Raw genomic sequence first — 72,089 nt, 5'->3', positions numbered from 1 at the left:
TATTTTATTATCACACATTTGATTTCATGGAACACTCTTTGCATGTAAATTTTTGCACTGAGGACATGCTTGCAATTGTTTCGCCAACACAATAATTTTTTCTGTGGAATTTCCTCGTACACATACCACAAGAAACCTGTATGAAATGAAATAGTAAATTTATCTTGTATCAAATTGAAGTAAAAACACCATGAAATCCAGGTAGATGACAGTTAATAAGCAACAGTACATGTATATTGCACCTCACCATATCACTTTACCATCCTCTATCGTAAGCCCACAAGGACAGCAATCATCCATGTGCTCTGTTATATAGCAAATATTAAATGATAATTCAAATATGAGATAAGTAAAAAGTTAAAACCATAAAACTATCTCAAATCATCTAAAACATACATGATTAAATTTGCCGTCAAACAACAGAAGAGTAGAACCTACTTCTGACCTTTTCCTCTCAACATCTTTTGTGCTTATATTCAGGAGAGATTCTCCACTAAGGTGTCTTTCTGCATACTAGATAAGGGTTATAAATTCATAAGATATCAACTGTTTCAGTATAATATATTGCAGTGCCTAATGTACATTATTGTATAAATATTTCAGCATCATTACCTACCATTAAACAATACACCGGGTCACCCCCACAACTAGAGCTTTGAATGTTCTTTCACTTCCAATTTCCATTGAACCCTTAGAAACAGGTTTCTTCCCATGTAATTTCTGTAATTAAATAATAAATGATGAAGAATCTCATATTGATGATACATATTAAGACAAACTGTAAAGTTTTCACAACAAAGGTTAAGTTAATCTTTTATCATTAGAGAAGTGCATCTATAAATATATATTGTATGTGCATTGTAAATATGGAACCTCTTTGTTTTTATTATTCATTTATTAATGGCATCTCTGAATCATCATTTCATTGATTAAAACATGAATATGTGCAACAATAAATAGAGATTTATATATTTAAAAAAAAACTGGTGTAAGGGTATACTTCCAGCCATTGAGAACTTGTCTACACTGAAATGCAGTATCTCCAAGATGATTATAAAAGTAGACTGTGAACGTCTTTGGTTCAATTATCTATATTGATAAAATAGTATAAATAGCAACTAATAACATGAAAACTTCAACAAGAGGTCCATGGGCCACAACGCTCACCTGAGTCATCTTGCCCCATATTTAAAGATTGTCACTATATATTCACACGTAAAACTTTGATCCCTATTGTGGCCCTAACCTACCATGATTTTAACAAACTTGAATCTGCACTATGTCAGGAATCTTTCATGTAAATGTCAGCTCTTCTGGCCCAGTGCTTCTAGAGAATAAAATTTGACCCCACCCTATATTTGCATTTTTGTGATTATCTCCCCTTTGAAGGAGGCATGGCTCTTCGATTGAACAAACTTGAAAGCCCTTCACCAAAGGATGCCTTTTGCCAAGTTTGGTTGAAATTGTCTCTGTAGTTCTGGAGAAGAAGTCGAAAATGACAGAAGACGACCTTTTTCTCATCCAGTTGCTGATCTTCATTTGATGTGGCCGGCAAGAAATTAAAATTATCCTTTGGATAGTTTTCTTGCCATTGGCTGACCAGTTTCAGTAAATTTTCTTGATATATTTTTAAATATCAGTGGGAAAGGATAATCATATTGTTTGACTACTGTAACATTACAATATAAACCAACCTTTAGAGATATCAGTAAAAACATATCACTCCATTCAACAGAACAGTAATACACCTCAAACAAAGTTGTGCTAAATATATATATGTTTTCTGATTGCCACATCAGAGGGATAGTGTGCTGCATCTGTCAGTGAAGGCTTACTGGAGTTGGGGGACATTTGCATATCAACATAAAGTTTTAAATGACGCCGCATCTCGGATACACTTGTGACCCCATGTCCTACCATTTCGTACAATTTCTCCCTTACTTCTTTGTTTCAGGGATTCATAAAACCTGTAATCTATAGAAATAAAGTCGATAACAGCAAATGTTTATTAATATTTGACATGGAATATTATCACGTAACCGGAGGGGAGAAAATGCAACAGATCAGACCAGGGTTCAGACTCGGGCCCCCTGAGTCTCCAGTCAGTTGCTCTACTGCCTGAGCTATCTGGCCACCAACATTATACGCCACATATACAGTGGAGCCTCGTTAATCCGGTCACTTTGGTTCCCAGCAAAATCGTCCGGATAAATGAAGCGTCCGGATAACTGAATCACAGATTTTTTTTTATCTTTACATAATTATATACGGTTTTCCCCGGAATTTTAGAAGTTTTATTAAAGCATACTGTAACACAATTTCTTTTCCTTTCAGACTAGTCCATTAACTGCCAAGATGCAAGATAACCTTTTGATTTAGTGGGATAGATCTTCAGTACTCTTTGCTTGTCGTAAGAGCCGACTACTAAGTAAATGGGACGGTCCTTCGGATGAGACCGCAAAAACCGAGGTCCCGTGTCACAGCAGGTGTGGCACGATGAGGATCCCTCCCTACTCAAAGACTGTTACAAGCATCTAGCATAAGCCTGAATTTTACAGCCCATCACCGGCAATGGTGTCATTGCCATACAAGTGAAAAATTCTCAAAAGGGACGTTAAACAATATACAATCAATCAATCACTTTACAATCATATAGATACAGCTAGTATATACAGGTACCTGGCAAAGAAGATGCATTTTTGGTGCTCTTCGTCCTTTGGTAAGCTTATGTAAATTCGCTGTTCCTTCTTGATGTTCTTTACCCCCATTTCCAGATCTCCTCTTAGATTCTCACTTGCGATCCTTCTCACTTTCTCTGTATCTTGTTTTGCCTATCAATGTTGATTACTTTTATATAAGCTTATAACACACTGAAAACATCCATAAAACTAAACAAGAGGCCCACAGGCCTTATCGGTCACCTGAGTACTAGTGATAAAGTATCACTACTCCCAAGGGCTATGGAATATAGAAAAAAAAATCCTGTTCTGAATGTTTTAGCTAAATTCTAATGTTCAGCAACAGTATAAAACAAGATGTGTTCTTAAAACTTCACTGCCCTCAAAAGTGCATACTCTGATGAAAGGCTTTACATAATATGATGTGCATTAACATTAAAACATTAAGAAATATGACTAATTTGGACCCATCCTAGAGTTAAAACCAGGGTTGTGAAATTCACCATTTTTGTACATCCTTTTCTGCTATTCCTAAGTGTGCATTTAGATTTTAAATACAGTATAAGCAATCTTACACATAAATACTACCCCAGGGATCATCAAATGTACAATTTTGGTAAAGGACTACCTGCTCTTTCTAGATATCCATTTAGTATCAATAACACTAAATTTTGGGCAGTTTTTGCCCCGTCCTAGGGATTCAGGGGTGCAGGAGTCCTGAAATTTACAATTTATGTCCCCCTTGTTCGAAAGATGCTTCATACCAAATTTGAAAATAATTGGAATAATAGTTATCAAGAATAAGTTTAAAATGATCAATTGTTAACGCACGACCCACGTTGCACGACGACGGACGACAACCAATTGAGTAAACTCCCCATATCTACATTTTACATGTTTATAAGCTACTATAAACCTATCATTATTTACTTAAAACATATCAAGCTAAATTTTCTGACAACTGGTACAGTGTATATGTAGTATGACATACTCATCCAAGTATTATGTGATTTATAAATTAGTTATTGCCTCGGGATTATTATCTATTTATACTGATAAATACCACATATTCTTGGAATAAAAGTACTTCTTTCATAATAATTTTGGCTGGACATCCTTTCTTTTTTGTGGACTGTAGATACTGTCCCCCTTTCAGAGTTGTGGGATGGTCACCCTAAAACAAATTAATTCACGAAAAGGGTAATATATATCAAAAGAGTAACTGTACAGAAGTAAGATCCAGTAGAGTGACCTAGGATCCAGTATAGTGACCTAGTGTAAGTACTTAACAGGTACAGTGATTATATCATGCAGGTTACTGCACAGAGTTACTGTACAAAAGTAGGATGCAGTAGAATAATCTAGGATCCAGTAGAGTAACCTAAGATTCAGTAGAGTAACCTAGGATTCAGTAGAGTAACCTAGGATTCAGTAGAGTGACCTAGGATTCAGTAGAGTGACCTAGGATTCAGTAGAGTAACCTAGGATCCAGTAGGGCGACTTAAATTCCAGTAGATTGACCTGGTGTAAGTACTTAACATGTACAGTTATTATAACATGTAGGGTACTGTACAGAGTCACTGTACAAAAGTAGGATCCAGTAGAGTAACCTAAGATCCAGTAGGGTGTCCTAGGATCCAGTAGAGGGAATTATGTTTCAGATGTTTATATCTCTAAAAGATAGTACAATACTTAACATTATGAAATACTACATCTCGGCCTTCATTCTGTATGATCTATAAAAGTTTTGAAATCTCTAATTCTTACCGATAATGCCTGACTTCTTGAGTTCTGATGTTTCTCTCTTTTTTCTGTTCTTGTCTTTCCCAAACAAACAATGTCTTTCATATTTGGATAGAATTATGAAAGGAATGTCAGTGTATTTTATGGTTTCGTGTTCGCCAATGTCGGTAAATCTCAAACGTTTACTTAGCCGATCTGTAATCAAAAACAGGATTACTTCAAAGTACTTTTTAATTAAAGGATTTTCACCATTTATATAAAGAACATACACATATCTTCTAAAGGCAAGGCTACAATTTAAAGAAAGTATTAAATATATGATTAAAAAGTATTATTTTCTGTGGTATCTAGTGCTGTTGTTCCTTTGCACTTTCTGGACATGTGACTCTGCTTATCTTTATAAGAAAATGGTATGTATTCATTCGTGATATAATCCGAGAAAATTTGTTGAAATCATTATTAAGCGCTGATAGAGGTGTAAGTGAAGCTTGTATAAAGCGCCCTCTAGTGAGAGAATGGGTCTAACTAAGTCACTTAGAACGTTATTTTTGCATATATAAGGAATGACGACAAAATCCATATTGATGACGTTGGTTTACATTTAATCAAATGCACTAAAACTTTAAATTTCTTACAATTCTTCAATAATTCCGAACATCTATGAATAAGTAAACAAAGTCTCATTTGAATAAGTGACATCACCTATTCGTTTCGAATAGCACTATGATGATTACAGATATTGATTTAGAGTTTAAAATTTCAAATGCTATTATAAATATGTTTATTGAAGTGAATTTCCACCCACAAATAACAAATTATTGTCTTTTGCAAATGTGGATAAATGCATTTATTCATATGAGTACGAGGGGTATTCCAAAAATGAAGTCACTTGCATTGCTTCTCCTACATTAAAATTGTTTTGATCACTTGCTCTGTCCTTCAGAATACTCTCCATTCGTCTGAATACACCTTTTGAGCCGGTAAATCTACTGTTGGAAGCACAGTTCTTACACCTTAATGGGGATACTATTCAGATCCAAGAGCATTTCTCGAATTGTATCTCTTTCCAGGCAGATGATATTGAGTTTGGAAAATAGTTGCAGGGGGCCAAATCAGGTGAATACGGGGTGTGTGGGAGGTCTGTAACCTTCTCTGAATCCAAAAAATTCGGTCAGAAAGCTTGCTTTGTGAGTAGGTGCTTTTTATTTCATGTACTTGTAGGAAATTAGTTTGCTTTATAAATTCCTTTAATCTGTAAACCATTTTATAACAAGGGAATGTATTAATGTTATCTATTACCACATTTTAAAATTTCGACCTTTTTAAAATGTGTTTGTTTGATAAATGTTTCTTGAAGAGTTTAGCCGTAGATTGGAAAAACTATGAAACATCAATATTAACGTTTTCTATGAATAAGTTATGATTTTATTTTAGAGATTCAAACGTCTGTCTTAATCTTCCAAACTGTTTTATTAGATATTTATATCAGACATCAAATCACAGCGACATTTAATTGCAAATCATCATTGAATAATTCATATGAAAATAATTGAGAGCTTGTATCTTTATTTCGATGGTGAAATAAAACTCAAAATGATCATATGAAATACCTTAACAAGCCATTAAATAAAATTTTGGTGTAGATTAGGTTAATTAAATTCATTGTCCAAGGCTCCACTATTTAAATCGGACAATTAACGTACAATATTGCCCATATCGCAAAATTCTTATTAAGATACTCGTATGCCATAATACATACTACAAGTTTCACCAAACCAAGAATTCGAATATCGTACAATAAAAACGATTTCTACTGTAGAAATACTCAAGATCTGCCAAGTACTATAGCTCAACCCAACATAGGACTTTATAAAGTGTCCATGAAGTGATATATATAAAGCAATGAAAAGAGAAAAATTATTATAGTCATGCAATGAACGACCCACCCCCTCCCACCCACCCTCTTCCCCAATGGAAATATCACCTCAGGGACTACAAAAATATTCAGCTCTCGTCATCAGTCAGGGATAATAAAAGATATCTCCCCTAAAGACGCATGATAGAGCATGTCTGCTGGGGATGCTTTAAGACTAATGCGAGAGTTTTGCGACAGTCAATAATACATTAACTACACTTACAGAATTATATCTTATTGGATACAGGTGCGAAATACAACTTACAGAACCTGTTCCTCTAACATACACAACTGTATTTCTTTTTATTCATCATTCCATGAAATGTTCAAGTTCAGTTAGCTCTAGCTGTTTCGTGTAGAGTAGTAACGTACAATCTATGAGACTGTACACAGCAGTACATGTAGTACATGTGTGTCTGAAGCGTCATATCAAGCAGCCGATAACTTTACCTACTCGTTGTATTATTTCGTGTACACAGTACCACTTAGTAGACTACTGCAGTAGAGCGCCATCTCTCGTGTCACCGTCGCATCTTTTCTATTGATTGTAACTTCTGGATGATTGATGCTTTTCAGTAACTGCCACAAACTTGCTCAATGTCAAATAGGATGAACGTGTATTTGTAGATAAAACTGCCTATAACAAATTTTGAGAATTATACTAACTAGATTCAATCCGTGCTAGCGCTGGTAATGTTGAGATTAATCCTCCATTGCGTATGAATTCAAATTTCCACATGTAACGCTATCTTTGGTATTAATGAGCACGATAATGCATAATTAACGAATTTAGATTTACAGTATCATAATTTTTAACTCTTACAATAAAAATTTTAATTGGATGGATCCAAAAAATTGAAACCCTCAGGGAAATTCTATTTTGAACAGTATTTATTCATACACTGTATATATGATGGCGTGTGTGGGGTGGGTGGGTGTGTATTATGTAACATATTTTATAGCTACCCTGGACCCATTGTTGTTGGTGTTTTTATTAGAAGAAATAAAATAATGCTGAAAGTTGTACGTGACATTACATTACATATATATTTGTATGTATGTCTTTCAATTCAATACCTTTGTACAGGGAATATAATTAACCAATTACATTGACAATGTAATTTTATTTTAAAGATACATGTACTTTCAATTACGTTGATACTTGGAATTACAATTACATAGATTTTAACCAATGTAACGAATTACTCTCAATTACTTTGAAGATTGTAATCAAATACATTTTAATTAATGAAGTATATTTCAAAAATCGTGAAATGAACTTGAGTAAGAGTTCAATTTCAGTTTAATTAATTAAGAGTAAGGAACTACGTCAGCGCATGCGTGAGAACAAGAAGTCATAGCAATTTTCGGACTATTTTTTGATTTTTGTCGTTGTTGATATTTTCGGTTGAGAGAGAGAGAGAGAGAGAGAGAGAGAGAGAGAGAGAGAGAGAGAGAGAGAGAGAGGACGATCAACACGAGTTGTAGGTAAAGTACCACAAATTTAGACACATGCTTACCTTATTAATATATCATCGCCTGCTGTTATACGGGACCTCCATTATTAAGGTCACATCCGAAAGACCCGTGATTCTCACTTCTGAATGCCGAGCGTTTGACGAAGGAGCAATTTATGTCTTAGGCTTGACGCGGCCATGGCATGAGCGGGGCTCGAACCCACGACCTCTCGGTCACGACGCGAGCACTCTGGTATCATGTGAGCATCCCTATGTAGTATAAATTCCAATTTGTTCAAAGCGTGAGGCAACGGTAGGAATTTTAAATTTTACACTTTTCTCTGTTCCTTACCTATGAATTGTTAATTACAGGTCAACTTTGTGTAGATGTGACATATGTATTCCCAGAGGTAACTGCTTCGTATAAGTTTGGCTGTTTATGGGGAAAATTGGGGGAAAAAACTTCTCAAGAACCACAAGGCTATAATTAGGGAAATTAGTCATTTGCAAGCATCTATTTGTAGTGTAGATGCCATAGTGTAGATGCTAGTCTATTCTACTGACGGTCTGGCGCCAGTCAGAGGTCATGATAATGGTCCAATGTTTTATATAGAAATTAGCGAGGAAAAAATCTTTATTAAAGATCTTCTAGAGAACGACAGGGCCATAATTTGTGAAATCAATATACGTCAAGCATTCTCATGGAATGTGCATTCAGCTGTGTTTAAATAAGGGTCTTTGGGGTTAAAATGGGGTCATAGAAGGTTTGTTTCCATGCGGTTCTAGTGGTCCAGTGGTTAGACATGCGTTGACCGCGTCAAACTTTTATGAAGTGAAAAATAGGTTGTGATTGCACCTTTGCCAAAGGCTCAGCATTAGGAAGTGAGAGTCCGCGCCGCGGGACTTTCAGATAAGACCTTCAAAACGGAGGTCCCGTGTCACGGTAGGTGTTGGTGCAATAAAGGACCATCACTTTTACAACTCTGGCCGTCATACTTACGTCTGTAGTGGCTCATCGTCTACAGTTGGTGACGTCTCGAATTGAGTGAAAAATTCTCAAGGGAGCGAAAAACAAACATACACATTGTTTCCAATGTCTTGTATATGAATTTATAGGACAAGTCCCATGTAGTACACAATCCAGTTTTGAGATACCAAAGGACAAGATCCGACAATAGCCACTGTAACGACAAAAAGTGACCCCCGTAGAAGGTTGACCAGGGGATCAATTCTCTAAGAAGAAAAATGACCTGGTTCATTATTCTACGGTTTTGGGGTCCATTTTTGACCATAAAATCTGATCGTAGTAGCTCAGTGGTAGAACGCTCGCTTCGTAACCGGGAGGTCGTGAGTTCGAGCACCACTCGTGACATGGCCGCGTCAATCCTCAGACGTTAAAGTAGGTAGTGAATGCTCCTTCGCCTGACGCTCGGCATTTAGAAGTAAGAATCGCGGGTCTTTCGGATATGAACCTAAAACCAGACGTTGGCACGCTAAAGAACCCTCACTGTACAGCCCTGAGCACAAAGCATAGGTTTAAATTTGTGGTACTTCACCTAAAGCTGGTGACGTCTCAATATGAGTGAAAAATACTTGATGGGACGTTAAAAAGCACCAATCAATCAATCAATCAATCAATCGATCGACCGTAGTTCAAGAGATCCATGGGCCACATCGCTCACCCGAGTGACACCTTGGCCCATATATAAAGATGTCCCCTATATATTCACACGTAAAACTTTTAACCACTTTTGTGGCTCCAACCTACTCCCGGAGGCCATGCTTTTTACAAACTTGAATCTGCACTATGTCAGGAAGCTTTCATGTAAATGTAAACTTCCCTGGCCTAATGGTTCTGGAGAAGAAAATTTTCAAAGATTTTCCCTATATGTTTGTATGTAAAACTATGATCCCCTTTTGTGGCCTTATCCTACTCCTGGAGGTCATGATTTTAACAAACTTGAATCTGCATTATGTCAGGAAGCTTTCACGTAGATTTCAGATATTCTGACCCAGTGGTTATTGAGAAGATTTTAAAATTAACCCCACCCTATTTTTGTAATTATCTCCCCCTTTAAAGGGGCATGGCCCTTCATTTGAACAAACTTGAAAGCCCTTCACTCAAGGATGCTTTTTGCGAAGGTTGGTTGAAATTGGTCCAGTGGTTCTGAAGAAGAAGTCGAAAATGTAAAAAGTTTACAGACAGACAGACAACAGGCGATCAGAAAAGCTCACTTGAGTTTTCAGCTCAGATAACCTAAAAACATTTCTCCCTCTACATGCAAGTAGTTCTACGACTCCCCTCTTGTAAAAAAAAAAAAATGACCCTCAAAGACATTCAAGCCCCTTTTTTAATACACCACACAGAAACTGCAGGTACTTCTTTAAACAGATAATTACGCAGATTACTCAAATCCATCAATTAATTCGAAATTGACATAAAACCGATTCCAATCAAGCACGGGTGTGAAGATTTTCTCATGATTAATAATTATTTTTTTTGAGAATATTTTTCTAAATTCCCTATATATACGCAACTTTACAAACTCTGGACACTTACAAGTAAACTGGGGTCATGATTTGGGGCATAATTTGAAGAAGAAAAACTACGCATAAATATGAACTTATTTGTTAAGCTCTGGTTCCTCTAATGACCCTGGGTTTTCAGCAATCTGGAATCTATACTAATTACGAGGCTCCTCAGCAATCTGGAATCCATACTAATTACGAGGCTTCTCAGCAATCTGGAATCTATACTAATTACGAGGCTCCTCAGCAATCTGGAGTCCATACTAATTACGAGGCTCCTCAGCTATCTGGAGTCTATACTAATTACGAGGCTTCTCAGCAATCTGGAGTCCATACTAATTACGAGGCTTCTCAGAAATCTGGAGTCTATACTAATTACGAGGCTTCTTTAGTAATTAGACACAGACGACTTGCTGCTCTTGAGAAAAAGATTTTAAAAAATATTTCCCAATATAAACCTATGCAAAAATTTATACCACTCCCTATTGTGACCCCATCTTGGCCCGGGGCGAGTATTTGTGCAATCGGGAGTCTACACTATATAATGATGCTTGAATGTTTTGTGGAGTGTTTTAATCTATGTTTCTTAAGAAGTAAAAATTCAAATGCCGACCCCTCCTAATCTTCAAAAAATGTTAAGAATCTCTTCTTTGCGAATTGAACACTGAAATTAGCAATTTCAAAAAATGAATAGATAAATATAAAAAAAAAATTGAACAGACTTTAAAATTGTGAAAAGTGAACGGACGAACTTTTCAGCTCAGGGGAGCAAAAATTGCTTCGTATCTTATTTTCAAAATCTGTCCCTGATCTCCAGACATAATAGTTCTAGTTAAAAATAATAAAAGTATTTTAAATTTTATTTAAATTTTTAGATGTATGGTGATAATTCACATAAAACAGAATGTATTTAAGGGGTTGTAACTGACAAAAAATACTAATTTACAGGTATAAATTGGGATAGCTTTTCTGTTTTTTTGTACAAGCTGTCTTCATCAGTAAAAACCATCACCATGTATGTTCATATTTCGATTTCTTCGCTATAAAGCTCTCTTCAAAGTCCTCCCACTTGCACAGTAAATTAAAAATGTTTGCATCGATTTCTTCGCTCAGACGTTCCAACCCTTTTACTGGATAAGAACAATCCTTGAACCTCGTCTGAATTCTCCTGAATTTTCTACTTCTTTGACGATGTCCAAGTCCGCCTTGGCTAATTCTGTTTGTAGCTTTCTGTGCGAAATGTCATATTGGTGTTTTCTTCAGATAAAGCTCTTAATGTAGATGCATGGTATTCTGGTGCAAGTATCTTCTGAAACATCTAACAAAGATTCGTAGGAACCAATGCCAAGACTAAGCGAGGGTGACAAAAACCCTGCAGATCTGTAGCTCTCTGGGAAAATACCGGGACAAACCAGAGAGCTACAGATCATCCCGTGGGGATCCAGGTTAGAAGTACCCCCTTTCTTGTCATAGAGGGCGACTAAATGGGGCGGTCCTTCGGATGAGACCGCAAAAGCCGAGGTCCCGTGTCACAGCAGGTGGGGCACGAGAAAGATCCCTCCCTGCTCAATGACCATAAGCGCCGAGCATAGGCCGAAATTTTGCAGCCCTTCACCGGCAGTGGTGACGTCTCCATATGAGTGAACTATTCTCGAGAGGGACGTTAAACAATATTTAATCAATCATATAAAAACTTTCGATTTACGGCATAGGAAAAATGCGCGCGGTTGAAGTCTTCTTGTATCGCCGTCTCAAATCTTTTGTATAAAAATTTCTTAACATATTTTCCCTATCCAAACATACCTTCAGACATTCATTAAAGCCTTATGCGAACCAATATATCACAGCTTCAAATCAATTCGTTTGTTGACGTTTAAGAACACGTTTCACCTAATGACAGTGTTTCTGTGACACTCATCAATAGAAAAAAAAAACCAGATTACGAGACCTTGGCGCAGGTATATCTTTGCAAATTAACTTCTTTTTTTCAGTGGAAGCGATGCGTCATGTCTTCGAGTTGATTGGTTGTAGACAGAGACAGACAGACAACAAGTGCACATTAACTTAAGATTTCAGTCCAAATGGCTAAACGCTTTTCCTAACCTAAGAGTCAGCCAGTTGAATTTGTCAGTCCCATGGGGATGTTAGTTCCTGCTCTGAATCCATACAAGGGTAAAATTTGCACTATGACGCACGATTACAATATGATGCATAGCCTAGTAAGAAATTCCATTTGAAAGGAAACAGTTATTACTTACAAATATGGAACGGATTTATTACTCAACCATGATGTAACAATAAAATTATAATGGGAAATAAATATCTTTTTTCATTGAATGGTAAAAGAAAATGGTTTATTAAGATATACATGTACTTAATAATAATGATCCCTTTTTAGTGTGCAAAACCTCCAGAATAAGTGTAATGCTAAAAAAAATTATTTTTTTTCTGACATGGTTTACAAAAATGTATGAAAACTTATTTGAATAACCTGAGAATTATCAAATAAGAAAACCATAGACCCTTTATATTTCATTTTAAATCAACTATTTTGTTCGAACAAAGGGGTAGTAAGACAATGTATGACACTTTAACTGTAGGATCTTCAACAAAAAATGGGAAATGCAGCTATCTGAATTACAATGTTATCGATAATGGAAAAAGAATATTTTTCAGTATCTCTCTCCCCCTCCCCCTCTTTATACAGAACCATTTTTTTCTGATAATGTACAATTTCCGTTAGCGTTGTTTTTACATGCAAAGTTACATAATGTATTTTCAACTGCACGTTTGCCCCCCGCCCCCCCCTTCCCCTGTATAAACAGCTGTGATATGGTAGTGAAACAATCTGGACCGAAGAGTTGAAGATACAAGGTACTATTCCATCTTTCTCTCTTCATGTGACCTTTTCTGATTAATGTTTGATAGTCGTATATCGTCGTAATCTTTTCACTTTCGAGTCTTCAAGTTAATGAAAATCAACAGCATGGTAAGATATTGAACACTCCGATTTACAGCCCAATAATAAGTCAGTACTTGAGGGTGTTTGTCTTCGATCATTTTATGAACGTAACGAATGTCACATCGTCGCACAAGACACTTCCACGCATTCCTGGCAATGTCTGGACCCCAAACCGTGGTATACGACGATTGATTGTATACAATCATTACAATTTGTAAAGATATCAATGGCAAAAACTTGGGAATGTAAAATTCAAACCACTCGTGACTTTCCCTTCCAATGCCGAGCGTTTCTGGAAGGTGGGATTGAAAAACGAACCCGGCACGATCCGGTTACGAGGCGAACACCCCAACCACTAGGCCACTACATGCGCGGATCTAGAAGGGGGAGGGGGTGTCCCGGAACCTCCCCCGTGGAAATGGAATTTGTAAATTATATACATGTACCATCAATATTTGTAAAAAAAAAAAAAAAAAAAAAAAAAAAAAAAAAAAAAAAAATATTTTAAAATATTTATACCTTTTACTATTTTGCCAGCGACGAACTTCAGGACAATGCAAATCTTTGACTGAGGATATATGCTACTGGATATTCACAAGGTAATTAACGTTGGTACAGTTTAGACTGTCGCTACTTCGTTCATTAATAGAAATTGACTGGAATCATTTATTAGGCAGGGAAACCGAAAATCAATTCTATCAAGACTCATTGGCTAAACAACACCTCATCCCACAAAACTTTAGTAAACAAGGAATTCGCACGTAAGTGTCGTATTTATGTACTGTTTTAATAATAAATCCCTCGTCCATGATGCTCATTCTAAGGAAGTTGGGTGTTTTTCTTCCTAAAAGCCCCTTTCCTTTGAAAAAATTCTGGATCCGCACATGTACTAGTATACAGGAAATTTTGGGGAAACAGATTGTGGCTAAACTGCATCAAAGAATAGTAAACTGAAATGTTGGAAGAGACTATGAAAAAAGTATACATTGAATCCATCGAATCTGTGCACATATCGACGTTTACGAGGTTTGCACTTACTCAGACACACCATCGCATTACAACATATTCTGACTAAATTGTCGAGAGAAAACGAGAACAGTATCAAACAATGAGAAACTGACATTAGAAGCGCTGGGTGTTGATAGGACCATGACTTCATCTGTCAAAATGTCACCAATCTAGTGATGTTTCTTTTCTTTTTTGAAAAATGTTGTTCCATAACAAAATTATTACTAACATTTTCATGAGTGGTCTTGGCAATATGACAAAAGGCCAATACTGGTAATACCCCACGTTCACACTGTCTCGCCATTATAAATCCTGCAACAGATATTTCTAACATTATTCGACCAAATGGCCTCCCTCCATTACAAAGAAATGTTGTTTCTTAAACTACTGGCCTAGGTTCAGGACACACGTGCCTGATCGTAATACATCTTTGTGCTATACATTAACATCTAATGTCTCTCCATTATAGATCTAGAGCTGTAGCTAATTATTAGGGATGTCGATTTTACTCGGATAGCCTTGTCGGATACTCGGAGACTTTAGTCGAATTTGATTTTAATTCATTATTTATGTTAATGAATTTTTATTCTCATTTCATTATTTTTTTTATGCGATATAAACATAGGGCATGTTTTTATCTGAAAATATTTTGGAGGCAGTCGTGCATCCCCCCCCCCCCCCCAAAAAGAATTAACCTAACTTTGTGGGTCTGCGTTATATATATATATATATATATATTTATATATATAGGAGGGCGCGTTATACAGTAGACCCACCTCCAACTGAATCACTGACTCGTGTTTTTGTGATGACAAGTTATTTTTTGCGGGGTCTGTAATTTAACGGTGTTGTTTTTTTGGTTTTTTTTTGCGGTGAACTCACCAGAATTTTCAATTGAAGATTTTAACGATGATTCAAATGGGTGTCGGCCTTTAATATGATTCATGTTCGTTGTCCCTCCACAGAATGCTAGTTCAGTTTCACATAACGACATATCACCGTTTTTCATCACAAGATATTTTACCAGTTCCAGTCCAAAGACTATTTCTACCTACGTAGCTATTAATAGCTACATAGGTATTTAAACCTACTTAAAGTAGCTACTTCTACCTACTTTTACCTGTTTTTGAAAATATAAATAAATAATAATTAAAGCGCATCTTTTAAACAGGTCAGTCGTTTCATGTATCATGTTGTGCACGTGCACGGCAAAATTCAAAGTGTAAATTTGAATACTTTACGAGGGTGGAAAATGCATGAAAATTCGCCCCCAAAACCTATATTGTAAAACTGCATGAAGGTAAACTTTAAAATTAATACAGATTTGTTAGACATTCTACACTTTTTCTCACGCAGCTTTGATCCTAAACTCCCAGAAAATGGAACTGGGTGATGTTATTGATGCAAATTTGAAAAGTTAGAAAGTAATCATTTTTGTCCAATATTTTTGTGGTATTCATCGTCAGTGTAAGTGAATCAAAAAATTTGGTACACGCCATATTGCGCCGCTCCTGCGTTTGGCCACGAAATGCAAGTAATACCTGTGTCACATTACACTGCGATTAGGTATCCGACTAGGTAGCGGGTTCTGAGCGGCCTGAGAATGCCAAAATCTGAAAAGTGTCCGGCCGGGGACCATGCGGTGAGAACACGCCATTCAGGGCCCGTATACCCCACCGGCAGCTTTTAGCGCGGAGTTAAATCCTGGCGATGTCAACCCCATCGTAAGATAACGCTCACGTGCTTCAGCGAGTTATAGACGTAGGAACGGCAGTCTCAGATGCCTCGGAGGACTGGCCATGTCGATGTTGATGGCAACAGCGTCGATGATGATGTTGGAGATGATGACGATGACGATAGGTATATATACACCAGTTTGCAATTGCCTTAATTGCACTTAACACGCATGAAAAGGCAAAGGTCACCGAACGATACCCGGATGTTCTCAGAACGGACATCGTCCGGGCTTCATCCGATACCCCTCAGGTGTCCGAGCGGTGACCGCACGGGGGTACCTAGTCCGTACGATGTCCGTATGGGTACCGGACGTACCCCTCCCGGTTACCTACCGATAACCTTACGGATATCGGGCGGCCACCAACACCATCATTCCATACGCTCCCCGCCCGGTAAACATACGGCTGCCTTCCTTGTCCCGCCCGAGGTGCGGGCGGTATATGAGGAGAGCTAATCACCCGGCAGACTTGGAAATGTGTCCCTACGGTGTTAGATCTTGACAGGTCCCCCACCGATACCTATACCTCGCCCGGTACCCGCTAGTAATGTGACACAGGCATAAAGGAAAAAGTAGGTAAAAATAGCTACCTGGAGTAGGTTTAAATACCTACGTAGCTATAAGTACCTACGTAGGTAGAAATAGTCTTTGGACTGGACCTGTTTACAGCATGTCCAAAGAGTGGATTTCAGAGGCATGTTTACAGACCGACATCCAAACTCAAATGATTTATTTTAAATTTAACAAATTATAACCGGTTTGACTTTACCCTTACCCGATTTTTACTCACACAACGCAATGCTATATATCGACCAAAGCGTTCTAATTCAAAGGTGAACAGCGATAAACATTAAACATTGTTTTCACGTCACACTTGTGTTGCCGTCTGCGAGTTCGATCGCTAACGCCAGATATACCAATCGGTACACCTGATTAAAGATTCACGGGGCCCGGGTTCGAATCCCCCCCCCCCTCCCCTCCTCATGTTGGTATTCATATGTAATGCTAAAGGGGGGAAACTCTTCCCAAGAGGAAAAAAAATATTCTTCCTCTTAAACAATGAATACATGGAGTCAATTGTTAATTGTATTGTAGTATGTTATATAGACAGAGACTGGACCGGGAATCGAACCGGAGACCCTTGCATTACTAGCCACTGAGGATCCCAGGCCGATTTCCACCACCCGTTTAGGTATCGCATATGATAAATATGAAAGCAAGTCTTGCAGGTGGCCACATCCAATAATCTGTTGCAAGTGCTAGAAAATCAGCATTTTTAACGCGTCTCCACACAATCATAGTTTGTTCAAGTCGTCGCTAGTATATTATCGCATAGGGACCTCTATTGGATTTTTTTTTATTGGATTTTTTTTAAACGTTCCTTGACAATTTTTCACTCATATTGAGATAAATATCATATCACTAGGTATAGTTGAGGTGCATTGCACTCCGGCCGTAGCAGTGAGGTTTCTTAACGTTCCAACGCCTGTCGCGACAATTTTACTTTACTAATACTATTAGTGTGGGGTGGTTTTTTTGGGGGGGTGGGGGTGGGGGGTGGGTGAGAGAGAGAGAGAGGTTGGTAAGAGTTTTCGTTTCTCATCTAATGTTGTTCATCATGAATGACTAATAAAACGACATTGGTATTGTTGACTACTTTATTTACAAAGTGTGAATTAAAATCAGTCATCAAACAATTCCCATTGTTCAGGTTTGTTTTTTAAGTTTACAACTTCACCCAGAATTTCTAGCACTGAAAATTTACACTTTCATATATGACACTGTGAAACTTTATTGTCAACTTCCTTTAATATTCTAAAGATATTTCAAGAATATGAGCATGTATAAAACATATTTCTTTAACTGTATAAACTTGTATAGATTTTTCTCAAATAATGGTAAGCTTCAATTATTAGTAAAAAATAATCTATATACACTAAAATTTAAAAATTTAAGTATCCACAATGTTTTAAGTTCATGGATAAAAACAAATATAGTTCTCCTCAATAAATATTCCATCTAGTTATTTCAAGTATACACACTGATAATTTTCTTAAATTCCATTACGTTATAAAATTAATTCTCATGATTGATATAAAAATTGTTCATAACATTTTAACTTTCAGTTGTTTTAAACCTTACAAACAACAAAAATCTCTTTTTTAAAATGCTGAAGACATGAATGCCTTGTTACATAAAGAATCATTCTTCATTAAAATGTTCACGCTTCAAATACCACAGAATTTGTTTTAAGTGTAATATGGTAGAAAACATTGGAACATGGTTCAACCATTTCATATAGTTTATGGAAACATTTTTTAATAATAAAAAAAAACCCATAATAGTTGCAGCTTATTATAGTACACACACACATGTATATAATATATACTAGGAGATCAATCATGCCAATTCATTCACAAAACACCAATCATCAATACCAGAAAACCTCTCATATTTCAATTTCTTTAAACTTGGTGCATTGGTGTCATTAAGTGTCACAATTACAAGAGTGTATTGTAATCTATCATGCTTTGATTGCATATATACTGATGCAGCTTAAAACTTCATCTAGTCATGCAAACTTGGCCCTGTTGTTAATGCATGTTTTACAAATAAATTAATTTATACTTAGTATTATTTTAAGTACATGGTACTTCATAATAACATTACTTTTACAGACTAGCACATCATTGACAAAAGTTGATGACCAACACCATCAAGTTCTATCCAGCATGAGTACAGTCCCTCTATTTTACAGTAGTTTGGTTGGTAAGTTGATGCGACGTGATGGCTTCTCTTGGGCGTGGCCCTCGAGGCACTTAGTCGATCGGCTCCTCCTCTTCATGTCTCTGTCGATACTCCTGCAGTGTCTTCTGAATCGTGTCCTTGGAGTATTTGCACTTGGGCGAATTACAAGCACATGTAAATTGCTTCCACTTGATAATCCAGAATTTCTCCCCATAATCAAATCTGTAACATACAAATGAATCTGTGACAGTTAGCTTGATGTGAAACGTTTTACATTTTATATTTACCACGTCCTGTAAACTGACATCAGTGTCTATTTCTTTAATAACATCATATTTTTGCTAGTCACACAAAATAAGACATCTTACTATTTCCAGTTCCATTGTTTTTGCCTTTGGCATCTCTACAAATTGTAATGACGACACTTTATTTCCTGATGAATGTTTCGCAGTTGTGAACAATGTGTGAATGAATCTTGGAAACATATAGTACTACTACTATAACGGCTGGGAATTTATAGGAAAAATATAGTACTACTACTATAACGGCTTGGAATTTATAGGAAAAATATAGTACTACTACTATAACGGCTGGGAATTTATAGGAAAAATATAGTACTACTACTATAACAGCTGGGAATTTATAGGAAAAATATAGTACTACTACTATAACAGCTGGGAATTTATAGGAAAAATATAGTACTACTACTATAACGGCTGGGAATTTGGACAGAATTGAAAGTAAAATGTAAATATCAAAATTATTTCATTTTAAAAAATACATGAACGTATGAACTGCAATGCTTCACATCGACATACATTTCATGAAGTGCCAACATGCTTCAAACTGTAAGCTTGTGTGAAGCGTTGCAGCTAGTTCATACCCTCATGTATTTTCCCAAATGAAATATATTTCATGAGCGACTATCTCACTCATGCTTTTATATATACATTCACTGAATATTTTCTCTTATACATCGTATTTCTATTGAAATTGACATTGCTTTCGATCCGGTTTTTAGTACCATCAATCTGTGTAATCATTACCTTTCTGAAATATGGAGTGTCATCAAGGTCAAAGGGTGCATTGGCTGTTCCGTTTAACATAACAAATAGGTCAACCATATGATATTTTAGTACTTCAATCTAGTTTACATTGTAAAACAATATATAAAAATATAAACAATAAAATGTTAATATTTGCTGTTTCATCTCATGATGAAGGTAGCAATCATTGTAGAAAAAATTTACATAGCAAGTTACGAATTTTTTTCTGCAATACTAGCTACCTTCATCACCTGATGAAGCAACAAAGAAAACATTTTATTGTTTAATTATTACCCAATCTAATTAAAATTAGATGTTGGATCCGCTTGCATACTCGCTACACAAACATCTAAAAACATCCCATAGAGGGTCACGTCAGAGGTCAAATTCGGTATCACTCTAGACTTATCGGCTTCAACAAACATTCAATGATTTTGCCAGCGGTGATTTCATTGGTCAATCGAATTTGACCTCTGACGTGACCCTCTACGGGATGTTGTTAGATGTTTGTGTAGCGAGTATGCAAGCGGATCCAACATCTAATTTCAATTAGATTGATTATTACCCTTCTAAACATTGCTTAACGCCAGACTAATGAGACAAAAAATCTTGAATTCTTAAACTGTTAGTATTTTTTAAAGAATCACGTCCCATATCAAACCATAATTAGTATGGTTGACGAAGATAACATATAAATGTTCAGTGAATGAAACCTTACAGTGGTCTGTTGCAGCTAGTTTGCAGGACATTTTATCACATGACATGATTGAAGCAGTTGATTTCTCCTGCTATAAAGATACTATGTTTCCCCCAATATTTATATTTTTGAGTACATACAGGTTTCCTGGTCGTTGTTTCTTATCACTAGTTTAGTTCTTACAGTGACAACTAACCAGAAAAATCTATCATGTTATGATACAGTGCCAATTAGAAATCTTCACTCTTGAAGTCGATTGACAAGAGATCCTGAAGAACATAAAAAAAATCAATAGCACCACCTAGTGGACTCCAAAGGTTAACGAAAGCATTATCTATGTCCCTCTGCATGGATGACAAAATCTATACATCTTGCTCACTAACAAATTAATTATTTATTGACATCTTTCTTTGTCACTGGGCTTACATGTTGATCTCTCCAGAGGATAAAATTGATTTGTTACATTGCTTTAGTCACCAGGAAGCATGTCCTTTATAAGTACCTGGTCACTATAACATAAACAAGTCCTTTTTAAGTACCTGGGCACTAACACTACAAGTCATTTATAAGTACCTACTCACTAACATAATAAAACTTCTTTAAAGTACCTACTCACTAACACTATACGTCCTTTATAAGTACCTACTTATAAGTACCTACTCACTAACATTACAAGTCCTTTATAAGTACCTGGGCACTAACATAAACACCTCTTTTAATAAGTACTGGATATACCTGTTCATATAGATTTCCTAACATTTTCTTAAGTCAAATAGGTGTGTAGGACAGACATGAATACCCCTGTCCAAAGGCCTTAACTCTGCCAAAAGTTAGCTCACTAATGACCCATATCAGTACTTAACCTGCAAATTTTCAGGATGTATCTAAACCCCAAATTTCCATGGATGACTAAGGTATTGAGAGGAAACTGAATTACTTGAAATTTTCTGAGTTCAAGGGCCACAACTCTGTAAAAAATTATTCAACAACTTCATCTGGATCAAATTTCAGTTTAATAAGTGCATCTGTTGCAGAGAACCCGAATTATGATGAAATGACAAAAGGACAGGAAAGATTAAACACTATAGGCCTCAGACAATCCGTAGTGCTAATTAAAGGAAAGGTCTTGTCACAAGGAATGTGCATATGAAATAAATAAGTCCTATCACTTACCATTCAAAAATTATGAGCAAGGTTAAAGTTCTGGACAAACACAGGATAAAACAACATTCCTTCGACTTCAGCCGTGGGGACACAATTACTGAATTTTACATTAATGAAGAATGTAACAATTCTAAGGCCAGCAATGGCTATTGTCACACCCAGTCTTTTAGAACTGAGCTGGATTGTATGCTACATGAGAATGCTCCTATAAATTCCTACATGTAAGCCTATAACTTCAGGCCCCCTCATTGAACATGAATGAATGTGCATTCCATAAGGATGGATGTATATTGATTTCACAAATCAATAGCCATGTCACTCTTAAGAAGATCTTCAAAACATCTTTCTTACTGATTTCTATTCCAAACATTGGACCATTAATATGATCCTTCCCTATCCCTAGAGAACATTTACACAGACTCTGAAACATTCTACTTTCCCATTTTCCTGTTTGCTCACTGTTCATTCACCATGTGTTCAGTGTGCCCTCACCATTTACGAACCTCTTGATCTCATTGTTCACAAAGCATTCAGTGTTCACTCACCATTCATTCAACATCCACTCATCATTCAGTCTTTTTTTCTTCATTGTTATTCAGAACACTTTTTAAATCATCCATGAATCCTAGTTCTGACGAAGTTTTTACAATTTGGAAGTTAGGAAAATGAAGAAAATACATTCTGTATCTATAAACCTATCATGGCCTAGCTCACATTTTAATTTTTTAACTAATTGGAATCTACAACACATGAGAATGCTCACAAATTATTTAAATACATGAATATTCTTATATACTACTTGAAACAATTGCATTCTTGTGAATTTGTGGTATGACTTTTCCCCATCTATTCCTACAAAAAGAATCTTCAACACTATTATGGTCTGTCCAGGCTTGGGATGTCTTGTTTGTTTGTTGCTTAATGTCCCATTCAAGAATTTTTAAAGTCATATATGAGCATCAATCACTAGTTATAGGCATGATGAGCCACAAATCATATCCAATGCATGGCACTCAAGGCCATAATATTGAGGCTTCTTTATCATGCAAATGCCTATTGTGAAATAGGACCTCCATTTTTAAGGTCATATCTGAGAGACCATGACTTTCATGTCCAATAAGAGTCAATATGATAAACATCTTGTTTCTTGAGAAGATTTTTCTGTTTCTATGAAAAACTAAGATTTCCCCATTAAAATTTCAAATCCCTTTTATAGTCTAAACTTGCTTTTAAAAGTCAACACTGCAGATGAGTGTTTGAAATAGGATACAATTTTCACAATACAGCACGAGTTATTTCCCCTTGAATACAATTCAAAGAATGAAAAATATAACTTATACTGTAATTTTAAGTCACTGATTATATTATGACCCTCTACCACCAACACTCGTGCATATATTATCATATTTGTTCATTCATTTTACGTGTACCATGTGCATTTTTTTTTTTTTTACAGGCAATGTAGGGTCATGATGTAACAAAGTTTGTAAATATTAGGCCTCCACTTCTTCAGATCGGGATCAAAATGTATTCAGCATATCATCTTAATCAATATCTTCCACAACCAAAACACAAACATGATTAGATATGTAACCAACACATGTACATTATCAACTTGATATCATTTACAATTGTTATGAATCCATATCTCTTAATGTAATCTTTCTAATTTCCTTCGATATAGGCTGCCCCCCTCCCCCTTTTAAAAACAAATTGTATTTGAAAAGTAAACTTTAACCAATGAATTGAACTGAAGGATCAACCCCTTTCCCCCAGGATTTAGAGCTTTGAATTTTTTGTTTGATGTTGTTGGTTTTTTTTTTTTACTTTTTACTTTGGTGCTATGTGTCCGATTCATCTTATCACATACTTTCATCATGCTTTAATTTCAAGGTGTCTGTTGTTTTTCTTTCTTTCACAGATTACTTCTGAAATTCTCATCAAATACAACTGTAACCCCCCCCCCCCCTTCCCCAACCCTCCAATTTAACAAAATGTACATTTTAAAAAAGTTTTCTCTATAGAATTGTTTACATCATAGATAAAATGCCTGTTATAACCCAGCATAATAAAGAATTTGGCACTTAAGTCCTTATTGTTTTATACTATTTATGGAGTTTAGGACTGCATCAATAAGCATGCCCACAACTACTGGTGTAAGGGGAGTAACTGCTGAAATGTAGGCCATTGCAGATTTTGTGGTAATTGGGACGAACCCCCCCCCCCCCCCCCCCCCCCCCCTCTTCAAATTCTCAAAGTACATGCATTCCGATATAATACAACCTTAATCCATCCAGGCCCTGTTGTAGCCAATAACTCTACAGGTTCAACAAGAGGTACTGTGAGCAATGCTCACTAAGAATACCCCGCGTAACCTTTGACCTTTTGACCCCAAAATCGATAGGGAACATCTTCATCCCATGGGTAGTTCATATGTATGATATGGTGACTGTAGGTGGAAAGGATAACGCTTTAGAGCCCGGAAACCATATTGCTATTTCAATGTCCAGTGCACTTGACCTTTGACCCCAAAATCGATAGGGAACATCTTCATCCCATGGGTAGTCCATATGTATGATATGGTGACTGTAGGTGGAAAGGATAACGCTTTAGAGCCCGGAAACCATATTGCTACTTCGATGTCCAGTGTGCTTGACCTTTGACCTTTTGACCCCAAAATCGATAGGGAACATCTTCATCCCATGGGTAGTCCATATATATGATATGGTGACGGTAGGTGGAAAGGATAATGCTTTAGAGCCCGGAAACCATTGCGTCTACAGACTAGGGGTGTGTATTGCTCAAGATTTTCCGATACGATACGATACAATATTTTCTGATGCAATATCCGATATATTGGATTTTGAATGTAGTTAAGCATTTTCTGAAGAAAAATTACAAAAATGAAGTGGTTTAATATATTTTACTTGATAACAAAACAAACAATGACAATTAAAGTCTGAGGAAACTCCAATGTCACAATGCAGGGCTTTCAACAAATTTAAAAGTAGGAGGATGAAATGAAAAAGTAGAAGGCGATCCAATGCGAACGGCACAATCCCACGCCGAGCTATGCTCGGCGCCCTTACGGCCGGGGGTCTGGGGTAAATGACGCAAAATCCTGCATTCTGGCGGTTTCCTGGCACTTAAATGCAGCTTTGAAATTGTCATTTTTTTGCCTGAAATTTTTACTTTTGCCATGAATTTATTGTTTCATATGTGAAATTTTCTGTTCATGCAAAGACTTAAAAAATTCAACATTGCAAAATACTAATTTTGAGAATATAGATCACAACCAATACCAGTTTTATATAATATAGATCACAACCAACACCAGTTTTATATAATAAAGCATCAATATATATTATATTTATAGTTGTTCTAATTACCTGTATTGTCAGCTTTCGTTTCCTTTTTTAACGGATACATTGTATGTTATAAAAAAAAGTTTACATGTATTTAATCTTTTTTTCTTTATTGAATTGCTAATAAGAGTTACACTCCCAATATTTTAAGAATATTCTTCACCATTAACACAACTCTATATTTCTATTTTCATTTGGTCCCTTAAAGTCTGTTAACTGACACTGGGAGTAATATTTTTCTCCAAGACTGACATGAAACCCATTGGGACCTTTTGCTTTTGCTCACCCCAATATTTTTTTAAATTAAACCCAAACAATCTTTATTACAAATTAATAAGTAACATTTAAATGACCTATAATTTTATTTTTCCACAAATTCAAGTTAACAGCTACAGATTTGTTGGTAACATAGCGAATTTGTGCTGAAAAATTCTACTTTCGTTTTTATTTAATACCACGTGGGCATTTGCAAATTAAAAAGAATAGCAAGTCTGAAATCTTTCCTGATTAAATTCTGTTTTCGCTTTAAAATTGTTGATTGATATTATACTTGTGTCACTTTCACTTCTGGCCTTTTTAAAGCCGAAACTGAACAGGGTATTTGTTCTCTTCATTCCGTCAACATCATTGATTTTTACGTTCAGGACTTGTTGTTATCTTTCGGAACTTCTCGTCTGTGTTGTCACGAATTGGGTAAATCCAAGGCTTTCCGACTATTGCAATTGACGTATTATTTTCTACACCAACAGACGACCAATCAGGTGCCGGTATTTACCTGAACTAAATTTAGCGCAAGTAAACACGTTTTTACATCCTGGTTGATACGGCCGCGATTTCTGAGTCTACTAAAGTTTGGAAGATGTTTAAAGTTTTATAAAAGTTTTTTTCATTGGACATACATTTTTGTCACTAAAGTAGCCGGCACCTAATGTTACTATAGGCGGCGGAAATCCGCCGGCTACCGGCTACTTTTGAAAGCCCTGACAATGTAAAAGCGAAGATTAAAGTCTGAGGCATCTCTGATGTGTCACAATGTAAAAGCGAGGATTAAAGTCTGAGGCATCTCTGATGTGTCACAATGTAAAATCGGGGATTAAAAACTGAGAAATATCCAATGTGTCACAATGTAAAAGCGAGGATTAAAGTCTGAGGCAGACCTGTTTACCCCGTCCAACTGATGTCAGTATTCCAGAACCAAGTTGTCAGTATTTTGAGCACTTTGTCAGTATAAAAGTTGAATATAGCAAAAAAATGCTACGCGGGTTGTTAAACCCTTTTTTATAGGAACAACTCCTTGTCATATAAATAGGATGTTGCTGTTTACTGTTGCTTTTGTATTTTGCAATGTGTAATTATCATGGTTTTCCATCATTCTTTAAATCTGTCATATTTTATAAAATACCACAGCATTTTGATAAAATATTCTTTTATAGAGTCCACGAGGTTATCTCCTTGTAGAAGGTTGCCGGTTGTAATAATTTTGACCTTGCTCTTTGTTCAATAAATTTCGTTTAGATTATATTCCCTACATCCATACCATTTATCCCTTAATTTCAAAACAATTTGAACTTGATAAAATATGGAACGAAAATAAATACTCCATATTGAATAAATGTTAGCAATATCCATGAATCTTGTCTTTGACTTATTAGACACTTTCAGCTTCGATAGGTCTTTAAGTTGTTTACTCTGAACGTGTCTGTAGCAGTCATTTATGTTTCCGTGACCGCAGCTGAAGTCCATGTTGCACACACTACAAAACACCATGTGATCTTTCTTCGATTGTTGGAGGCATGGCCAAAGCACTCTGTATGAATCCTTAAAATTAGGGCATATTTTTTTCTCTTGTTTTGAACCTCTGAATGGGTTTGGATGTTTCGTTTGCATTCTCGTCAATCTGACATTCGCCATCCATGCTTTTTTAAAAGTTTGACATAAATCAGTATCAATGGTGCGCTTTACACAATGGCAACTTTAATTGACTAAACTGGTTCCCTATTGACCACGCTTCTCTCCTTGGACTAATCAGCGGGGAACCAGTTAATTCAATTGACAAGGTTTATTTTTATCATACCGATCGGAAACTGATTTTTTCCCCCAAATTCGTGGAAAATCGTAGATTCTTAACGTGAATCCGTAGAGCGTATTTTGACTTTAAAATCTGTGGAAAATACGGACAATCCGTACAAGTAAACAGCTCTGGTCTGAGGAATCTCCGTTGTGTCACAATGTGAAAGCAGGGATTAAAGTCTGAGGAATCTCCGATGTGTCACAATGTAAAAGCGGGGATTAAAGTCTGAGGAATCTCCGATGTGTCACAATGTAAAAGCGGGATTAAGTCCGAGGAATCACTGATGTCACAATGTAAAAGCGGGTATTAAAGTCTGAGGATTCGTGTTCCTGTTAGAAGCCATTTTTAAATTATGAACTTCGATCCCGACTATTAAAAGGGCTATTTTTAACCCGACATTGTATCGTATCGTCGAAATACCGTATTGTATATTGCTGGACAGGCGTATACCGGTACATTTCGATATATCGATATATTGATTCACCCCTACTACAGACGGACGGACAGACAGACGGACAACCCGATTCCAGAATACCCCCCCCCACAACTTGTTGCGGGGGGTATAACAAACCTGAATCTGCCCTACATCAGGGCTTGAAGCTTTATGTCCTCAGTCCAGCCGGACTGATGGGGTATAATTTCAACCAGTCCACAAATTTTTTTTACCAGTGCAAAAGAGTTTTTGAGAAATAATTAAACATATTTCGTTAATGTTATTAAAATGAAATTTAACTCAATATGCCTCAGACAATGTTGTAACACTTAAATGTGGGATTTGTATTTACGATCAGATTTGTCTGATATATACAGATTGAAGCATGCCAAATGTGTGTATAAAATTTCATATTAACTATATTTTCCAAAATGATGCTTTAGAAAATTAACCAGTCCCATCGAACTGACTAAAACAAATGTCAGTCCGCCCGCCAGACTTTTAACCAGTCACAGACTGACGGGCATGTTAATTTCGAGCCCTGTACATGAGGATGCATGCATTTTGAAGGTTTGTAATTCTTAAGAAGGATATTCTTAAAGACTTTCCCCTATTCACTTCTATGTAAAACTTAAAACAGCTGTTGCAGCCACCTCCTGGTCAAACAAACGTGAATCTATATCACAGTAATTTAGGATTGTGTCGCAAGCCATTTGAATTGAGAATATTATGTTATTAGACCAAAAATTTCAGAAATTCATGTTGTCAATTGAATGACAATTTTCAAGTAATAAGACACTCACAATATTCAAATGACACCTTTTATTTCACTTCTTTCAAATTTAACCATTCTGTTCTTGTGATTTATGGTATCTTTGAATTTATCATTATAAGATTTGTCCTTTTGTCGGATACTTTAAGAAAATCCCAAAGATAACACAACTACACTGATTTAATTAGCATCTATGTCACTGCATATCATGCTGCATGAGCATACGACATTTCATTTTAGTATTTATCTCTAAAAATTCCTATCAATATCCTGTAAAACCTTCACTTAGTCAAACTTTAACAATATAAGCATTTTGAGTTGTGACTCATTGCCGATTAAATACTCTTTCATTTCATACAAAATCAACCAAAATTTGGGAAAAAATAGCGATTTTTAGAGAAAAATGGATGTTTTTTAGCCTACATGGGGCAGTGAGAAATCCCTGAGTTGCATACCAATTTGACAAATTGTAGTCTTGTGGTTCTTGAAAGCATTTTTCCTAGATATTCATTTGCAAAACTTTTACACATTTAACCCCACCCCCCTGCCCTTGTGGTTCCATTCTGGTTCAGTGGATCAAGGTTTGAATAATTGAAAAACTTATTTAATCATGTTTGATGTAAAAGTGTTTACTTTCCTCCTCTTAGAAGGGGGAATGTTCATTCATTTGAACAAACTTGAATCCCCTTAACACTGGGATGCTTTGAGTTTGGTTAAAATTGGTAAGATGGTTCTTGAGAAGATGTAAATGTGAAAACTTTAAGACCCAAATAAAAGACAATGTTGTTTTTTTTATCACAAAAGCTGACTTAAGCCTTAGGATAAGGTATGGTAAAACTGATTTATCATCCTAAGGTAAGGTAAAACTGTGATTTATCACAGGCGCACAGTTGTATGATATACCTTTTCTTGACATATCAGGAAATTCCTACCATGTGAACCTTGATATTAATATTTCATTACAGACTACCCTCTCTCTTGTTCTTGTTAAATGGCATTTCATTTAATTCCACATGTCATTTGCCAATATTTTTTTGCTATCACGGATCAAATCTAAACTTCCATCCACATCTTACCTAGCAGCTTTTAGTGCCAATCAAAGACCAAACATATTAGATGTACAGACTTGTTGCCATGGAAATATTCTATACATTAAAGACATTGAAATGTCAAACAGCTCTCTGATGGGGGAAATTGGATCCGATAAGTTTAATAATTTGTAGTTTGTTATCTTTAGATACTATCCTGTTTCCTCTGAATTCCCTAATACAATTCACATTTTGCTCTCCAAATGAACACTAATTGAACAAAATACATACATACATATTATGTACATACATTTTTAGTCATATTAATCAAATGGTAATAATGAATAGAAAAATCATCAAGGAAATGTACATAAAAAAAACCAACCACCACCCACTAGAAAATTGATTTCTTTAACAACCATTCTGATATTTAGTTCAGCTAAATCATCTTCGTAGTCAATTAGCATTACCAGAATTATACATCAAGTGCAAGATGTCTAGAAAATCTATGTTCAGGGTGAAATCCTTGTTGTTTTGGGAATTTTCCTGAACATTTTAAATAACTGAAGTACTCTTTCAATGGCAATATGAAATTGCCTTGTATTTTATGCAATACACTTGAAAATGGGTTTTTCATGCTATGAATGCAACAACCCAGAGTAAAAATCTGGTCTCTAGTTACCTTTGTGATGTAAATTAGCAACAAATTCAAACTAATTTTATACTTTTAACAAATTATCAAAATAAACTAGTTTGCAAATCCGCCTATGTGATGTCTGACCAATTCAACATTTGCCTGTTCCCTTGCCATAAGTCTTAAAAATTCAAAATGTGCCACCATAACTTACAATGCTTCTTAACAATAAGGCAGTCCACAATTTATATTGTTGCATGTTCCTTTGTAATATAAACACATCATTATAGCAAAAATGTTGCTACGTGTTGTAACCAGATTTTTTGCATCCCGAAGAGGGTCATGACCAAATAGTAAAACAATGTCTGAAATGAAAGAGAAACTTAGCAAACTAACACAGCCCAAGCCCCCATAATAAATGACAATGCTATACATAATGAATGGCAATGTACAAGCAATTCTTATGCCTTTGTGTTATATTGTACTATTTTCATACAAGTAACTACAGATGACACTACTTAAATCATTTGTAATATTGTTTAGATAAGTAAATTGTGTAAAATATTAAAACAGAAATATTTTAAAATCCAGTTTCACCAAATAGTATAGTTTGGCCAAGCCCCAGAAAAAAATCAATATATGCACCCAGGGGTGCATGAGTTGAGTTGTATGGGATACATTGTAAAGTCAGGAATGATGTGGCATATCTATAATTGTGAATATTTGGATTTAAACTTTTAGAGTCATCATGCAGATCCAGATATTTCTAAAATTTTCAATCTTTTTTCAGGACTGTGACCTTGACCTTTTTTCTCCAAAATCAATAGGGGGTCTTCCTAACCTGCTATCCAACAATATAACCAAGTTTCATTTGATTCAGTTTTAAACTTTTCGAGTTACTGTCCAGAAACCATATTTGTCTGAAGTTTTCAATCTATTTTCCGTCACTGTGACCTTGTCCTTTTTTCTCCAAAATCAACAGGGGCCTTGCTTTGCTGGTATCCAACAATATATCCAAGTTTCATATTACATACACAGTTACGTGAAATTCTGTTATGCAGTTTCATGAGTACCAAATAGTATATTTTGACCAAAATTCAAAGCTCAAAAGGGGCATACATGTAACTCCCAGAAAAAAATTAATTAGAAGTTCCTGTGAATTTGCATATCTACACAGAACGTCCCTATTAACTGCCAAATTTCATGAAATTCTGCTAAGTGGTTTCAGAGGAATTGTGCCAACAAGAAAGAAAGAACAGGACTGACGGATGGACATGTCAAAAAATATTATACCCTCTGCAACTCGTTGCGTGGAGTATAATTAATATCAAGACAACCTATTCATAGAGCAGGCTGTTCATGGGATTTACAGTGAAAGTCACAGCATTGAAAGAGTTGGAATCAATATTCTTAAAGCAGGCATTTTCAATTACTTATAGATGATTTGTTTTTATGATGCCTTGTTAAAAAGAATTTGGAAAATAATTTCAGTCACATTCCAAGGAGCAGTTGTCGGCGGTGGGTGCTTTATTAGCTTTTACAACTTTCAATCAGGTCTTGTTGACACTCTTACTAGTAAAGAGCATTAAAGCTAATCTAAAATGGTTTACTTCATTTTATTGTGTATGCTGGTATAACACAACTTGAGCATGCTGAGTGTCTCAAGGAACACGATTTGCCTGCAATGGCATCATTAATCATGGGTCATCTTAATGACCCTCAGAAAAGGAATACACATGCCAAATATAAAAAATCCATCTCTTACAGTTACAATCTTTTAAGGTGTGACAAATGGACAGACAGGAAGACGGATGGATGAGCAAATTAATTGGTGTCTCTATTTCTGCATAATTAGCTTTGCTTAGCAATAAAAATTACTCTATGCTTCCTTTGTTTAAAATACCCCCATAATATAATCAAAAAAGACATTATACCTCAGTGTATTTTTCTCTACGTAAAAAGATGATAAGCAAACTGTTTTTGTCAAAATACCTCTGCCATGCGATAGTTTCTGTTCTATCTGCCCTAGGAATTTTAGTCTTCAAATTACTAAGCAGCAGTATTCATTTTCCCTCCCAAATCGGCACTGTGATGTGTCACCTATGAGAGCAGCTATTCCCCTTAGAGGGGTGGCAAGGGCAATATAATTCTAAATTTTTGTTTCCTTTCTAACAGGATTTAACAAGTCAGAAAAGTTCAAATATAAAAGGACAACAGAAACAACACACAGATTTTCGGGATTTAACTTACCAATCTCTACATATCTAACACACAGATTTTCGGGATTTAACTTACCAATCTCTACATATCTTGGAACTTTTTCTATTGAAAAAATCCTTATGTAACAATACAACAAAACTTGCCCTAACTCGACATTCCAACAAACCTTACCCAACTTGACAATCCCACAAAACTGACCCAAATCAACAGACCAATAAAACTTGCCCTAACTCTACAAAATTTAATACCGTCAATAGAAAACACAAGAAAACTTACCCTAACTCTTCACCAGCTTTGATATCTCTAGAGGAGAATAAACAGATTCGAGGGAAACGTAAATCTTGGTGGTCCACAAATGCTTTAACAGGAATGATATTGGGTTCACAGAGATGGTTGATAAAACGACTGATGTTTCCGTACCGCCTTGCATCTATACAGTATGTATCACCATCCTGAAAAGCGATGTGTATGTGTTTCAATGCATATTATAATACTATGAAATTGCCTTTCAACTTCTCCAGCGCTCCCACTGGAATTTTAATCCTTTTTGCCACTTTTGCGTGGTGCAAATCGCAACTTTGGGGGGGGGGGGGGGGGGGGGATTATTTCCATCTTCTCATATGGTACTTGCACAAATCATTCAAAACTGCCTGGCGTTCGCCCCACATGAAGAAGGCTGGGGTTCGAATCCTGGTCGCGACTAACCTAAGTCGTTAAAACAGGAAGTGACAGTTCCATCGCAAATGCTCGGCATCAGGTGTGAATGTCACAGGTCCTCAGAGATGACCTTAAAAACAGATGTCCCGTGTCACAGTAGGTGTGGCATGTTAAAGAACCCTCACTGCTCAATGGCCATAAGCGTAGAGCAAAGGCCTAAATTTGAAGCCCTTCACCGGTCTTGGTGACGTCTCCATGAATGAAAAATTCTCGAAATAGACATTAAACAAAATACAATCAATCACCAATCATAACTGCCTGAAACTTCACTAAGTAAATGACCATATCAGCTTACTTCTCATTTGTGTAAGCGAATATGTCTATTACTAACTCGAACAAGAGGCCCATGGGCCACAACACTTACTATATACCCTAAATTTTTCAATGTGCTTGCATAGTCAATACAGGAATAATTTCACCTCAACGCACTGGAAAATCATTACGCCCAAGGCTGTAGCAGTGAGGTTTCTCTACTGTGCCAGCCCCTGCTGTGAAACAGAACCTCCATATTTAGGTCATATCCGAAAGACCTGTGACAATGGACCTCTGTTTCAAAAGTCTCATTAGAGAGATCCATGACTAAACATTGAGTGTTTGGCAAGTGAACAGTCACTGTACAGGTTTGAAGCAGGCAGGGTAAGAGCCCACAACCACCCATCACAAAGCAAAAGTCTTGTGTCACATACAAGTACAGTATCAGTGAAAATCTTAAAACCCTTATAGTAGACCTGTCTCTACACTACATGAATATTGATAGGTCTATCTGTATCCTTCTTCTGCCTGAAATACGAGATTTTTTAAAACACATATATATGTATACCAACACGTAAAAGAAGAAACCTATTGTGTCTCTGTCCAAGGCCCATAGTTTGATTGAATTCACACTTCATGGAGATGCTTGCATTCTACATTGACCAACTGAACTATCCCTGATCTTGAAAAGATTTTCTTTTATCATCAGAATGTAAAACTTGAACCCACTAAAGGCATAATGATTTCAAAAAACTTAAATTAACACTACATCTTACACCACTTAAAGAAGTTTGCACATTATTTCAACACATCATGCAACTTTTGGTGTTTTGTTTGTTTGCTTTCTGTCCCTTTGAGAATTTTTCACTCATATTGAGACGTCACCAACTGAAGGTGAAGAACCAAATTAATGCCTATGCTTGGCGTTCATGGCTGTAGGGTAGAGGGCTATCTAGTGCATCATCACATGCCGTGACACAGGACTTTTGTTATCAAGATCCTATCCAAAACACCCAAGACTCTCATATCTAAATGCCGAGCAAAAGGCAAAGGAACAGTCAATTCCTATTTCTATATCTTATGTTTGACACAAGCAGGGCTCAAACTCATGATCTCCCGGTCAAAAAGCAAACTCTCCACCCACTCAGCAACCATGTACCCTTTTGGATTTTATGGAATTTCTCTCAATAAAACTGAACCCTAATCTGGCCCCTCCCTGGCCCTGGGGGTCATGATATGAACAAATTTGAATCCCAAGTGTTTTTACAGAATTTATCTATATTTTCTCCTGTAAACTTTGAACAACTATTGTGGCCTCAGCACTCATGGTTTGCACAAACTTGAATCATCATTAAAATAGGAAGCTTGGCTATTCTGGTTCAGTAGTTCTTCAGAAGAATTTTCTTTAAACAACTATCCCATTTTCTTTATTTCTGGATTCAATGATTCTTCATTTAACAGACTTAAATCTTCTTTACAGCAAAAATTACCTGAGGTTGTTTTGGGGCATACTTTATTGGATTTGGTCCAGTGGTTCTGGAGATGATGACATAACAAAAATGGTGCCGGTGGACAAATTCTGATCAGAAAAGCTCACACGATCAAAAAAAAACCTCACTCCAACAACTTTTTCTCTACATCCACTTTAGAACACCATTTTCCATTTAGAAATCAAAAGTTTCATTATTGAAAAATCCTATCCCAGTTGTTGTGTCAGTTAGCATATCATATTGCTGAAAACCAATTAAGGGAGAAACATACCCTATTGTCAAGATCAAACAAGTATGAGTCATCTTCTCTTCCATCTGCCTCGGAGTCGGATATCAGCTCACCAATGTACCTGCCAACGAATCATGTATGTTAAGTAACTAGACATATCAACGACCTCACTGAAACAAATCATGCATGTTAAGTAACTAGACATATCAACGACCTCACTGAAACAACATTTTCATAGAAACAATCATCTTTTTTTTTTCAACATCCTCTTAATAAATCTGGTTGTATTTTTGAAACAGTAGAGTATTTGTGTGTTTAAATGTGTGTGATTGTGTGTATATGAAAAACTTGTAAGAGAGGAGAGAGAGAGAGGACAAATGTAAAATGAAGTTAATGTTTGTTATATCTTACTTGTTAAAGCAACACAAAATATGGGGATAAAAAAAAATATATGACCATAAGCTGACTTCAGAGAGTTGAGTTTGCTATGGCTGTAAGTTGACTTCACAGAGAGAGTTGAGGTTGCTATGTGTATCACTAAGCTAACTTCAGAGAGAGTTGAGTTTGCTATGGCCGTCAGCTGACTTCTCAGAGAGAGTTAAGTTTGCTATTGCCATCAGCTGATTTCACAGAGAGAGCTGAGTTTGCTATGGCTGTCAGCTGACTTCATAGAGAGAGCTAAGTTTGCTATGGCCATCAGCTGATTTCACAGAGAGAGTTGAGTTTGCTATGTGACTCAACAGCTATCCTTTACAAATGTGAAAATTAAAGATACGTTTAAATATCAACTCATTAAATCAACAAAGAGAGGGGTAAAACAAGCAACAATTTAGGCTCATGTTTTCAAAAATATAAGCATTTGCTACAACTCTTTCCTATTTTCCCCCCCACATCTTATCATAATTAATTTCATTAGCAAGGTTAAAGTTTCAGACAGAATGACAGACAGGACAAAAACAATATGCCCCCCAATCTTGGATCTCAGGGGCATAAAAAATACAAGGAAGGGAGATTTTGCCCAATGCCTTGAAGTTTGGTAACATTCACACTGTGCTATACCCCTCTTGATGTGTACATGCTGACATACAAAAGTGACGTATATGGTTTGAAAATATCTAATTGATATCAAAAACCAATTCACCAAGTCGCAGCTTTTGTGACAGCCATAAAGATCAACAGAACTACATTTTTTTCTCTGAAAAGGGAGTGTTGGACGACAGTATGTAATGATGAATAGAAAGATATATAGAAATAAAAAGTTTCTGAGGAAAATATGGGGGTAAAATGAAAGCAACAATGGAAATACAATTAGCACCTTCAAGAAGTTTCAATGACATAAATGAGAATCTCCTACACTGCATCCAACTACCACAACATCTCTTCAGAATATTTTTCCAAATAAGCCTACATTGAATGTAGAGGTGCCTAATACAAAATATATTGATACATCAAATAGAATATCAGCATTTTGTGAAACATTCCGGTTTTAAATTCTGAATGTGACATATTGTAACACGATTCAATGTCCTGAAAATGCTGACATCGTGACGAGTAAACTACAATATATTGTAGGCCATTGGTAAATTCAATTATCTGAAAGTCAGAATTGCATGAGTCTGCATGTTTTTCTGAATGAAGAATTGAAGAAGGAAACCATTCTTCATCCGTTCATTATATATTGTGATGTATTATGCTATTTTTCATAAACGAGCAAAATTCCCACTGCAAAATAAACCAATGCAAAAAATCCAGAAATCAGCAGTAGAAATCCTTAAAGAAAAGATAACATCTACATAAACTAACCAGTGGTAAAAAAAAAAAAATGGCTGACAGTATTCTTCTGACTCTTTCCCTAGTATCAAAGAGTATTTCTAAGATGGCATTGGTAAACATCAAATAGACAAAAAGGATTGCACTCTGATAAAGTATAATTTAAGAAGCAACATCAAGACTTGGCACTAACACCATTAGGAACACATACACCAAATTTGAGGATCCTAGCCTTATTAGTACGATTTCTCTTTTATACTGTGTCTGAAAAATTACATTTGACCTTGACCTTAAAAACAATAGGCCTCTTCCTAAAATCATCGGGAAAGAGTATCAAGGCTGATAATTTTAGCATTATAAGTCACACTATATGATCAGTGTATAATGAGTTCTGACAATGTAGCTTGCCGTGAATTGTGACTACTACCCCATTTGGTTAAATAAATATAGCCAAGGTTAAAATGTTTGAAAAAAAGTACAAGGTCACTGTTAAAAGTCTTAGTACCAAATGAAAGACTTGGTCATGAGGTATTTATATGTGAAATATCAAAGCCTTATCCCCCTTGGTTCAAAAGTTATAGCCAAGGTAAAATTTTCCACTTAAAGTGTGACCACGACAATAGCATTCTGGTCAATCGTCCCTGCAAACTAAAAACTAGTGACATTTCAAGATACAAAATACAGTCCTTGGTAGCACTGCAGACTAATCATGAGAGCTGTACATCATCATCATTTATACAGATAAAAGCAGGATGTAGACTTGCTAGAACAGTACTTGTCTCAGCTTAACATGTGACTTACTCGCAGATGAATATGCCCTTGGGAATGTCCAGCAATGTCTTCACTCCCCATCCTCTGCCGTCTGTCTTCACCAGCTGGAGTCGGCATCTAAACATTAAAAAAAACCTCTTAGTACTTTATAGACTCTCACAAACAAATTTCACAACTCTGGCATCGAGAATATTCTTTTGATAAATTAATTAACAGATGCAGTCTATATATTAAATGTTTAACATTTTGAACAAGATGTGCTTGTGAAAAGTGATGCTCCCCACCATGGCCAATTCACCATGACGAACTGACTGATGATCTCTATCTTGCATTTTTCTTTATCAACTGGAAATGGTATCAATATTACAATGATTTCTATCTGTAACACACTGGCAAAATCAGTAAAACAGATGATTGTGACCTTAAAACGTCAAAACCAGAAACTAGTTATTCTCATTCTAAAGCAATAATTAGTATTTGTGATTGCGTTTTATACATTACAAAATGCCTACAAACATTTATGGTTGTGAGTTACTCTGTCAAATTTAACTGCTTTGTTTCATCAATGTTTAATTGCCTAAAAACATCATGCATTACAGTCAATGAAAATGCAGATTGCCCGTCAGATCCATTTTTCCATATGAGTTCCATGTTCACCTACTTTTGCTTCTTATCATAAATTCTATCTTCACCTACTTTTGCTTGATCAGGAAGTGACAATGTACTTTAATAATTTCACCCCGTTCTTTATAAAACTATATGACTGACATTTGCCACAGCTGCATAATCAATTTCAGGCATACATTTGGGAAAACTTACTGCCTTATAAATGGTGAATTATTTCGTAAAAACTGAGGTGAAGCAAATTAATTGACATAGTAAATTTTTCCTGAATTCTCAGTATCATATTTCTAGATTAAAAAACATGCTCATAAAAATTTGAATAGAAAAATTTACAGATATAACGAATGAGTTTAAATTTCCTCAAATGCATACACCAATATAACTACATTCCATTGCAAGCTTTGTTTTATTACCCAATAAAAATGAGAGTAGTCTTTCCCCAACTCTCACATGAGAAAATGGAGTCGTACCAATGTATAAGACTCTTCCATGATCTAAAACCAGTCAAAACTGGTATAAAATAAGTCTAGTCAGCTGTTCCGTCAATTTAGCATACATTCAAAGTATTTTATTGAGGAATTGTAAATACAGGCCTTAGATAATTATTTTTTAACATGCATTGTGAATACAACACAAAACAATGTGGACACAAATTAACATTATTCCATTTGTCTGCACTGTTCCATATCATTTGCACAATAGATGTCCATAAGTATAATCACTCAATGCTTCAGCTTCGACAGGTATTCCATCCCCTAAATATTGACCTTTTTCTAGAATTGCTTTTCATCTAATTCTTAATCCAATCACTTTAATTGGATTGTTTCTATTTTTTTGTTTCCACTATGAACATGTTACCCTTAAAACTTAAACTTTAGTTCAAATTTATAAAATCCATTCAGAATTAACAAATATTTTATGCATAAATAAATAATCACAAGAAAACTTATTTTCATCGAAAAATTTGGTGGTAAGTATGGTTTTTCAGCAATAACGAAACATTTACAATTCCATAATAAATATTTTGGGTATATTATATGTCCTTAAAACAAATATTGGAAAAAAGTCTGGAAAACTTCATTCAACACAAAGTCCCATAAAAATCTCATAAAAATTGTTCAACTATAACGAAATGTGAATTTGATCTGTAAACATACATTAGCTAATCACATAACAAATGTTAGCTTCCTAGATTAAAGTATAATGAAAACAGTTCTGGAAAACTAAGTTGTGATAGAGGGACAGAAGGACTTTGGTCTTGATAATAAAGGAATAATTATGCCAATTACTTAATCATGCTATTGATAGACATATTAAATGCAAATATAATTTGAAACAGTTTGTTCTCAGAAGGGCTTATTGCCAAAAACAACATTTAATCATAGAAGGCAATTAAGAGGCCTTTTAAAGGGGGTGGGAAGCATTTCAGGGCAATACCTGTATTCATAAGGAATAAAAATCTGGACAACAGTTTGACCTACTTTTACCACTAAAGTAGGCCATAGTGCACCAATCCAGCTGAAATGCAAACTGAACTAATATTCCTCCGAGAGGAAGCTTGAGATCAAATTTCAAGGCAATATTTGTAACAAGGTTTTTCTACTAAGTGATACTAAGACCTTGACTTTTGACTTTTAAAAACAATAGACATCCTCCGCTTGGCATAAGGTGTATGTGTACCAAGTTTGACCATCCAAGCTCCATCAGTTTGGTGTCTTATCCTGCCTACCAAGTGATACTACACCTGTGACCTTGAAGAACAAAAGGCGTCTTCATCTTGGCATGAGGAGTATGTGTACCAAGTTTGACGGTCCTAGTCCAAAAGTTGGTTCTGAATTCTGCCTACAAGCTTTTCCTATTAATTGATACTACAACCTTGGCCATTGACCTTGAGGGACAATAGGCATCTTCCTCTCATCATGGTGATCAAATGTACCAAGTTGTGAGATCCTAGAGCTTACCGTAGGTTCATTTTGTATTTTGCCTTCAAGGTCTGAACAGACAGATGGTGCCATACCATATAAAAGTATAAGATGTTGCAAGAGGCCTTCATACATAAAAGATCTGTGGCCCCTATCATCATACATAAAAGATCTGTGGCCCCTATCATCATACATAAAAGATCTGTGGCCCCTATCATTACAAGGAAGTAGCATTTTCACAATACATGTAACTGCAAAAAACGTTTGCGAAACAAAGTGAATATAAATTTTACAATGTAAGGAACTATTCCACAACTCTGGTTTATAAGAAACTCCAGAATTTCTACTAAATTTCTCACTTTTCCTTTGGCAAAGTTGATCCCATCTACAGATTAAGACTGTATAAGGGGTGGATTTGCCTCCCACATTTAAGAAATTGCTTTCAAATGATACTGCAAAATCTAGCAGTTTTATATCACAGATTGTTATTGCAAAAATCTAGCAATTTATATTACAGATAACATATGAGTGTAAGAAACTATTCCACAACTCTGGTTTATATGAAACTCCAGAATTTCTACTAAATTTCTCACTTTTCTCTTGGCAAAGTTGATCCCATCTACAGATGACCACTGTATAAGGGGTGGATTTGCCTCCTATATTTAAGGAATTCCTTTTAAATTAGGGCTGGGTATTGTTTGGTAAAGTTCCATACGATACCTTTTGCAATACAGAGAAACAATATGTGATATGTATTGATGATACAATATAATTACATTCACAATCAATACATATACCAAATATGAAAGCTCTACCTCTTATGGTGTAAAAGATAAGACCAAGGTTAAAAAATTTTGGCCAGACAGGCCAATAAACTATATGCACTCCCTACCCCCAAACTTCGGGGGGGGGGGGATGATAACAACAAGAATTGGTGAAAATGATGGATGTTCCCTAACTACATCTAACCAATGAATTACTTCATATGACGAATGAAACAATGATCAATAACTGTTGAAATATCGTTAAAATCATTTTTTTTCATTTACAAGGTATATATTCTGAGTGAACTTAACCTTTACAAAATGACCTGGAGTGACCTTTGTCTGAAAGCCAATTACCTGTTATTTATTGGTGTGATATATGATAAATACCTCTTCAAAAACCATTGAAATAAGGAACTTCTTCCTTACATAAGGTATATGTATTAAGTTACCTTAACGTATCCAAAATGACCTTGGTCCAAAAGTTCCGTTGTAAGGAATATTTGTGATCAATCATGATCAATTTCTGATGAAAGGTTTAGGAGATAGGAACTTTTATATAAGAAACTGTTGAAATAAGGAACTTTAATAAAACTGTTGAAATAAGGAACTTTAATATGTTCTGAGTGACCTTTCAAAAATGACCTTGGAGGAACCAAGGTCCTGAAGTCCTTGTGTCAAGGAACATTTGTGATCGATCAATCAATTTCAGATGAAAGATTTAAGAGATAAGAGCTTGGAAGGACAGACTAACAAAACAGCGACTATATGCTCCCCCTGAAATTGTTCAGGGATCATAAAAATAAAGCTTCGCCTTTTCCTTTAATTTCATTAACATATTATAATGTTTGCTTAAATTAATTTATCACAAAAGACAATTGTACATATGTTTGTTATTTGTTTTTATCAATATTGTTAATATATATCTTTTCTTCATGAAAACGAAGGCATCCACCTACTCTGGCTTTAGACAAGCCCTAGTTGCTGATACAATACCTCGTATTGTACAGAAATCCCACTCTAAGCCCCAGGTCTGAGGTAGCAGACGAAATACATTTTTTGTCAGGATGAATATTCACAAATGAATTATAAAATTCATTTATTTGTTCATAAATTTATTCAAACAAAAATCATGACTGCAGATCGTGTTCAACTATGATCACTACATTTACCATTCATCGATAACAAAAGATTTTACACCATTTTTCTGACAGTTAGCTTTATTGTGATATCACAAATGTGTTTCTAAATTAGTTGTACCACCAGAGCTTGTGATATTTGTTCCACAAATATTACACTTTGGTTTTCACAAGCTAATTTTTTTTAAAACGAGATCATGGCACTTTCAACATGTTTGTGTTGGTATGCAGTCATGGAGCACATAATGTTTAGATAGTTTGTTCACATATTTTCAATTTATTTGTTAAAGCTGTATGATCCGATGTTCATGTATTATTTTTGTACATAATTACTTTCAAGCAGATTAATCAGTGTTAAATGTTAATAACTTTTCCATAATAACATGCTTGAAAACATTTGCATGTAAAAGAAAACAGCGAGAAGATTATTTTGAAAGTAAACAAGTGTGGTGCATATAAAATCATCCGAACACCTCGGGCCTTTCACCGAAAACACTGTGTTTTCAGTGAAAGGCCCAAGGTGTTCCGAATGACACATAAATTATACATTGTTAGGCGTCTATAAATAGCCCCAAATGCGTCAGGGGAATCCCAGCATGATGTATCAACTCAGGTGCAACTGTCTAATTTTAAGGCTAAAAGAGCGTAAAACAACGAATTACTAAGAGGTATTTGATATTTTTATTTCTATTACACTTATGGCACAGTACTGTTGTGACAAAATACACAGCTTTATTTAGATAAGACCACCGATGATCTATAAGTTTGAACTGGTCACATGACTGTCACTTGAAATGGCAGAATGATGCGGTTGTTTGTAAATACCGATTTAAAATCAAATAATTTTGGGTAAAACAGGTGAAATAATGTATGACATGTCATACAGCCTCATAACTACATACGTGCAATGATTTCATAGCAATTTTACAAGATGGAAAAAAATTGTCGTAATTCGGACCATACAACTTTTAACTCTTTCATGAAACCTCACTGTCTAATATATTAATAACAACTCTTAATGAATGGTGAATAATTAATATATTAAAGAATACAGGGTTCACAGTATCTGTTATCATATCACTTCAAAATACCGATTTCTATCAATAATCTAAATACTGATCCAGCCCTATTTCAAATGAAAATGCAAAATCTAGCAATTTTATATCAAAGATAAACATACAATCTAAATTATTTCATAATGAGTGTAAGGAACTATTCCACAACTCTGGATTATAGAAACTCCAGAATTTCTACTAAATTCCTCACTTTTCTCTTGGCAAAGTTGATCCCATCTACAGATGACCACTGTATATGGGGTGGATTTGCCTCCCACATTTAAGGAATTGCTTTCAAATGATATTGCAAAATCTAGCAGTTTTATATCACATTTATAGAACAGTGTAAGGAACTATTCCACAACTCTGGTTGAAAGAAACATCTGAATTTCTACTTAATTCCTCACTTTTCTCTAGACAAAGTTGATCCCTAAAACAATAAGAAAACTGGAAGTAGGGGTGGATTTGCCACATATGAACTTGTGAAACACTGATGCCTCCGTATGGCCGAAAAGTAGTACCAAAGAAAAGTCTTGTCACAAGAAATACATGTGTGAAATATGAAAGTTCTAGCACAAAGCATTCAAAACTTATGGCAAAGGTTGAATTTTTAAAAATAGGTCAAACTCAAAGGTAAAGGTCATGTAAAGCATTTTGGTAACAAAACCAAGGCCAACATTTTGGTCTTGTCAAAGGGGATACACATGTGAAACATGAAAGCCATATCACTAACCATTCAAAATTGATGGCCAAGGTTAAAGTTTTTCAAAAGTAAGTCAAACTCTGAGCTGAAGGTGACAAGGTCAAACATTTTGATATGAAAAGAAAGGTCTTGCCACAAGAATCACACATGCGAAATGTAAAAGCTCTATTACTAACCACTCAAAAATTATGACCAAGATTAAAGTTTTTACAGACAAACAGACAGACCAAAAACTATATTCCCCTGATTCTCTGATAAAAGGGGCATAAAAAGCATTTGTTGATGGATTTTTTTCAAGATTATTATTGCGACCATGGACTTTGACCATAACTTTCTGTATTCAGGTGTTGCATCAAAATTGAAAATTTAATGGCCCTTCATTCAATGGATACCTAATTTTCAAACATAAGTTTTTAAATCAATATTCTTTGACTTTCAACCTGGACATTTCCCTACTATCCACAATGTAGGTAGGAATTACAAGATGTTTTATCTCTTCTACTGTAATTTATGCTGTAATAATGAGAAAAGTACGATAGTACATTATTGTGTAAAGAACACTACTAAATTTTATTAATATTTGACCTTTCCACCTAAAATTCAACAATGGTTCTTATTCTCCTATCTGCTTTAATCTAAGCAACCATGTGGTAAAAAGGTACAGTGGTACTATTTTATGTGGTGTGTACATTGTACAATCAATCACTGACTGCAACCTTGACCTTTGAACTTTTAACCCTACCTATGATCTCTAGTAGTACACGAGACTGGAAGAGTTCTCTTGATAGGGTGCCCACAGCATTTTTACATTCAATCACTGACTGACCTGAATCTATGACCTTCTGATCTTGAAATCACTATAGCCCATGCAATTCAGTCACTATATCTCATGATACTCAGTGACAATACCCATCCCCCTATCCATTCACTCCATGCAAAACTAGTGTAATGGAATGGTTCATCCATGAAAATCTTTTGACTTAATTTCCTAAAAATAAGCAATTTCAATATTTGCGATTTTCACAAAATCAAATGCCAGCATGGAAAGACAAATGGACATGTCCTTAATAATGCCACTTCCACATTATTTGCATTTCAAAGAATAAAATGCAGAATGTTTACTGTGAAAGTGTTTGCAGTATATATTGGTATATAAAGTGTTAGGAACAATTCCACAACTCTGATTCACAAAAAAATCAGAATTTCTACTAAATTCCTAATTTCTATGGGCAAACTTGATCCCAAATTGCAAGATATGCACTGCAAATGGGGTGGATTTGCCATTTAAATTTGGCTAAAAATTACAAATAAAGCATCTATTTTTCTTCAAAGTGACCAACACTTTCACTAGTCCAAAATATCTGACGGTTTCCTGGCTTTTTTTATGACTTTGATATTTACCGTGCCTGGAAAACGTCAGAACCGGCGCCATTACGTAAACTGGAAATCCGTCTACACTTTCAAATGACCATCACATTACAGATTGCTACAATTGCCCTTTTACAATCAAAACATACCAGTCATCTTTACACTAAATAGCCATTCCAAACACTAATACATGAACTGTAATTTTTCGATGATATAAAGACGAGATTGCGTGCTACACTGTAAGGAATGGAGAGTAACTTACGTAATGCCGTTCTGTACCACCCTGTTGTTACAAGTGCTCCAGCACCTACAGCCCTTGTTACACTCAAAGATCAGAGGGGGTTCAGCCATATTGAAGTCTGGTAGCAGGTGGTAATTCTGGAAAAGAAACAAGGTGTGTTCGATAAACACAAATATCCCAAAGTAACCATTGGAAATTATCAACAATGCAAAAACATTGAAGTGGTTTTAGTAAATGAATCACTTAATTCTATAGATTCCTCACAAAAATGGTTGAGAGTTAAAAGAGTTTGATGAAAGAAAATACTAAAGATCTCATATATTCTATCATTTTGATACATATTAATTCTCCAACTTTAAGAAGGTTAAAGTTTCTGACAGAATGACAAAACACTCTTTATGGAGAATAAATCACCTTTTTATTCATTTTCTTTTTTTAATGGTAATGAGAATTCTCTTTCTTTGACTACAATCTGTTCCTTGTACATGCATATTGAAATTCATGAGACCAACCTGAATTGTTCTTTATATCCAAAGTTCAATATAACTGATCTTAAACCATATAAATAATGTTACTGGGGATTTATTTTTACTTCATTATAACAGATAGTTCAATATAAGCGACTTTCAATATAAGTGGAATAGACTGTACATGTTAAATACAGATTCCTGACCTTGTCATACCAGCACTTGACACTGTTCCTGCCACACACACAGTACATCGAGGAGCAATCATCACTACATCTACAGCTCTGAAAAACAACAAAGAGAGACAAATCAGCCTAGGATTGGTATATATCACTATCACCTCACTTTATATGAACCTAATGTGTTCATTTGTATGAAACATTTGCACAACTTTGATTTATGAAGAAATCAAAATTTCGACTTAGTTCCAATGTTCCTTTAGGCAAAACTGATCCCAGCTAGCAATATGAAAATTTGTAGATGGGGTGGATTTGCCAATTCAATTTTCTTAATTGAAGTAATACAACAATATGCATCAATTAGAGCTACAGGTACAAAGTCACTGAAAATATCAGAAAATGGTTTAACTATGCATGAGATACAATCAAGAAAACATAGCACAAGACCCTTTCTCCAACGGAAATGAATCAATTTCAATCCCCACTGCATTTGATATCTACCTGTAGACTGCTGATGGTACGATTAATGTTAAGATTTGTGGTCTCCACATTTTCTGTGATGTACTGGAAGTCTGTGGGTACCGGGTCGTCATCCACACCATTGATGACAGCTATCGGAATGTTTTCCCGGCCCCTCGACACATCTCTGTAACACACAGAATGCCAAAAGTCTGACACAATCTGAGCTAAATAACTGATGAAAAGTACAAGTTACAGAGTTTACATGAGTGTTCTACATTTTGTCTTGTTCTGACCTGTCTATCAGTTTTTCTGCACGTCCAAGTCGCGCTGCTGCGAACCCTTTCAGCTGTTTGTTTACTCTCAGTGCCAGGGCAGATTGACTGTTCTCATCAATACAACACTGCAATAAACATAGTTACATTTTAGGCTTTTAAACTGACATTTAGCAAAGACCTCTCTCGGAAAAGTTTTCACACAGATCTGTTACCTCATAAAAATGTCTTACCTCAATTGGAGAATCGTTTTCTTTGTTTTTGGCATCAACATCAGCACCCCTAGCCAAAAACAGCCTGTGAATGAAAAAAATATAGTTTCAGACACCTGTCTTTACAACAGTCATGGTAATCTTCTCAGTGCACGAGAATCTGTATATTACTTACACCACACACTCATAATGATCCTGTCGTGCTGCTATATGCCTATGAAGAGAAATAAGATGTTAAGAATATTAACATACATGTGTTAGATCATTATATCTGTCACGGTCAGATTGTAAATGAAATTTCACACTTACAAAGGCCTGTCTCCATGTTCGTTTGGTGTTTCTAGATCACAGCCTGCATTGAGAAACATTTCTGCAATGTCTACACTACCAGAATAAGCTGCCCAGTGTAGACTCGTGTTCTCCTCCTAGACCCAAATAAAGTGTACACATGTAGAATTATCTCACATGTAGAAATGCACAGAACTATCTCACATATAGAAATGCAAAGAAATATCTCACGTACCGAATGCATAGAATTATCTCACATACAGAAATGAACAGAACTATCTCACATGTAGAATGCATAGAACTATCTCACATACAGAATGCATAGAACTATCTCACATACAGAATGCATTGCACAGAACTATCTCACATATAAAAATGGATAGAAATATCTCACATACAGAAATGCACAGAACTATCTCACATATAAAAATGCATAGAACAATCTCACATACAGAAATGCATAGAACTATCTCACATACAGAAATGCACAGAACTATCTCACATATAAAAATGCATAGAACTATCTTACATATAGAAATGCATAGAACTATCTCGTGTAATTTTCAATTTAAAACCTTGGTACTGTATAGATCATTAAGGGAGATATATGTTTTAAAATTCTAGATCTTAAATGTATATAACCTTGTTGTACATTAATTTCTAAGGTGTGTTTTTTTTAATGAATATCTATTTTCTGTGCAAGATGGTGTGCTATACTTTATCTTTCATGTTAGGATCAGCTCCATTTTTAATGAGGTACTTCACTGCTGGGACAATCCGGTGTTCTGATGCCCAAATAATGGGGGTCCAACCACCATCATCCTAAATATAAAAATAGAGGTGTTGTAGTGACATGAACCCCTGCCGGCAACAAAGTTTAAATCTAGGATTTTTAATGGTGTTTTACTCAAGTGAAGTGATGACAATTTACAATTCAAAATGTCCATGTATGACAATGATAATGAGCAAAAACTGTTCATTGTTCGAAATTTTTTAAAGTCCAAGTGGCTCAACTCTAGTCTACCAAACATTCTTTGACTGAAATTAAATACAAACTTGACCTGCATATTTCAGCACATAATCTATATCCCAAATTTCATTCAAAATGTCCATGTATGATTGAGATAATATGCAGAAACTGCCAATAGTTTAAGATTTTCCAAGTCCAAGGGGCAATAACTCTATCAGTAATTATCAAGCCAGAACTGTTTATAAATGGTTGTGACCTCCTGCATATTTTCATACTACAGCTATATCCCAAATTTTAATTCTGTAAAAAATTATTCAACATCTTTATGTACAGTACTTATTTCCGCTAAGTTTGTGGTCATAAACGCCGCAAAAATTCATACCAGCAGACTTAAAGCATATTAAAATAAATTCATGTTCGCCACATGTAACTCAGCAGAATTTCATATAAAATTATAACTCCATGGAATTAAATAAATACCTCTACAGTATGGCTTTAGAGTATTTTTAGATAAGGCGCTATATAAGTGTACTTTTCTTATTATTATTATTTATTATATTATTATTAATAGTAAAAAAATTTCAAAATGAGGCCGGTGATGTGAAACAACTCCAACTCCTAAGCAAAGAAAGTGTGATGGTCCTAGGCCTCACAGTGTACAACACACGATGATCTGAACATGATTTGAGTATGCATAAACAAAAAAATTCAGTAGGTCAGTGATCTATTTTGGGGTTATCCCCCCCCCCTCCCCCATAAGATGCATGAGCTGACCAGGTTTGATAGTTCTAGGCCTTATGGTGTTTAAGATATGACCTGGACGTACAAAAGCTAACAGATGAACAGGAAAGCTTATACCATAATGTTAAATTTCAAAAGACGGACATATAAAAATCAGTGCTGCGGACCATTGATCCTTTGACTACAATAAAAATCGGTGTGCTGCGGGTCACTGACTACAACAGATCTCCTGGTTTCCTTGACAAGCCACTGACCTGCATGTTGACATCAGCATCATCTGATTCCAACAGAACCTTCAGAACATCCACATGGCCTGCCTTAGCAGCATAATGTAAAACAGTCATGCCATCTTCAGCCTGTAAAATTAAAACATACTCCTAGTTAATACAAAAACAATTCAGATTTAAAAATCATGTTTTCAAAACTAAGCACTTCACACACACACATATAAATATATATATATATAATTCAATAAAAAAAGCAGGAAAATATACAGTTCCAAAATATATTTAAATCACTAGCGCTTTCTGGATTTTAACATCCATCCTCAGGTGAATACAAATTAATAATTTATTATTATTATTAATTTGTATTCACCTAAGGATGGATGTTAAAATCCAGAAAGCGCTAGTGATTTAAATATATTTTGGAACTGTATATTTTCCTGCTTTTTTTTATTGAATTATTTTGACTGTGTGATATCAACTCTTTCTATTTGGATTTTATATATATATATATATAAATATCACTTGAAATTGTGAAAGAAAGTCTTAGTCATTTTCAAAGCTGCAGAGAAATTGTACAAAACATCTACAGGCAGTAATCTTACCCTCTGTTTTATGTTAGCTTTACATTTCAACAGGTACTTGACAAGAGCTATATGGTCATTTTCAGCTGCATACATCAGAGGGGTCTTTAGTTCTTTGTCAACAGCATGAATAAATGCCCCCATCTACAACAAATGATATCCTTTTTCTCTATATACACTGACAAAAGAATTTTATGACATAATCAACAAGCAATAAGGGAAAGTAACTGTACCTGAATCAACACATGAACTATGGGGAGACTTCCAGCTATGCAAGCAGCATGAAGGGGGGTCTGATTATCAAAATCTTCTACCTTTTCATTAATGTCAAATCCCTCTCCTACAAACAGTCCAACCAACAAAAGTAATCATTTAATCTGATGGAAATTGTGGTTGGAAACCAAAGGGAAAAAAAATAAATAAAATTCTCACCAATCATAATCATGAATTTTTCCAAGTCTCCTTCATATGCTGGATTATATATAAATTTAGGAAGTTTTTTCGTTTTAGGCCTGCAAAAATGACAAACATTAATGCATTATGATCTATTCATCATGAAAAAAGAAACAAAATTTGTATTCTGCAGCAAAGTAAAGTTACCTTTCCTCAGAAAAAGATAGTATAACTTTTTCTAATGCTGTCTTATCAGGCCCCATGGGCAGACCACCTACAACAAATTAGAAATTATCCATATGCTTAACTAGATTAATTTAAAAAACAGTGACTGGATATGCCGAAACTACAGATTATGTAAAAAAAAATTTAAATGAAATACGACAGACTATGCCATTTCTAGCAATAGTATCAGCTATACATCAACATAGTCTATTTTCAATGTAGCATCAGTTTGAATATAAAATTTTTAAATCTGACAGTTAGTAACATTTTTTAAGTTAAGTTTTATTTGGGAAAAATTTTTTTTTTTGAAGATAACAGGATGTTCTTATTTTAATGTTACAAAAGAAACAATTTTTTGGTTACCTAGGTAGATTACAGGACATGTGCTAACAATTAGTGGTTTTAAAGTAGTGGAGGGTATGAGCATCCTCCATCAGTCATGGTGATAGGATATCATTACCTTTATATTGATTTTTAAAATGCACCCTGGCAATGATTTTACAGATCTTTTGTTTTATGATGTGGTGCTGCTCACCCGTGGGAACAAAATGTTAACTCTCAGATTTTTAAAAATATTTTACACACCAAGTGAACTGCAAAAATCCATGTTATTGATGTTACAGTATAATGTACAGTATAATGTTGTGTATGACTTGTTAAATTGCATTTACCGGTGGAAACCGTCTTGTCTTGGACCTTGTGGATACCTGTGACCATATCCTCTGAAGGGTCTTTGTCCCCTTTTGTGAAATTTCTATAGGTATTAGAATGAATACCCATTTTAGCTCTGGCAACCCTGCAAAGAACAATGTTTTGTAACTGTGATAACAGCTTCATTCCATAAGATCAACTAATCAACAATAAGACATCTGTTAGCAGGATACAGTATGATGAACACTCTCAACAAAAATAGGCTAATTCAAAACTAAACAAATTTGAATTTAATCGATGTATAAAAAGAAACTGATGATGGTGAATTTAAAACTGGATGAAATCCTTTTTCAACAGACTTTAGTGAGTAACACTGGTGAAGATTTTCCGCTTCTACCTCTCCCTATTAGCTACTTACTGTGGTTTATTGTATTTCTCCTCAAAGTTGGTCATGCTACGGGGTTCGTCCATCTGTAGAGCAACCTCAAACTGTTCTGACTCCTCCCCACAGTGAGGACAGAAGTACCTCCCATTCCTCAGCACCTGGCACTGCTTGTGGAATTGATGAATGGGATACTTTACGCCATTGCTACTCTCGGGAATCTTCCTACACTGGGCAAATGTTCCCTACAGAAATAACAATAAAGCATTGTTGTAAGGAATTCCAATATGTATTTTGATTGCTTGCTTGTTTACTTTAGGTCCCGTCAAGAATTTTTCACTCATATTGAGACGTCATCAGCTGTAGGTGAAATACCAAATTTTAGACCTACGCTTAGCACTCGGTGAAGGTTATTTAATGTGTTAACTCCTGATGTGACACGGGACCTCTGTTTTTAAGGTCATAACTGAAAGATCTGCGATTCTCACTTTCAAATATTCAAAGCGTTTGGCGAAGGAGTAATTACTACCTATGTTAATGTCTTAGGTTTGACGCGGCCATGGCACAAGTGGGGCTCGAACTCACGAACTACAGCAACCAGTTGTTTTGAGTAACTGAGACCATAAGGAATGTTGTACAAATGACTTGGTATGCACCCCCTAAGCAAGTGTCAATATCAATGGTTACCATTTAACTAGACCAAAAATAAAATTTTATTTGTTTGGCAATGGCGGCTGACCTACTAAGACCGGTGCAATCCACATGATCCAAGGAAATTTTATTGATCTTTTATCCCACTCATTTTTTTTAATGCATCAATCCAGAATTCTTGAACATTTCCACTCAAATGCTATGCAACATACTGCAACTGCTCAAATGTGTTGTTCAGTGGGAAAACTATTGTGTCAAACAGAATATACCAGTCTGATATAGACGTTACTTAGTATGATGTTCTTGCAGACTCAATAGAGCAAACAAGTCACAAACAAAATAACAGGAGTACCACCAACAGTACATAATACACCCATGAAAAGCTAATATAGGGCGTTTTTCTTACACCATGATTTCTAGAACTTGCCTTCAAGTAGTATCAGCAATCATCAGGGTGTGACATACTTTCTTCGCATCGAAAAAACAAGACAAATCATGTACTCTCTATGTAATATGTAATGTTTTCACTTGGCATAAGATGTATGTGTACCAAGTTTAATGGTCCTTGCCCCAATGAATCAGTCTGCATCCTGCTAATACGACCTTGAACTTTGACCTAAGAAACAATAAGCATCCTCCACTTGGCATAGAGTGTATGTAAACAAAGTTTGACGGTCCTAGCCTCAACAGTTCGGTTTGTATACTGCCTACAAGGTTTTCCAACTAAGTGATACTGTGTCCTTGACCTTGAAAAATAATAGGCATCTTCCTCTCATCATGGTGATCAAATGTATCAAGTTTCAATATCCTGGAGCTTACGGTTCGGTTTGTATCCTACCTACAAGGTTTTCCAACTAAGTGATACTGCGACCTTGACCTTTGACCTATAACCTTGAAAAACAATAGGCATCTTCCTCTCATCATGGTGATCGAATATACCAAGTTGCAATATCCTGGAGCTTACGGTTCGGTTTGTATCCTGCCTACAAGGTTTTCCTACTAAGTAATACTAGGACCTTGACTTTTGACCTTGAAAAACAATAGGCATCTTACTCTCATCATGGTGATCAAATATACCATACCAAGTTGTAATATCCTGGAACTTACGGTTCAGTTTGTACCCTGCCCACAAAGGTTTCCTACTAAATGATACTACAACCTTGACCTTTGTCCTCATAAAACAATAGGCATCTTCCTTTCATCATGGTGATCAAATGTACCAAGCTGTAAAATCCTGGAGCTTTCGGTTCGGTCTGTATCCTGTCCACAAAGTCCGGACAGACAGACAGACGACGCCATACCATAATAAGTATAAAAAGTCAAAAAATTTGGGTGCTAATATTCCATCCAGATCCACTGTAAAGTATTGAAATTGTATACAATTTTGATAATTCACTTAAAGCATGTCATTTTAAAAATTCATCCATCAAGTTTTAAAAGGAACCGTGCAGGTCTGGACCAACTTCAATATGCAAAATGCATTCAAAGTAACGTGCCACACAACAGAAACCTAAGACTAAGGCTACAATTGTGGTAAATAATTGTTGGTTTGGCATTGCCAATCCACATTTAAATATCACAAGATAGGACAGATTTTCTGAGTTGTGTTTTAGATAAATGAAACCAAAGGTGTGTAACATTCGCATTTAAATACAAGTTAGAAATGCCAAATCCTTGTTAGAAAAAATGTATTATTTTTACAGTTTCTTCTAGAATATTTTCCACTGAAACTATTAGCATTTCAAAAGATTTATATGACAATGATTATCAACAGCAAAAGAGTCCTTTTTCTTTGGTAATGTTTGAACTCTTCTATTAACATAATAAACTTTGCAACAAAAACTAATACCAAAAAAAAAACCCAAAGAAACCCACCCCATTTATTATCACTTTTACCCCAGAGGTTTGTTCTAGGGTGAGTGTTTTTGTATTGTCCCTCCATCAAAAATTTTTTTTTACCTACCAACCTAGTGGTTTTAGGTGTGGGTCAGCAATGCCAAACCAAAAATATTTTAATTGAGGTCCCACAAGTTATGCAAATACAGATATAGAAAGCATTGTTCAAGCCTAGGAAAGTGTTTATCCTGAATATCCAGTACAACCTACCTGTGTACAAAAATGACCACACCCTGGACAACACTGATGAAGCTTTAGTCTTTTTCTGTGTGCCTCACAAATGGCCATAAATGGAATTTTTACTCCTGGTCTGATCAGCTGAGAATTGGTCACTTTATTGCAACAGCCCATAACCTATGAAACATAAAGCAAATTTGAACTATGTATAATACACCTTCCTTTATATGAAAATTCTCTCAGAAATACTTGATTTCCATATACATGTATTTATATTTTTAAAAATTTTGTCCGACAGTAATAAACCATTGATGTTTCAATGCTAGTAATTCTCAATAAAAACGATGTGGTGTGTAAGTGACCTTTGAACTTTGACATCAAAACCTATACTTATAAAATAAATCTTGCATTACAAACATTAATAATTCTTAAATGTGTTGTTACTTTGTACTAAGGGGGACATAAAATAATGGAAACATGGACTACTTTGCATAAAAAGGTATTAGTTGTTTTTATATTCCTAAGAATACACACAACTTAGATATTTATTCCTTATATCATATCAAGTTGGAAGGTCAGCACTTTGATCTAAAAATAAAATATATTTACATTGTCAGGTTTATTACTGTGAATGAAAAAAAATTCCTTAATGAAATTAATTCCAGATATCATTCCCAAAAGAAACAATTTCAAAGCTGTAATTCCTAATTTTTACAACACCACATGTTCCACCAGCCTCTCCCTCTCACCTTGCCATCCACAGAGTCCAAAGCCTGACAGTACATCACACTAGATCCCAATTTCTTAAAACAAGCACCATTAATTTTACAGCAACACAGTGGAATCACATCCTTGTCTGGTGGGATAGGACCAGGAGGGGCCTGGAATCATATTGGTTACAATTTCATTCTGATAGTTGGTATTGTCCAATACTGTTAAACTTCAAAACAATTTTGAGTCAGTTTCATCAAAGTGTTCAAACAATATCAAACACACAATATCAATCACAATCATTTAATCTGAGGCTCAGGAGCCACAATACACACCCAAATTGTCTTGCTCAATTAATTTGGACCTTTATCGTGGCCACATAACTGGCCAAGGGTCATCTCACTTCAAGCTTTATATCTACATTAAAATATTTCGAAAAATTCTTCTTATGAAAAAGTCACTCCTAACAGCAAGAGCCTGTTCCTAGGTTATACATACATTTGTCATAGCTAACCTGCTACTTTAACCGTACTACCAGTGGTTTTAGTTATCTAATCCTTTTATTAACACATAATTTCTTAATTAATCACTTTCTATTGCAAGGATGCATAACCCTTTAGGCTCCAAAAATATTTATGGTTCCTATTATATGCTTTTCAGAAATAGGGTAGGTAGGTGAGAATTTTTTTTTTTTTGGTGGACAAAGTATTGACAAGAACCCCCAAAAGGCAGGGCATATCCCCTCGCAATCAGTCATAAAGTGACCTTGACCTTTGGATCCCAAAACCAATAGATCTTCTCTTGAAATCTACAAGTATCAAATCAATTGAGCAAAAAAAAAAACACAAAAAAAAGGCCCGTAGAGTGTCTACAAGCTTTTTGTATGATAGTGACCTTGAACTTGGACCTTATCATCAATAGAGTTCTTCCTCTTGTGATGACAAATAAATCGAGCAAAAAATATGGCCTGTAGAGTGTCTACAAGCTCAGTGTTACACACACTCAAACATATACTCACCTACACATGAACAGATTGCGAGGGAATAAAAGGTATGTAACTCTAGTGGATATTTAATGATAAATGAAAATCATGCACGATCCTATGATACTCAAATATTGTGCAAATGTCACTCATAAATAGGATATATCCATATCTACATTTTGGAGGTAACCAACTTGGACAAAGACAGATAATTCAATTATGATAATTGGATTCAGATCTTTAAAAAAAAAAAAAAAAAATAGGGTCTAGGATCGAAAAACGGGGTAGGTCTCAAAACCATAACCACAATTTTTTTTTCATGCCTCACTTAATAAAAAATCAAGATGTGTTTGGGAAACACTGAGAGCCTATTGAAAGTTATGAACAATGTTAAAAGTTTTGGACAGACATGCAGAACAAAAACCAATATGCCACCGACTTCAGTCATGAGGGTATATAAACTGAATACTTTGAAATCATTAAAGGATGTTTTGGGACATCATTTGTTTAGTGGCTCTTGACACAAACTACAGACAGAAAGACAATGGACAAAACTTCAATCAAGAAGGCTCATTTGAGCTTGAGCTAGCTTACAATTCATAAGGACTCTTAACAGCTTATCATCTGGTGAAATTTCTTGATATCTATGAGACCATCTATCTAAAACTAAGTGTAGAATATATTCATCATGCTCACAGACAACACCAAGCTCACAACATCTTCCAGCAGCACAAAATCACTGCTGGTAAACTCTTTGGAGGTATTCCTATAAATGTGGGTTCATTTCATATCTAAATTCAATTCAGAAAACTTTTGACCATGGAAATGAAAAGATTTTACAAATGAAATTATTCAGACTATTATAATAATCTAAGTCCTCTCATTGAACAAAAGACTCTTACAAAAACATGCAATTATCTTTTTATGTAATCTTTTCAAAGCTTTTTTTTCCTTTTCTTTTTTTTTGAAATGTCATTCTTGCAAAATTGTCGAAATTTTATGAATTGAACATTTTTGAACAAAACACAATTTTTGAAATATTCACTTAAACTTTACCCAAATCTCATTTAATTTAAACCACTTTAATGAAGTTGTCTTGTGACTTCCTCGAAAGGATTACAATAGATTTATTACATAACAGGGACAAACAAGGCTAAGCGGGTTTTTTCTCCATCTCAAATATTTAACCAAATATCCTTCCGAAAATTCTTTCTGATAATTTTTTGATTGACTTTCAAACTAAATCTTTGTTGGTTAAATGTTATACACTGATAAATAATATCTAAGGAAGTATTTTTTTTAAAAAAAAATGGATGACTTGAAAATTGCAATTTGAAGATCTGATAAATCTTGGAACCAAGATAGTATTACAAGCCTACATATATTTACATGTTACAAACACATACAAATCAACAACTTAACCATGCTGACTTTATAAACATCTCAGCCATGCTAATAATATCAAATGAATAAACCAAGGAAAAAATTCTCTTGATACTGAAACGAAAATGTAAAGAACTATTTGAAACAAGCTTGTGCCACTTGTGAATTTAGTGTCCTGACTTGTAAAAGAGGTTGTACCCATTTAGGTTGCATGTGAAAACAACTACCACATTAATTCTTATCTTTGCAAACCAAAGTTTTTGGTCCATTACATTCCCCACACACAGAAACCTTGGCTTACAAAAGATTTACTCTACGATTGTAAATTTATGCTAGATGTGATGTGTGGTATCGCAAACTAAAGAACAAAAGGCAGGGCAAACTGAAGAAATGGGATATAACTGTTGCAGACACCAACTGAACCAAAAGAAAGCTATACACTAATCACAATATTCATTGCATATGCAGCTAATGATGTCTAAAACTTACATGGACATACTTAATCCCAATGAATGTTGCGTTACCATGATTACGTTGCTATGAAAAACAAATCTAAAATTTCAGCATCAAAATGCAAAATGGAATATTTTTTGTCTTTTATAGTTTTTCTTTCAAGCACAACACTTTACATGAGAACACTCAATAATGATACATTCAATCCACCTCAAATAAGAACCGAAATCAAAGGAAATTTTGAAGTTATTAATGGATCTCTCTAACTGATCTTAAATCATTAGAATATATATATATATATATATATGCAGTCAATATGAAATTCATTTTAGTCATTATTAAACCCTAACTTCCTGTTTCTTGCAAAGCCCATCCTGTAACTTCTTGAGGCTATATGAAGAATTCAATAATAAATTTTTAAAATTAGTATTAACACACACAAAAAAAACTATGAATTAAAGGAGAGTACTTACAGAAGAAACAGACATGGAGTCCTCGCTCCCATCCTCCTCGGGGGTTTTAGGGGGTGTGACAGGGTAACTAAGGCTGCTCGGGGAGGGCGATACGGAACGCTCATCATCCATTAATTCGGTTTCTTTTTTGTCCATAGAATCAAGTTTATTAGACAGATTATTTATCACAGACGGTTTTTCGCCATACGACTGATTACTATATACAGATATGGGCTTGGTAGTAGATGGAGAACTGTTGATTGGTTTGGTGAAGGGCACCGCTGCCAGCCCCATAGTGGAGGTGATTAACTGTGGCCGCACAGCAGTTCCCGGTGCTAAGGTAGAACGCGGCGCAAAGCTACTGCGAACATTTTGCATTAAAATATATCTTGGAGGGGAACCTCCCAGTTTGTTGGTTGGATTTAACTTAGGATCTGGTACAGACAGAATGATCTTCTGACCTGCTGACCCCTGACCAGGAATGGAGGAGGTCATCACTCCTAGTGAGGTAGATAAAGGTACAGCGTTCACCACCTGTCCACTGGTGTTAACAGGAACCAATAGTAAAGGAGCATGACCTGTTGTTAAGAAATTGGTCTTCGTCAAGGTGGGTAGTCTCACACTCTGGGAGCCAGGTGGCACTGTGGCTGGGCCATTAATATTAGGAACAATGTTTGTAAAATTCTGTGGTAGCAATGAGGAGGATACGACAGTTGTTGCTGCTTTTGGAGAGGATTCAAGTGACCTGGACGTGGCAATAACATGTAACGTAGGAGAGTTATGGACTGAAGTACTGATTCCGCCACTTTTCTGGGGAGTTAACAGGGACTGATATCCAACAGGGGAAGTCATTGAACAATTTGCTTTAACAATTGTTATAGACTCCTCTTTCCTTTTCTTCTTATTGCCTGAAATGAAATATGTTGTTTTGTTGTCAAAACACATGTAATCAATGTTTTAGCTAGGGTCTTATTTCACTGTTGTGTAACGTGAGAGGGGTTAATCGATACCCTTCCTTCATGATATGCGTCGTAGAATTTGTCATGACTTGGTTACCTTTGGATATGATGCATTTTTATTAAAGATAATAAATGGAAGAAATGTCATGGTTTGAGGGTTGTTTTTTTCCATTTTACTTTAAAAGTTATTCTGATTCAATAACAACATAAATTCTATAAACTTAATTGTAATCATAAATGGAAATTAATATGATTTACTGGATTATATTGAAAACCAATTGATTAAAAATAATTTAAATTATATGAAAATAAGATTCAAATTTGAATCCATTAAAATTTGAAAAACAAATTTCACAAAAAAATTATCTGGAATGATATTGGACTTTAAGAATATAATCTGTCAACATTTTCTGGAGACAATACTGCTCAGGGATTTTTTTTTTAGGGTCTGTAGGGGGCCAAAATAAGGCCCCATTTCAAATGTTAAAAACCAGGTATTTTCCCCAATTTTTGCTTTGAAATTCCCAAACAATGAAAAAAAATCAAGCAGGATAGCCTAATCGTGCATATATTTTCACAAGCCCACAGATTACAATTTTCGCTTCAAAATTGTTAAGTAATCCTAATTTTTTGGCCTCTGCTTATTTGAATGAGGTAAGCTTTGACCAAATTGAAAGTCAGAAAGAGCCCAATTATACCTTAAAGCACTCTGGATTGGTTTTTTCCCTATTTCTTTGTATGAAACATTTTCCCCAATTTCAAACAATGTCGCCATTTTTCCCAATTGGAAAGGCCTAGGCCCTTGAAATCAAGACCTTAGAAAAACCCTGCTGCTCTCTGTGTGTTCACTATGTCTCCAGCAGGTAGAGAACACTCGCTCAGGTGCAACAGATGCAGCTTGGATGCCCAGATAAACAGTTTGTCATCTTGGAAAGTATTGGTCTTTCAACTGTATATACTCATTATTGTTCCCATCAGCCATTTTGTTTCACATGTGTTTGTTCCCGAACCCAATTTTGTACTATTACTGAATCACTGATACCGATAACCAAAAATACAAGATTCGTAACATGTTTTGAACTAACAATAGATAAGATAAGACAATATATCCATGATGAACTGATACCGAGGTGAACCGTGAACTAGGTAACAAGACCCAATTTGTACCTGTGTTGGTATCTGCTATTTTCTTATCTTTCACCCCCGTTTCATCTTCTTCACCATCTATACCATCTGAAAATACAACATGATGTGAGGTGAAATACATAAAATAACGTTAATTTTTGGACCCTTGTAAAAGTACAATGTAACTGGGAAGGAACTATACAATAAAACACTACCTTCTTTCTTCCTTTTTCTTAAACCAGATCTTCTATCTTTCAACTCAGTGAAGCTGTTTCCATTCTGAAAAGAAGATAATAATCATTAGATTTCATACAATCTGAACAAGAAAGCAATGCGTACAAGATACTTCATCATTGGATATCCACAACTCATCTTGACATTCTACCCATTTAACAAGTCAAGAGAAGAAATCAGCTTTGGGTATCCAAGGATCCTTGTTATTATATGATCAAATAATCTGTTCTTTCTGATTGGCTAAGACCAATCAACATGGGAAAAGTATAAAGTTATGTTCACCCACATGCCTATGAGGTGATTGTGACATTTGATTTCTCCTATAATGGATCAAAAATAAATTGGAAATTCAAAATTTTATACGATTATTATTTTTGGTCATATAATGAAAACTTGCATCTCAACTCACTAATGACTATCTTGCACTATAATTGTAAAGAAATGGTAACTTCACAAACTGAAGAAACAATGGTTTAATTATAGTACCATTAAACCCGATCTAAAATTGGCCAGTCAGGTATTGTTTGGCAAGTTCTACTTGCCAGTTTTGATTTCATAAATTATTCAATCATTAACAAAAACTTGCGTCTCTTATCATCATCACTGTCAACTATTGGTATTGCAATGAGTATCAAAATAGTTGACCAGGTATCATTGTGTATGTCCTAGTAACCAGTTTCGATGTCTTAAATTATCCAATCATACAATTATTGACATGTCCTTGGTCAATACAATGATTTAGCTACCCTGGAAGTACAACATTTGCCTCGTCCTATAGGCCTGATAAATATTGTACTTTCCAGGAAGCTAAAGCATCATATTGACCTTAAAAATGCCAGGAATTCTATATATTTCTTCAATTCACAAGTTTTATTTACCACTTACCTGAGTACCTGTGTGACTAGATTTCTGCTCACAACGATTCAAAAAAGAATCCAATGAAGTCTGAGCCTTGGTTTTTTCCTGGACAGAATTTGGAGTCATTTTCTGTCTGGTACTACCAAGAGTATTTTTGCCCTTAGGAGTCACTTTTGGAGATTTCATGACGTCCCACGCTGATTTCTTGGAACTATTTTCTGGACTAGATAGTTTGAGATTGATAAACTGTTTTTCTTCACTACATACATTCTTTGAGTCAACATCATCCCTCTCGTCTTTCAAACTGTTGGTGTCTCCTTCTTTCTTCTTACTACCAAATTTCTTCTTTATCTCACTTGGAAGTTTATAGGCACCCATTTTTCTTCTCTTCTTTGATCTTTTCTTTATCTTCCCAAAGGCATCCTTCTCCAGTAAAGACGAGTCTGAAAAATTACCCTCAGATTTCTCTGAATTTTCCACTTTTATCTTTGGTTGAGAATTTATGGGCAGAGATGCCCTAGCCTTTTTCACAGTTTGCTTCACTTCACCATTTTCAGCATTGTCTTTAGCAATGGGTAAAACAGTATGTGTCTTTTCATGCTTAATGTCATATTTTACAGATGATATTTTACTAATTTTTTCTAAAAATTTACTATCTACAGTTATAGCATTATTAAATTGGGGCAAATTTAATTTCACATTTTCTCCTGATGAATTTGAGGACTTTAATCCCAGAGCAGATGGGAGAATATTTTTAGCCGGTGGGCCTGATTTTCTTGCTTTTGGAGTTGCTTTGTGTTTGAGACCTAAAGAGGAACTTTTGATACTTGTTCCACTGTCAGTGGAATCCATGGACCTTTCTTCAGAGCTTCTCGAGACTTTCTCCTGTGGCAGTGAAGGAGGGGTCTTGTCTGGCTTGGCATCCTCCGTCTTCTCTAACAAGGACACGGGTGTACCACTCCTTGATACCTCTGGTGTTAAGGTACTAATATCACTTAGTGGAGTACTGTCTCTTGATAGGTTGGGTTCTTTTCCACCAGTGCATTCTGCTATTGTGACAGCATCCACATTGTTTGGAATCCCAGACACAGAATTATTCACTGTAGAATCGTTTTCAGATTTTATATCTGACTCAGTGTCATTTTTCTCTTCTTCATCATGATAACCATTGGGAATTAGAATTTCTGCCCCACCATTGACAAGCTTTTCGGTATTGGATTGCAAAACTGAAAGGTCTTTACTGCAGACATCTACCAGCTTCCCATTTGAACACAGTGGGTCAGGCTCTTCTGCTGGGACTTCAGCTATTCCTTCAGCAACACTGGCGGCCATTTTATAAAATATCACACTCCCCTCACCATTGCCACTTCTGGAAAACAAAGATAATTGATCAAATATTTTGTATTTATCTTTAGTCTAGAAAATTGGATATGTAATCAACCTTGGTCAGCATAAAATGTACCTGCCCAAACTGAACATAAAAACACTTCACAGTGACACCAGAAACATCAAATACATGGCTACATAATGTTCCCTTGGTAAATTATTTACCCTCATACAATTCATGTATTAGTTGAGAAGATGTTATAACTGTTTTCGTGAAAGGCAATGTGCATTACAAGGTGGTTCTGTGTTCCATATATAATTCTTTTTTAAGTTTACTGAAACATATAGTTTTGTTACTATTCCACATGCTAGTTTATGATGTTTTGTAGAATGCTTAATATGAATCATATCTAATTTCAGTGTCTGATTATTACATTTCCTTTTTCTGATAATGTTGGGTGAAGCATGGAAACTACATTTGTTTTGTTATCTTTCCAAGTATTGCCTGTGAACCAGCAGACATTTAAGACAGTGACCTACATTCGAACACAGCTTGTTTAACCCCTAACCATGCTCCAATGACTGCAAAGTGCCACACAATTTTATAATGAGCATACTAGATCCATATTACACCAAATACGACTTCAGGCAGTGACTGTGCACTGAACGTTCTCCTACCATAACAGCTTACCATCCCCAACTCACATCCATCTAAACCATGCACAACCTTGACAGAAATTCTTCCAATTGCATTTTGAAATCCATCCAATAATAAAATCAATGTTAACATGCAATTATTGAGTAAATATGTATAACACTTCACTAAATACAACTTCCATCTTTTTATTTTTCAGAATGTTAGTATAACATCTGGAGTGCAAATAATATAAATTTCCATGATTATGTAGAACTGCAAGTCTCCCAGGATGTGCAAAAAGATCTGTTTTCATTCTTTATTGGTATTAACAGTAGGCAATAAGGATTTTATGAGTCCATTATATTTTCCCCTACATTTCCCATCACTCTTATGATATTTATGCATAAAAAACAATTTCCTACATAGGAGTATATGTTAGACTAAATAATCAGTGCAACATATGTTCATAGTATATTCATAAATACAGTCTGATTGCATCTAATCTTGGGCTCCAACTGGCACATTCCATTATTAATTCTGTATGTAAAGCCTAAACAGCATACACACACTTAGTTAAATCTTATCCCTTGTCACTTGAAAGGATGAGAAACAATCTTCAAACTTAATTGTAAAAAGCATATACTATGAAACTGTCATTTCATATATACTAAAGTATCAAAGTCATTTACACACAAATATTTCATTGTGTTCAGAACAAATGTCCTTATTATGCCAGATTTTAGTTCCCCTCCCTCATAATTACAATCAACCAGTCTGTATTTTCCCCCATTTAGCTGCATCACAAACTGAGAATATTCTTGCACACAGATTGGTTATTCAATGTCCAAGAGCGAAAAACAAAATTTTCAAAGACCCCCCTCCTATTACCAGAACCCCTGAACAATGGGACCAATTATATCTCAACTTTGATTGAGGTCTACTTGCTCACCATAGGTTATCTGCATGTTGTCTGGGAGTGAAAATGATTTTTAAAGCCTATTTATCTCTGTTGTCATGGTTATGAAGGTCTTGGCCCCATCCTTCAGGGGTCACAGGCAGTCTTCGACGTTAACCGGTGGCCCAATGCCAGTAATATCAGGATCGGGCTTCTAAAAAATTTTAACCCAGGAGTCCGACGGGCCTGTGAATGTTTTCTTATATGTTCTGTATATATTACAAATAAAGCGTGAGATTGACTCAAACTTAGCAGTCAAATTTTGCACCATAAAACGATCAACCATGCTTCCTTTTCTGAAGTATAGGGATGGGGCTCGTCTGGGAAATTTCAAACCTCCCAAGCGTATTTCACAATCACAACCATCAGATCCAAATCCAACCCACCCCCCAAAAAATGGTCATACGAGGAGAAAAGAGAACGAAAATTCATGCCCCATTGGACCGAGGGTAGACCTTGGCTAAGATTTGATTCTGGAGAAAACAAAATGTTTTGTACGTGGTGTATACAAAACAAAGTAGAACATGAGCTGCTGATGTCATCTGCGAGATTAATATGTTGAAAAATAAAATAAGACAATCCTTTTAATGTCAGTTGTCATCTTGACCTGTATTTTCCTACAGTAGAACATACATGTATCAGAATCAGCACGCAGCACCTTGCAAATGACAAGTGGTCAAATTAGAAGAAAAAATTTGGGCCTGTAAAATATTGTTCAGGCTTGCAAAATTATCATACTGGGAAGCCCAAAGGGCCTATGTTTCACAAAATTTTTAGTGAAGACTGTACAGGTTATGCTTCATGGTTGCCAATGGCAAGGTAATTTTTACATGTGCCCATAAAGGTCAGTTAGATTGACCAGGCGGAGAGTAATGTAGCCCTCCCCGATTTTTCTTTTACAATCCGACTTTCCTTGGAGAGGATCAGATCTTTTCAAATACAAACCCAGTTGCTTTAAAAAAAACTAAAAGAAAACATGACATATTTGCTGTTAGGATAAACTTAGATCAGTCTGAGAATTTAACGGTAGACCGATAGACCGCGGCTATGCCAAATGAGGTCGGGCCATGCCATGTGCAATTAAGATATCCCCAATTGTCTATGCCAAATTCTAAGAAACAAAGGAATAATTATACGTGTGTGATAATGCACTAAAAATAAATATTTTCCCTTACGATCGTCAAAATCTATTTTTGTGACCTGGATTTCCCTCCATTAATTTTAGAGTATACGACTTAAGCGTCTAAGCGGTTTGAAGATTATGACTAGTGCTCTAGACAAATTTTTTAACATACAATTCGTATGTCTTTAAATGTCGATGGGTTTTTTTAAAATCAGCATTGATGAATTTTATTGGGATCGATTTTTAAACTAAAATTTTCCTCAACAATATAACTAGAGTTATCCTATTTTTCTTTATTTCCCAAATATTCAAGTATTGCAAGAATGTCAAAACAAAATAATATCAGTGCTTACCAAGGTCTTCTGGTACTTACTGGACATTTGGTCCAGTAATGGTTGAGATATTACTGGACCAAATCACATTTTACCAGACCAAAATTTTATAGGCAAATAAATCCCCTATTGTGGCCCCACCCTACCCTTAGGGGCCATGGTTTTGACAAACCTGAATTTACACTATATCAGGAAGCTTAAAATTTCATGTAAATTTGAACTTTCTGGCCCAGTGGTTCCTGAGAAGATTTTTAAAGATGTTCCCTATATATCCCCATGTAAAACTTTGATCCCTTATTGTCGCCTTACCCTACCCCCGGGAGCCATGATTTTAACAAACTTGAATCTGCACTATGTCAGGAAGCTTTCATGTAAATTTGAACTTTCTGGCCCAGACTTGGGAATAGCATCGGCAACGTACACGTAATTTATTAGACCAAACATTTCACTTCAGATTCGTCAGGAGTAAACTTTACCAACCCATGTTCAACACTAGTGTTATGAAATACACATTTCCTATAAGCTCGAGCAAATAACGTAACTCAAATTCAAATTGTTCAATCAACCGTGCCCATGTTGCTCAAGTACTTCATCAGAGTACAGTTTAAACGCTATATTTACCTGTTATTTATTACCTAATTCAAACGCTTCAAAGACGTCTGTAGTTTCACGGAATATTGCTCAATTGTATTATCACCCTCTCGGGGGAATTGAAGATGATTGCAAGTTTGATAGATATTTGCGTTAAACGTAAACACGTTTTCTGTTTGCAGTGACTAAAGAAAAATAAATCTTGGGACATGCTGCTAAAAATTGAAAATTTATCTAATCATGTATTTCATTGATAAAAAATTATCGGACATTTGGTCCAGCCAATAACTGATAATGTTCGGACCAAAACAAAAATTATCGGACATTTACCAATGTCCGACGGACCTTCGGAATCACTGTAATATACATTCGACTTCGCAAAAAAAAAATTTGAGGTGAAGGTCAAACAAACGGCATGTATATGATTCCGCAGTTAAAGTATTTTCTGGACAGTGATTATGATTATGATGAGCAAAAGAAAAAAGAAAACGAGGACAATATCAATAGCTTAAATGTAGAATTGGAAATGGAGTATGAAGTTGAATAAAAAATGTCGTCAAATTTTGGTCAGGTCTATGCCAAATACCAATGGTCTATGCTGCATCAAAAAGACATAGACCTATTGTCTAAGCCATTTAAAAAGTTAAATTCTCAGACTGTTAGATGGGGCAAAGTTTCGATCCATATTCAATATACCATCTTTTATTTTATTATATACCCATCAATGTATCATTCGTCGATACTGTGGATTTCACAGCGTGTGATCCGGTTTTCCGGATCACCACACTGTGGTTTTCTGATTCCGTATCAGTATCCTCTGAAACTGATGCCGTCAAAATGCATAAACGCAACGTTATTTGTGGAAAATGTTGACCCTGTCATAAAACAAAACTGCGTACACAAAACATAATTTCATAGTATGTCTGTGTTTTTGATAATTTGAATTACATTTATTATCTTATAAATGTGGATTTAAAATGCAGAAGGGGGTATATAATAAATTTATCATTACTACAGTAACTTGATCCGAAGAGTTGGATCACGTCTCGTTGACAGGCATGGATCATCAGATCAAACTCGACGATTCGCGTCTCGTGTGATCTGATGATCCGCGCCTGTCAACTCGACGTGATCCGACTCTTCGGATCAAGTTACTGTAGTAATAATATATATATATCAAAACAATGAAATATATCGAAAATTGTGTTTCAGATGTCTACATCTTCAGCCATGACAGTTTGTGCACGATTAATTATTATCATGCATAGTAGTGTTTGGGTGATTGTATACAGTTTTTGACTTTTTACATACATTTTTATGAGCAGAAGGAATTTTAAACATCATAGTGAAATGATCTTGATAGATAAACTATTTTCAAAACCTTGGGGTCCAGGGGGCTTAACTAAACTAAGACTGCAAAGAACACCCTTGTAGGACAGTTACCAAATTTAAAATTGTTACTCCTCTTACCCCATACATGAAATGAATATATATATTTATTGATTAAATTTTATAAATACAACATGCACTGGCCTGGTAGTGAAGTTGAAAGTGGTTAAACACACACACACACACACACACACACACACACATATATAGTGCAATTGTCAAAGTTTCTGAAATCTGATTTTTCCATGTTGGAAATTTTCTGTCCCAACAATGAAATTAACTGTCACTTCCTACGGGTCCGAAGGAATTTTTGGTGAACAAAACCTTTAGACCAGCAGTTGTCAACAAATCTAATCATAAGTCACCACACACTTATCAACAGGATAGTGCGAAATATTTCTCCTACAATGTCCTTTCTTCAGATTTCACAAAGATTCTACCACAACATGATTTATGAATCTATCTGTCGAATATTTCTAAGATTGAATATGGCTTTCTTTAAAATAACATCAATCATTAGCACAAGATTTAACATGAGAAAACAAAATTAAAAACACAGAAAGTCTTAACTTTTTTTTTTTAAATCTTCTGTAAATACATAATACAGGAACCCAAGTAATATTTTTACTGCATGTCTAGTTACATTCATTGTTCTAAATATAGAAATAAATGAATCACATTGCAAGATGGTCTTTGTACCATATTAAAGATATTCATCTAAAACATTGGGTTTGACAGTCTTGTTCTAACTCCATAATACAAATATTTACATTTTCTGTTCTAAAAGTGATTTAATGATGTACACTTAAGGTATATATATAAATGAAGATCTATTACCACATTTCATACAACCGAGCCAATGACCTCAGATGACTGTCAAACCCAGAATAAATCCAAACCATCTGCACATCCATGCATATCATGAAGTTTTCTTACTCTTTGAAGAGGCTTAAGCAAGGGGAAATGTTAGATGGAAAACAGCCCCTGTTAGGGTTTTTATTTCAATCCATAACCAGCAGGGGCAATTTCAGTCTGTGTTCCTGGACAGGGCATTTTACTTTCACTGCTTCTCCATAACTTGGAATGGACTGTTGCCCCATCACAGAAAAATTCATGTATCAGGATTAATATGAACATTATCTTATCAGTCATGATACAGGATATTTCATTTTGTTCAAGTACTTGTCCCATGTCAATAAGATGTTTCTGTATACAGTACAAGCACACAGTGTTCCATATAGACTGAAGATCAGGGCAAATCTCAAATAATGAATTCATTTTGAAGCTGTGGGGCCAAAAATATTAAATGAATGTTTGCTGTGACACAACAGACTGTAATTCTTACCACTGACCAAAATGCTTTTTTCTGATGATTACTTCCTTTCCAATATATATAGTACTACTGTCACACATTTTCCCTTTCACATATTTACATAGCAGCTACCGAGAAAAAAGATGTCGGTAAATTCAACAAATTTGATAATAGAGAAGATAAACAGCAAAATGCAGTTCCCTGAGCATACGAGTATTTAACAACAGGGCTTAATTGACCCTTTTTGGTACAGGATTGACCCTTTTTGGTACAGGATCAGAGTATAAAAATAAAAGGAGAAGTGAACTGTCATCGCTGAAGATGTAGTCCAATGGAAAACCTGAACATTGCATTATTTTCTCTTGCTGTTGGTCTGTTGAATATGAATCTAAATTTCACTTTATCCAAGGTAACTTACATTGTAAAACTTTTGTTTTCCCTAAATTAGCTAGGTTATGTTTACACCAAAGGAAAGACCTTTTGGGTTGTATCCCTTCCCCATTGAATATCAGAATGTTAAAAATCTGAAGAGGACTGCTATACTGCAGTTATATGAGCATTAAATTCATCTGCACACCTTTTCCTTGTTAATAGCACAAAACATTTCACACAAAATCATTTACTGCTAAATTATCATGCTTCCAATCCTGTTAGTTTCTTCCTATGTACTCGATATCCTACTGTTTTTACATGGAAAACGGATATATGTAAACAATCACTATTTCTTTTGTGTAACTTTACTTTTTTGTCTTTTTAAAAAATTTGCAAACTCTGTTATTCAGAAAAATATGTGCTCATCCGTGGGTTTTAACCTGGGGCAGCTAAGATCCATATATATTTTATTAGACTAAGCAAATATGCTATCCATTACACCACCAAAGCTCTACTCTAATTAAGTATAAACTATATATATATATATATATAAAACATTTACCAGTGACTAATATAACTGTTATAAAGAAAAATTGTCCAGATATTTGATTAACAAAAAAATAATGAATTATCATCCATTTTTGATGATTATGCTCCAACAAAATAACAAACTAATCAATACCAAGTTTAAAGTAGCAGCATTAATCGACATTGAAAGTGCCCTTTGCCCCATAGAAATGTAAATATTGATCTATTTTGAAAAAAAATATGGACAGTCGGCATAATTATAATTAATGTTACATTTTGAGTATACCGTGCCAAAATAGTTGTTAAGGTTTTGACAAATTAGTGTTTTATCTAAAGCTGTTTAGTATGGTGAGCACCATGCCCTTTTTTTAGCATGGTGAGCACCATGCCCTTTTTTCCAGCGCCATGCCCTTTTCTCTCTTGAAAAATATGAATTTTGCCCTAAAAACAATAAAAAAGACCACCTCCGCCATTTTGAAATGGTCATAAAAATGCCAACTGCTGAGCCTCTGAAGTGGACACGCAAGAATGAAATTGAGATGCAATACAATGCAAGAAGATTGCATCATTTTTCAACAGGTGAGCAGAATTTAAACGTGTTTAACTAAAAAAAAAATGTCATGATCAGAAACCGGTGTACAGGTCACCAATCAGCTGATTGAGGACAAAAATGCAAAAAACTTAACCCGTCATTGCTTTTGCTATATCGTTCCTGTAATTGGTACATACTATTAACACGCGAAAATTGTGTCAATTCGTAATATGTAGTCTATGCGAAAGACATCGGACCGTCGGACCTGACCGATGTGCAGTGCCTCGGGTCCGATGCATCATTTTTTACACCGGACCGGAATATTTAGTCATTTAAATGTTTGTTATATTAAAGTAAAAAATAGCACACAAATCCAAATACGTAAATGAATGTGATTAAATCCGCATGGACGGTCTAAAGTATTATACGGGAGGGATCCCTGGTGTAATATTACTAGTATAATAAATAAGATTTCCTTGGTTTTGCATTTTCATGTTTCACTTTTTTACATTAGGTTTTTCTGTCTGACAAAATTTGGTCCGGTCCGGTGTGCTCATTGATTACACAGGACCGAATGTCCTGTGTGGTCCAAAAAACTTTCGCATAGACTGAATATGTGTATATATAATACATATTTTTTAAATTCATGTATGAAATTCAAATCAGCAAGTTTTCCCAATTTCTCAACCCACTATAACTGGGTCAACAAGCGGCTGATCATGCTTTCAAATTATGCAATATGTTTTCCCAGTCCTGTCTGTCTTTTTTAAAAATTCTTTTAGTGATCGAATTAGAGTATTATTGCATATATTTCAGCATTTATAATTCTATGTGGTACATGGCTAAATATTGTGATATCAGAACAATTTATTATATTTAAGTGAAATCTGAATTTTAAATCTATATGATCGTGTTCATTTCTTGCGTGGATCCATTAATTTTTGAGAGATTTCAACATTGTATATGGTTTTCCACAGGAAGGAGGGAGGCTTAAAATACGGTGATTGGGGTAATAATTGATGGGTATCACAGTAAGGGTAAATTAAATTACAGTTTATTGTTTTGAAGTTAAAGGAATCCAGTTCTTATAAAATGTTTTGTTTTAGGTGTAGACCTGGCAAATCACAGCCATCCTCACCACTGGTTTTCCCATCTACACCAGAACTGCCTATACCTCTGCCCCCTACAATGTGCCATGTAATCCTGAGAAAGTGTATTCGCCTGGCCATAGCAGCAGTTTTTAAATTTTATAATATATTTTCTGAAAAAAAATGTTACATATAGTTTATTGAATTATTTTTTCTCCAAGGTAATACCAGAGGTTTCATTCAAACAGAATGAATTTTGGTTTTAACTTCACATTAAGTTGAAAATTTGGGCGCCCTCAAAATCTGAAAATCGCGGGTAACATGTGCCCATTTTAGGAAAAAATTGTGTGCCCCTTTTTTTCTGTCTAGATAGAACAATACAAAGAGTGCACAACCCGAAAGGAGTGCACGATTTGTTAAAACCCTGACTATTATTTTGGCATAGTATACTCAAAATGTAACATTATAAAATAAGTTAAAACATTTCTTGGTATTTTGAACTTTTATTGTATTTCTAAATATGATTCTCTTATCCATCTATGAAAAAAAACAGAGAGCCCGACAGAATCCATAATTTTGGATAAACTAGATCACACACACACACCCCTCCCCAATACATTTTGTTTTCCGGTACAATTTTTAATTCTCACTGTTCTGCACAAAACATTGCAACATGTACACTTCTTTATTAATATCAGTCTACAAAACCACGACATGTAAAAC

The 72,089-nt window shown here is 35.3% G+C and overlaps 1 protein-coding gene and 1 pseudogene across 2 annotated transcripts; both read right to left on the bottom strand.

Annotated features, from left to right (window-relative positions):
• Nucleotides 1-618: 618 nt before the first annotated feature.
• On the bottom strand, nucleotides 619-4,526 carry LOC125679889 (uncharacterized; annotated as a pseudogene).
• Nucleotides 4,527-17,667: 13,141 nt separating this feature from the next.
• LOC125679345 (uncharacterized) lies at nucleotides 17,668-62,548 on the bottom strand. Of its 2 annotated transcripts, XM_056153845.1 has the most exons (26): nucleotides 61,209-62,548; nucleotides 60,305-60,368; nucleotides 60,132-60,197; nucleotides 58,027-58,913; nucleotides 57,590-57,637; nucleotides 54,774-54,905; nucleotides 54,058-54,201; nucleotides 51,337-51,545; nucleotides 50,939-51,063; nucleotides 50,250-50,316; nucleotides 50,082-50,161; nucleotides 49,883-49,989; nucleotides 49,671-49,793; nucleotides 49,096-49,197; nucleotides 47,848-47,952; nucleotides 47,152-47,267; nucleotides 47,018-47,056; nucleotides 46,864-46,927; nucleotides 46,652-46,758; nucleotides 46,398-46,542; nucleotides 45,924-46,001; nucleotides 45,272-45,387; nucleotides 37,465-37,551; nucleotides 34,936-35,014; nucleotides 32,482-32,657; nucleotides 17,668-18,997 (listed from the first exon to the last, which is right to left on the bottom strand). In XM_056153845.1, the coding sequence occupies exons 1-26, from the start codon at nucleotides 62,511-62,513 to the stop codon at nucleotides 18,847-18,849; spliced, it is 4,722 nt and encodes a 1,573-aa protein (XP_056009820.1). In that variant the 5' UTR covers nucleotides 62,514-62,548; the 3' UTR covers nucleotides 17,668-18,846. The 2 variants fall into 2 exon arrangements, with proteins under 2 accessions (XP_056009820.1, XP_056009821.1); XM_056153846.1 differs by lacking the exon at nucleotides 57,590-57,637.
• Nucleotides 62,549-72,089: the final 9,541 nt, after the last annotated feature.

The sequence above is a fragment of the Ostrea edulis genome, chromosome 2 (genome assembly GCF_947568905.1).
Source record: "Ostrea edulis chromosome 2, xbOstEdul1.1, whole genome shotgun sequence".
Classification (NCBI taxonomy): Eukaryota; Metazoa; Mollusca; class Bivalvia; order Ostreida; family Ostreidae; genus Ostrea; species Ostrea edulis.
Note: the sequence above shows the minus strand (reverse complement) of the source record. Positions and strands in the feature narration are given on the sequence as shown.

Excerpts from the sequence above, each read along its gene's own strand:
- LOC125679345 (XM_056153845.1), bottom strand. The coding sequence starts at position 62,513 with ATGGCCGCCAGTGTTGCTGAAGGAATAGCTGAAGTCCCAGCAGAAGAG. Across the intron at positions 50,162-50,249 it reads CTATCTTTTTCTGAGGAAAG|GCCTAAAACGAAAAAACTTC; the intron begins GTAACTTTACTT and ends TCATTTTTGCAG. Across the intron at positions 46,928-47,017 it reads GATCATTATGAGTGTGTGGT|GCTGTTTTTGGCTAGGGGTG; the intron begins GTAAGTAATATA and ends TTTCATTCACAG.